At 37.4% G+C, this 72,089-nt stretch overlaps 2 protein-coding genes and 1 long non-coding RNA gene across 3 annotated transcripts; 1 reads left to right on the top strand and 2 right to left on the bottom strand.

The window, feature by feature from the left end:
* Positions 1–23,258: 23,258 nt before the first annotated feature.
* On the top strand, positions 23,259–26,728 carry LOC107789032 (uncharacterized). The gene is made up of 3 exons (XR_001648748.2): positions 23,259–23,502; positions 25,031–25,130; positions 26,321–26,728. It is a non-coding gene; the product is annotated as an uncharacterized LOC107789032 (long non-coding RNA).
* Positions 26,729–43,712: 16,984 nt separating this feature from the next.
* LOC142165445 (uncharacterized) lies at positions 43,713–44,372 on the bottom strand. The gene is made up of 2 exons (XM_075223999.1): positions 44,108–44,372; positions 43,713–43,966 (listed from the first exon to the last, which is right to left on the bottom strand). The coding sequence occupies exons 1-2, from the start codon at positions 44,370–44,372 to the stop codon at positions 43,713–43,715; spliced, it is 519 nt and encodes a 172-aa protein (XP_075080100.1).
* Positions 44,373–45,735: 1,363 nt separating this feature from the next.
* LOC142165444 (uncharacterized) lies at positions 45,736–47,231 on the bottom strand. Its single transcript, XM_075223998.1, has 2 exons — positions 46,480–47,231; positions 45,736–45,862 (listed from the first exon to the last, which is right to left on the bottom strand). Exons 1-2 carry the CDS (start codon positions 47,229–47,231, stop codon positions 45,736–45,738), a joined length of 879 nt encoding a protein of 292 aa, XP_075080099.1.
* Positions 47,232–72,089: the final 24,858 nt, after the last annotated feature.

The raw sequence follows: 72,089 nt of genomic DNA, 5'->3' as shown, positions 1-72,089 counted from the left end.
TATGTCCCTTGTCGGCATGTTGAGATTATTGATGTTTGTTCCCTTGCCGGGATATCTTTTACTATTTTGTTTATTCCCTTGCCCCTTTGCTTGTGATTGTTGTTTGGGTGAGGAAGAGTGTTAAAGCACGAAGGGTGATGCCGTGCATTGTTTGCTATTGTGAGGAAAGAGTGTAAAGCACAAAGGGTGATGTCGTGCCATACGATGTACCATTCCGTACCGATTTTCATTGATTATATGGTGAGGAAAGAGAGTAAAAGCACGAAGGGTGGTGCCGTGCACATCTTTATTATATGATTGATTTGGTGAGGGCGAAAGTAAAAGCACGAAGGGTGATGTCGTGCACACTTTTATTATAAAATTGCTTTGGAGAGGACGAGAGTAAAAACATGAAGGGTGATGCCGTGCAAATTGTTGATTTCTGATTCTTTATTGATATTCGAGTTATGTGGTTTCTTTCCTTACTTGATGTTTTCTATTCGGAACTGTTATCTCCCTCACAACATGTTTCCCCCTTCCACATTGACTGGTTATTTTCTGTATTTGTTTTCCGCTGTATATACATTTGAACTGCACAGGTTTATTTGGTAGTTTGGTCCTAGCCTCGTCACTACTTCGCCGAGGATAGGCTAGACACTTACCAGCACATGGGGTCGGTTGTGCTGATACTATACTCTGCACTGTGTACAGATCCAGGAGCAGCTTTTAGACAGTAGTTGGAGTGCTTCCTTCAGTCCACTCAGAGACCCAAGGTAGACCTTCAGGCGTCCGCAGGCCCTGGCGTCTCCCTCTATCTCTATTTCCTGTTTCATTTACTTTGTTCAAAAATAGTGTATTGTATTTCTTCAAACCTTGTATGTAGTAATTTTTAGACAGTCTGTGACACTGTGAAATCAGGTTTTGGGGTATTTGAAGTTTTAAAAGTTGTAATAGACGTAGCCTTAAGATATATAATTGTTGACTTTCGCTTAATTATTTAAAATTCTGCTTTTATCATATTATCGACTTGTGTTGGTTAAAAAGAAACAAAAAAAATGAAAGTGTAGCAAGTAGTCAAGGGTTGGCTTGCCTAGATCCCATTAGTAGGCGCCATCACGACTCCCGATGGTGGGAAATCCGGGTCGTGACAATTAAATGTACAAAGCAAGCCATTGTGAGTCTTATTTGACTCATTCCTCACATTCAACATATTCTACAAATTCACGCCTCTTTAAATACAATACAACCATACTTTCTTGAATTTAAAGTTATAGTAATATATATAACTTAAAAAACATCTTCTACTCTGCACAAGTTAGCTCCAAAACAGATGAAGTGGAATAACAAGCTCCCATCAAAACTTTTAACACAAAAATGCAAAAGCTCAAAAATAAATAAACAATTTTCTACAATTTATCTACAATTACTGCAATATAATGTATGCCATGTCGTCTTCTTCTTCTTCTTCTTCTTCTTCTTCTTCTTCTTCTTCTTCTTCTTCTTCTTCGAGTTTCAATCTGAAATTCAGCCAAAACCAAGTCTAATCTTCACCAAAACCCCTCAAAATTGAGATATAAACTCCAAACCATATTCCCAATTATTTACAACAACACCCTATCCAAAAAAATAATGATTTTTGAAAACCCAAATTTGAATTCAAAGCTTCAAAGCTTTTTAATGACTGTCAATGGTGGAATTGCTGCTCTCTTTTCCTTTCCTCTTATATTACTGAAGGAACCCGAAATCATAACCATCAAATCGACCAGACTTGTGCTCATCTTCCCCGGGCACAAAAACATTGGGACAAGATTGCAGAGGTGCCGACAGTGCCTTGGCTATGAAAGAAATAATGGGATTTTGATACAGAAATCATGGGTGTGGAAGGGAAACGTGGGTAAAGGTGTGGGAATTGGAGAGAGAAACGAGGGGGGAGTGGTATTAGAAGGAATATACGGTACCATTAAATTAGGAGTGTAATTAATACCCTTAAAAACCACTAATGGTATATAATTGATAATTAGGTATACTAAATGTAATTATATCAAACCTTAAACATTGAGGGTAATATAGTTTCATATATGACATAGGAATCTAAAAGTCTCTTTTAGATAATTTGTGTACCGAAATGAAACCTCCTTGTTAAGCTTAATTTCGTTTAATCTTTTCTTTTCTAAAATTTCGTTACATCAAATTTATTCGTTGTATAAAAGAAAATTTTCATCATTATTTAATTTATTTGTTGTATCAAAGAAATTCTCCATCTTCATTGATTCGAGTGACGATCGAGATCATGTAATTACTTACAAGTTGTACCAGATTCAAACTTTAGATACTATTTAATTATCTTGCCTCACCTCTTGGATAATTTGCATATTATAATAAAACTACTTAATTTATCCGCGTTTCGTGCGGTCATATTAAATCAATAAATAGCTAAGATATACCTATATTTAAATCTATATACACAAATATATACCTCCAATTAGATCCAAAACGCTCCATATTATTAATCCACATTTTTTAAAAAATAATTGTTGTTCTCTAGTAATTGATCATCCGCTTCACTAATTTCTATAACGAAAGTTCATGTAACCAAAAGAACATTAAATAATTGAGTAACTACTTCTTCGATCTTCTGTTACTCCTTTCTTAATTTTTGTGTACTTTAAAATGATCTTCTTTTCTTGTCAAAACTTTGACAAACTAAAAACTATAAAACCATTAAAAAGAAAGTTGATATTTTTAATTTATCTTATCAAAAGTGTATTTATGCTCAAATTGCTGCTATCCAAAAGTGACTTTCCATTCTTAATTTCTTTTATTATCTTTGTTAAAGCTCAAGGGCTTAAATCGTTTGATAGCATATTTATAAATATTATTTGTCATCTAGTTGGTTTTAGACAGATATTTTGAAAATTGAGATTCTAACTTAGAAAAAATTGGAATATTAATTTTTTTTCTTTATCTCCCTTTAATTGGGAGGGAAAATTTTGCTTAAATGATACAGACATTATCACGAATAACATATATATAATCAGTGAAATATTGTAGTTACTTTAGCATTCCAAATTAAATGCTAAGAACACTAACTTTTATTAAAAAATACATATGAAAAAATAAAATAGAAAAAAATCTTGTGAAAAAATAAAAGTAGAAACAGAAAAAAAAAGTCGGCTTCTTGTCGTCGGATTAATTTGCTATTCCCTTACCTTTCTTTTTCGCTTTTTCTTTTTCAATTCAACTCCTACCTCAATCCTTCTTCCCTCACCGGCTTCTCACCTTCTCCCCTTCAGTAACAGTGGAAAAACATCTCATCTTCAATACAAAAATATGATTCTTTCTCTATATAATTCTTACTGCTTTTGGACACTCTCCCATATGAGGAATTACAGCTTTCCGTAAAACCTTTTATTTTGTAGAGAAATATATGCCACTTGACCCTTCTCATTACAGACAACACCTTCAAAGTATCATGAGATAATCTTTGTTTGTTTATATTAAAAAAGAATTCATTTGAGAAGAAAAGTAGACAAAATTATGGAAATGACCCATTGTTATTGGTTACAAATACTAAAGGCCTTTTGTTATATATGCTAAAATAAACTGTTTTGAAAAATGAAAAGTCTCTCTTTTCATCTTTCCTTTACTTTAATGTGTCTTGTCCTTACTTTTTAACGGATGTAACCGAAGGGACATGTTTTTCTCATTAATTAGGTAGCATTTAGACACTTTTAGATTTTTGAAAATAAGATAAATTAGAAAAAGAAGAAGATAAAAAGCCCAAAAAAAGAGAAAAAAGATAAATGGTTATTCTAGCGTGTACGAGGTGCCGCATCACATTGTTAGTTTCCAACTTTATATATATATATATATAGATAAGCAAATAGACCAATTATACCTCGATAAAAGCGGGTTATTACTTAAACTATAAGATTATGATATGCTTGGTCAAAAACGAACAGAAGAGAAGTCAGGAATGTTAAAGTTGACTGTTGACTAAAATCTCGAGTTTGTCAAAGGCTTGAGACTCAGTATTTGGTTTGACTGATTGAAGTTTCGTTTGAAAACTGGGGAAGAGAACAAATTAATCTCATCAAGCTACCCACCCAAGAATAAAAAATAAAAAAGAATTGACGAGAGAGATCAATTCTCACAATCTTTTAGGAGTAGTTTGTAAGTATTGTGTTACTTTTGTCTCAAATTATCCATAGTGTTTCTTTTTTACATGCTCGCAAGAAATATTAATTAGGAAAATAATTAGACTATTTATTCTTATTTATGTCTTAAAATTATCTCTCTTTATTGAATATTTATTCTATTTATGTGTTATTTGCATCTTCAAGAACAATTATTACTAAGGGTAAAAAAGGAAAAAAATAATTCATTTTATCTTGAACTTCTAAAATAACAAATAATTGAAGACAATTATTTTTAGTAACCACAACTGATAATATGAGACGGGGGCAGTAAATATCAATCGCTTGTAAGCAAAAGGGAATATTTGATAAGTTATAGATGCACGAGATGCTATTAAATTAAGGACTATGAGGGTATTTGGCTAAGCTTATAAGCTGGTCAAACTAGCTTATAAACATTTTTCGGCTTATCTACGCATTTAGTAAAGTTAAAATTGCTTATAAGCCAAGAGCTTATAAGTAAAAAATAAGCCAAAAGCCATAAGCTGGTCACCCCTAGCTTATGAATTTTTAGCTTATAAGCACTTTAAGTTTGACCAAAATTGTTACTATTTTATCCTTATAATATTTTTTTTTGGGAACAAAACTCTTACATCAATACTAACTGCCTCAAGTATTGTTTCAACCTCCCCCCCCCCCCCTTCCGTCCCCCGCCTCTTCAAGTCTGCAATTCCCATTGACTATTTAAGATAAACAAATTCTCTATTTCTTTGAATATTTGTATCTATATGATTGTGTATTAATTTTTGAACTGTATGTAATAAATGATGACATATTAAATTTTTGGTGTATTGCTTTCTAAGTGTTGTGGTGATGAAGACAGTGTTTATTTCTCTTCAAATATATATATTTTGTCCTATTTAGGTTTATTTTTTCTGAAAAACTTTTGTCAATTTATTAATTATTATAACTTATGATTATATGCTTATCATAAAATAAATTATATTTATCATAAAAATTATCTTATCTAAGCATATGTATTTAAAATAAATTGACAAATAGAATATTTTGTATTTGAATCGATCTAGAATCTAAAATTTTGAAGAAATTATGCCTTTATAAGTATAAAATAGTTCTAAGGTTATTTAAGTTATTTTAACAGAAAAAGAGTTTATCAACACTTTTTAATCAAATACTGCAGCAGCATTTGTATCCAAATACATAACTGCTTATTTATTAAATCGGTTTCAGCACTTAAAAGCGCTTTTCAACACCTAATACTTATCAGCTAGTTCAAATCAGCTAATCCAAACGGGCTCTATATTTTCCACCAACTTTCACATAGTTCTTTAGTAATTCCTTAAATAATAAAGCGGACAAGATTATTAACCAGTTAGGGATGATTTGCTTTGCATAAGGTATTTTTATCTTTAAATAATTCAATACCTGAGTTACTATTAAAATATTTTTACTCTACATCTAAATCATATAAAATAATATATTGAATGTTGTATAACTGAATACAATATCGTTTAATACTGTTGTTGGCCCAAGTAAAGGTTAGTTTTCAAGACTGACAAAGGAACTCGGGCATGAACCAGGTCCATCCTTTGTGGCACAAAAACGGGCAGATTCAAGCATATGGGATGCACGTGAAGGAGATAAGCTTAACTTGGTGTATTTAATATCTTCTAATCGAAAATGTTGCATAATTAATATGAAGAAGGACTCTTTAATCAAAGAGAACACTATCCAAGATAGGGAAAAAGTTAAAAGTTGAAATCAACTAGAACTCTTCCACCAAGGAAGAAACATTAGAACTCTAGTTATTTCTTCATCTACTAACTCTATAAATTGCAGGATGTTCTCACACTACGGTGTTGCACAAAAACGCAGAAGTTAAACGTCAATTGAGAGTAAAATAGCAAGGCTTTTTGCAAGCATTTCGTGTGTGATTCAAGGGTGCAAACCTGAAGCTACGTGAACCAGATAGAAGAACCAGTTCCAAATGTCTGTCTTTTATTCTAGTTCAATTGTAGTAGGTGTTTTTATATTGTACCTTTTAGCTTTATCTAGAGGCAATTGTAATATGTAATCAGAGTATTTAAGTTAGAGTTAAGTTGAAGTTGTCGCAATAGTTAGAGGTTGTTTGCTACAATAGGATTAGAGTTAATCCTAGGTTTACAAAAGAGTTTTTGTACATGCAATTTTTGGCTCAGTGATTTAGTGGAGAGTTTGTGAAAATCCTACTGGAAAGTAGGTCGTGGTTTTTTCATCTTTTGAGCCAGGTATTTTTCACGTAAAAATACTTGTGTTCTTAATTTCTGTATTTATTATTTCGTAATAGTAGTATAAGGAACACATAGAAGAACCAGGTCCTTCCATAATCAGTTTAAGCGAAAAATTGGACACCACACAAATCACCCTCCTCTTGTATGGTATTGAAGTATAAAACATCAATTGGTATTAGAGCGGGTTATCCTTGAAGAGGCTAACACCTTAGGAACAGATCACTGATAGGCTTCCACTCTTTAATAGCCCGTACTACTCTTGATGGAAAAACAGGATGAAAGATCACATTATCGGAGAAGACTATGAGCTATGGGACATTGTCACTGATGGTCCCCTGGCTACCATGAAGAAGAATGTTGAAGGAGTAGATGTGCCAAAAACAAGAGTTGACTGCAATGTTGTGGACTTGAGGAAATGGGAAAAGAATGCTAAGGCCAAGAATTGGCTTGTGTGTGGACTTGGTCCATATGAGTATAGTAGAATTCAAAGTTGTATCACTGCTAAGGAAATCTTAGACACTTTGCAAGTGGCTCATGAAGGAATACCTCAAGTGAAGAGGTCTAGAGGAACACTGCTATATTCTCAATATGAGAATTTCACCATGAAGGAAGGAGAAACCATCCAGGAGATGTATACAAGGTTCGTCATACTGACAAACGAACTTAAGTCTCTTGGAAGGGTTATTCTTGAAGAAGACAAAGTTGAGAAGATTTTGACAAGGGTTCTACTAGTCTCTTGGGAAAGCAAAATCACTACTATTCAGGAATCAAAGAACATTTTCACTCTTAAGTTGGATGAGCTGATTGGAAATCTCACTGCCTATGAACTTAGAAGGCAAACCATGAAGATGGATGCACCCAAGAAGGAAAAGAGCCTGTCACTCAGAATTACTGAAGGTGCTGATCTAGAGGAGGATGATATGACCATGATCATAAAGGACTTCAAGAAGTACCTAATGAGAGGAAATAGTCCTTTAAGAAGTGGAAGATACAACAAACCATGGGTTCCTGAAAAACAAACCAATGAGGGGTGTTACAAGTGTGGGAAGACTGATCACCACATCAAAAACTGCCCTTAATGGGAAATTGAATGGAAGAAGGAAAGAGCTGAACGAAGGAACAAGAAGAAGGAACAGGTTCAACCCAAGAAGAACAAAGGATCACCAAAGGCTATGGTTGCTGCCTGGGGAGAAATCTCAGATGAGGACTCAGAGGATGAAGATGGAGATGAACAAGCACTTATGGCAATTGCAGAATCCGATGAGGAATCTGAGGTAAGTATAATTCATCTCAAAGGTAAGATTAAATTTTTGTCTAAAGAAAGCCTATCTGAGTTACTCCTGAATTTTATTGATGAATCTGAGGATCTAAACAATAAAAAGGGGCAGCTGTCTAAGGAGTGTGTAATTTTGAAAGCTAAGTGAAAAAATATGAAACTTAAGGCTAGTGAAAGTGATAGTAAAAATGCTGAGTTAAAAGAACCAGGTTCATGAACTTGACACCACTATCCTAGAGCTAAGATCTGAAAATCTAAAACTGAAATTAGGAACAGGTAAAAAGAAAGCTGATCACACACAACTCACATTAGAAGAAAACCTAAAAAAAATGAAAGACGAGTTGTACAAAAGAGATGAGTAGACAAAAGTCCTTAAGAAGGATCAAAGAAAGGTTAAGCACAAGCTAGACAGAACCTGTAAATGGAATAGGTCCTCCGATGCACTTTCATGGCTATACGAACACCATAGTAGCAACAAGAGAGAACTTGCCTACGGGACCTCTGCACCTAAGTGGGATCCCAAAAGCAAGTACCTCACACTTCCTGAGAACAAAATTTGCACACACTGTGGTAAAACTGGTCACTATAAAAGTGAATGTATTGCAAAAGAAAAGGCGAGTCAAAAGAATAAAGAATTTGTTCAAGGGAAAAATAGGCTGCCAGGTTGGGTTAAAAAGAATTTGATTCACCATTTTGCCTATAGAAAGGGACCCAAGCTAGTTTGTGTTCCTAAGACTAACCACTAATTTCCTTTTGCGAGGCCACGTGAAGGGGAGCAGCCAAATATGGTACATGGATAGTGGCTGCTCAAAGCATATGATAGGAAGCAAGAACTAGTTCCTTTTACTTGAGGACCTCAAAGGAGGTAATGTCTCCTTTGGAAATGGGAAGAAAAGTGATATCATTGGGGTTGGAAAGGTATGTAAGACTAGTTCTCACTCTATTGAGAATGTCTACTTGATAGATGGCCTAAAATACAGCCAAATCAGTGTATCACAATTGTGTGATAGAGGTAACTTTGTAGCATTTACCTCTATCAAATATTTTGTGATAAATCTTACCATTGACAAGATTGTTTTGCAGGGAAAAAGAGTATACATTATAGATCTGTCCACACTTTCAGAAAATGAACTCACTTGTTTAAGTGTGTTGGATAATGATCCCATTCTTTGGCACAAAAGACTTGGACATGCCAATCTAAGTCAATTCAACAAACTAGTCTCCAAGGACTTGGTGATAGGACTGTCTAACGTTAAGTTCAAGGAAGACAAAGTTTGTGAGGCTTGTGCAAGGGGTAAGCAAGTAAGATCCTCTTTCAAAAGCAAGAAAATGGTAAGTACCACCAGAACGATGGAACTGGTCCATATGGATCTTTGTGGACCAATGAGTACTCTAAGTAGAGGTGGTAAAAGATATGTTATGGTGCTTATTGATGATTACTCTAGGTTTACTTGAACATTATTTTTAACATCTAAAGATAAAACATTTAACATGTTTACTTATTTTGTTAGAAAAACTCAGAAGCAACAAGATAATCAACTTGCATCAATTAGGTCTGATCATGGATCTGAATTTAAAAATGTTAAGTTTGCTGAATTTTGTGATGAGCATGGCATATATCATAATTTTTCTGCTCCTAGGACTCCACAACAAAATAGAGTAGTTTAAAGAAAATATAGGACATTGGAGGAAATGGCTAGGACTATGATACTTGCTAGTAAATTGCCACATAACTTCTCGGCAGAAGTTGTGAACACTGCATGCTACATCATAAATAGTTGCATGACTAGACCTCTTATTAAGAAGATTACTTATGGGTCACTTAAAGGGAGAAAACTAAATATATCTCATCTTAGGACATTTAGATGCAAATGCTTTTTGCACAATAATGGCAAAGACTCCCTAGGTAAGTATGATCCCATGTCACGACCCTAAACCCGGATTTGGTCGTGATGGCGCCTCTCGTGAAGACAAGGCCAGCCAACACACACCCAATTCATTTTAAGCAATTAAAATAATACAGATTAAGTCTTTAACATAATAAAAATCCCAAAATAGAGGTGAATAATACAATTTGCAAAATAGATATAACCGACATCGGGGTGTCACCAGTTATGAGCATCTATCATAAAACTACAAGTCTAAAAGAGTCTACATAAACTATTACATAACTAGAACAAAGGAAAGAAATAATGATAAAAGGGAGAGACACTAGGCTGCGAACGCCGAACAACTACCTAGTGAACTCCGAAATCTGCTGGAAGCTCTTAGCCCTCGCAAGCAGGACCTAAAGCGCCTGAATCTGCACACAAGGTGAAGGGAGTAAAGTGAGTACTCCAACTCAGTGAGTAATAATAATAAATAAAGATTGAGCGATAAGAAAGCAAGTAAAAGCACATCAACATAATATAAAGAAGCAATATAAAACCAGTAAAAACAATAAAACAGTGAAAACATATAAAGACACCTTAGGTCAAAAGAAGCTTCTATAAAACACCTTTTTAATAGTTAAATAATTAAATGAAAAGCAGCTAAAATAGATAAACACATAAAGTCCGCCCCTCGGGCTCAATGTCAACAGAATCCGCCCCTCGGGCAATATTATGGGACAACACCAGCCCCCCGGGCTATATCTCATATCATAATAGGTACCCGCGCTCACTGGGGGTGTGTAGACTCCGGGAGGGCCCCCTTACGGCCCTAGCGCAATATCAAGCCATCTCGTGGCATGATCAATAGGCTATCGGCCTTATATCAACAAGTCACCTCATGGCGTACGATCTCAGGCCCTCGGCCTCATAATCATAAATCAGTGTATCCTCACAACACAGGCCCTCGGCCTTACTCAGTCAGAATCTCGTAAGCCACTCGGGCAATAGTAAAACATGATGCTCAACCCAAATTATCATTTAACGTGTTAAAATAGAATAAACATGACTGAGTTATGAAAACAGTAGAACATAGCATGACTGAGTACAACTATAAAGTCAAAACAATGAGGATATATCAGTAAAAATCCCCTAAGGGTCCAAATAGTTGGCACGAGGCCCAAATATGGTATTCAGCCCAAAATATGATGATAGCAAATAGTTTTCAATCGAATATGTGGTAAAACAATCATTCGGGATGGACTAAGTCACAATACCCAACAGTGCACGACCCCACGCTCGTCATCTAGCATGTGTGTCACGTCAATATAGTACAACGATGTGTAATCCAGGGTTTCATACCTTTAGGACAACATTTACAATCATTACTCACCTCAATCCGGTCCAAACTCTAGCCCGCGATGCCTTTGCCTCTCCAATCGGCCTCCGGATGCTCCAAATCTAACCAAAATCAGTGCAAAACCATCAAAATATGCTAAGGGATTAAAGCCCACTCAAAAGAAATCAAATTACAACACAAATCCCGAAATTGACCAAACCCGACCCCCGGGCCCACGTCTCGGATTTCGATAAAAATTACATCAATAGACTCCTTATCACTCCCCGAGTTCATTCATATCAAAATCACCAAAATCCAACCTCAAATGATCCCTCAAATCCCAAATTTTAGGTGTCCAATTACAAGCCCTAGTTCTTCAATATTAGGCTTAAATTCCATGATTAATTAGGTAGAATTCACATTAGAATCGAGTATTAAGTCCATAAATCTTACCTCCAAGTGTTCCCCCTTGAATCCTTCTTCAATCCTCTTCAAAAAGCTTCAAAGTTGCCTAAAAAAGGTGAAAGTTAGCCCCAAAATCGCGGACAATGGCTATTTAAATATTCTGCCCAGGCATTCAAAACCTTTTCCGCGAATGCGGTCAAAGCCTCGCGTTCGCGAAGCACAAACTTAACATGACCAATTTTCCTCCTTCGCGAACGCGTGTGATCTCTCGTGAACGTGGTTCTCCCTGACTCCAACCTTCGCGAACGCGGCTCCCCTTCTCGCGAACGCGAAGAATAAGCCAACCTGAACCCAGCTGCTAAACTTTCCTCTACGCGAACGCGGCATAACCTCGTGAACGCGATGACCTCGAGCCTCAACCCTTCGCGATCGTGAGACCTTCGCGAACGCAAAGGCCAACTTCACCGCCTCCTAGCCTAACCCTTCGCGAACGCGAGGGGCCCACTCGCGAACGCGAAGGCTAAATGTCTGCAACACACACACAACAATTTCTGCAACTTTCCAAAACATGAAATGGTCTGATTGACCACCCGAAACTCACCCGAGGCCCCCGGGGCCTCAACCAAACATGCCAACATATCCCATAACATCATTCAAACTTGTTCCAATCTTTGGAACGCTCAAAACAACATCAAAACACCAAATTCGCATCGGATTCAAGCCTAAGAATTCCAAAATCTTTTAAATTACGCTTTTGATCAAAAAGTCTACCAAACCACGTCCAAATGACCTGAAATTTTGTACACACATCCCAAATGACACAATGGAACTACTGCAACTCTTGGAATTCCATTCCGAACCCTATATCAAAATCTTACCTATCAACCGAAAAATGCCAAAATTCCAATTTTGCCAATTCAAGCCTCTACTCCGGACCTCCAAAACACATTCCGATCACGCTCCTAAGTCCCAAATCACCTCCCGAAGCTATCTAAACCATCAGAACTCACATCCGAGCCCTTTAACGCATAATTCAACATCCAGTTGACTTTTCTACTTATGCTTCCACAAAAGAGACTAAGTGTCTCAAACCTTACCAAAACCTTTCCGAACCGGAATCAACCAACCCGATCACACATTGAACCGACAAACAAAGTAATAACAAACAGAAATGGGGGAAACAGAGCGGTAACTAATGAGACGACTGGCCATGTCGTCACATCCTCCCCCTCTGAAACAAACGTTCGTCCTCGAAAGAGTCTAGAAACATACCTGAAGCCTCAAACATGTGAGGATATCTGCTCCGCATCTCCCACTTGGTCTCCCAAGTAGCCTCCTTCACGGGTTGACCTCTCCACTGCACTTTCATTGAAGCTATATCTTTTGATCTCAACTTTCGAATCTGACACTCCAAAATAGCTGCTGGCTCCAGATCATAAGTCAAATCACCATCTAACTGCACCGTGCTAAAATCCAGAACATGAGACGGATCCGCAATATACTTCTGGAGCATAGAAACATGAAATACCGGATGCACACTCGACAAGCTGGGTGGCAAAGCAAGCTCATAAGCCACCTCCCAAATCCTCCGAAACACTTCAAAAGGCCCAATTAACGGAGGACTCAATTTTCCCTTCTTCCCAAACTTCATAACACCCTTCATGGGTAAAACCTTCAACAGAACCTTCTCACCAACCATATAGGATACATCCCGAACCTTCCTGTCACCATAACTCTTTTGTCTCGACTGTGCTGTACGAAGCCTCTCCTGAATTAGCTTCACCTTTTCTAAAACATCCTGCACCAAGTCTGTCCCCAATAATCTGGCCTCACCCGGCTCAAACCAACCAATTGGAGATCTACACCGCCTCCCATACAAAGCCTCATATGGAGCCATCTGAATACTCGATTGGTAGCTATTGTTATAAGCAAACTCTGCAAGCGGTAGAAACTGATCACATGACAATCCGAAATCAATGACACAAGCATGCAACATGTCCTCAAATATCTGAATAGTGCGCTCGGACTGCCGTCCATCTGAGGGTGAAAAGCTGTGCTCAACTCAACCTGAGTACCCAACTCTCGCTACACAGACCTCCAAAACTGCGAAGTAAACTGAGTGCCCCTATCTGAAATGATGGAAACTAGGACACCATGCAAACGAACAATCTCCTGGATATAGATCTCTGCCAACCGCTCTGAAGAATAAGTAGTACACACAGGAATGAAGTGCACGGACTTGGTCAGCCGATCCACAAACACTCAAATAGCATAGAACTTCTTCAAAGTCCGTGGGAGAACAACTACAAAGTCTATAGTGATCCGCTCCCACTTCCACTCTGGAATATCCATCTGCTGAAACAAGCTACCCGATCTCTGATGCTCATATTTCACCTGCTGATAATTGAGACACCAAGCTACGAATCCCACAATGTCTTTCTTCATTCTCCTCCACCAATAATGCTATCTCAGATCCTGATATATCTTCGCGACACCCCGATGAATAGAATACCGCGAGCTATAGGCCTCCTCCAAAATCAACTCCCGAAACCCATCCATATTGGGCACACAAATCCGGCCCTGCATCCTCAACACCCCATCATCACCAATAGTCACATCTCTGACATCATCGTGCTGAACTCTGTCCTTAAGGACAAGCAAATGGGGATCATCATACTGGCGCTCTCTAATACGATCATATAAGGAAGACCTAGAAACCACACAAGCCAATACCCGGCTGGGTTCCGAAATATCCAACCTCACGAACCGATTGGCCAAGGCCTGAACATAAACTACAAGAGGTCTCTCTCCAACAAGAATATATGCCAAACTCCCCATACTCACCGCCTTTCAGCTCAAAGCATCGGCCACCATATTGGCCTTCCCCAGATGGCATAATATAGTGATATCATAGTCCTTTAGCAACTCCAACCATCTCTGCTGCCTCAAATTGAGATCCTTCTACTTGAATAAGTGCTAGAGGCTACGATGATCAATAAACACCTCGCAAGACACACCATATAAGTAATGCCTCCAAATCTTCAATGCGTGAACTATGTCAGCCAACTCCAAATCATGAACGGGGTAGTTATTCTCATGGGGCTTCAACTGACGAGAAGCATAAGCAATAACTCTACCCTCCTTCATCAATACACACCCAATACCAACTCTTGAAGCATCACAATACACAATATATGAACCTGAAGCTGATGGCAAAACTAACACTTGAGCTGTGGTCAAGGCTATCTTGAGCTTCTGAAAGCTCTCCTCACACTCATCTGACCATACAAATAAAGCACCCTTCTGAGTCAACTTGTTCAAGGGTGATGCGATAGATGAGAATCCCTGAACAAACCAGCGGTAATAACTTGCCAAACCAAGAAAGCTGCAAATCTCTGCTGCTGAGGGCAGTCTGGGCCAACTCTGAACTGCCTCTATCTTCTTTGGATCAAACTGAATATCCTCACTGTACATCATGTGCCCCAAGAAAGCCGCTAAATTGAGCCAAAACTCACACTTGGAGAACTTTGTATAAAGCTTCTCCTCCCTCAATTTCTGCAACATAACTCTCAAACGCTCCGTGTTCTCTTCCTGACTACGCGAATACACCAGAATATCATCAATGAAGACTATGACAAACGAGTCGAGATAAGGCCAGAACACGCTGTTCATCAAATGCATGAACACTGCTGGGGTATTGGTCAGCCCAAAAGACATCACCAAGAACTCATAATGATCATATCGGGTCCTGAAAGCCGTCTTAAGAATATCCGAGTCCCTGATATTCTACTAGTGATAACCTGAATGGAGATCAATCTTGAAGAACACTCTCGCTCCCTGAAGCTGGTCAAATAAATCATCATTGCGAGGCAAAGGATACTTGTTCTTAACTGTTATTTTGTTCAATTGCCTATAATCAATGCACATCCTCATAGTGTCATCCTTCTTTTTAACAAACAGAACCAGCACCCCAATGTGACACACTAGGCCAAATTAACCCCTTATCAAGGAGTTCTTGAAGCTGCTCCTTTAACTCCTTAAACTCCGCTGGTGCCATACGATATGGTGGAATAGAAATAGGCTGAGTGCCCAACACTAGGTCAATACCAAAATTAATATCCCTGTTTGGTGGCATACCCGACAGGTCTGCAGGAAACACATCGGGAAAATCCCTCACAACTGGAACAGAATCAATACTGGGAATCTCTGCACTGACATCCCTCACAAAGGCTAGATACGAAAGACAACCTTTCCCAACTATACGCTGGGCCTTCAAGAATGAGACTACCCTACGGAGAATATAATCAATCAAACCTCGCCACTCAATTCGTGGCACACCTGGTATAGCCAATGTCGCTGTCTTAGCATGACAGTCCAGAATAGCACGACACGGAGATAGCCAATCCATGCCCAAAATAACATCGAAGTCTACCATACACAATAACAACAGATCCACTCGGGTTTCCAGACCCCCAATAGTCACCACACATGACCGGTACACTCAGTCTACAACAACAGTATCACCCACCAGAGTAGATACATGAACAAGTGAAACAAGAGACTCACAGGGCGTATCTAAATAATGAGCAAAGTATGATGACACATAAGAAAAGGTGGAACCGGGATCAAATAATACAGAAGCATCTCTGTGGCAAATTGAGACAATACCTGTAATAACAACATCGGAAGCAATAACATCAGGTCTAGCTGGAAGTACATAGAAACGGGCCTGACCGCCACCTAATTGACTTCCCCCTCTAGAGCGACCCCTAGCTGACTAACCTCCACCAGAAGTGATGATGGAGTATTCTTGGGATATTCTTCACATAGTAAAGCTTATAAGATATATAGTAAAAGAACTATGTGTGCAAAAAAATGTATATGTTATTTTTTAAAACTAACATTCTTTCTGAGAGGCAGGAACAAGATAATGAAGAGATTGGGCTAATAAAAAATTCAAATGGTGAAACCAAAGTCCAACCTAAAGATGCATCACAGGAAGGAACATGTGATGGAACTGGTCCTTCCACCCAGGGCAACATAACAAGGGGAACTGACTAGAGAGGAACTGATCCTCAAACCTCAAGGGAACCTGTCCATGAACATATTCCTCAGTAACAAAACCAGGAAGGAACATCCAAAAAAATTGACACTCCTATTGCAACATCTACGAAATTGGATATAGATGAACCTGGTTTATCTGTTGATCAGAATTTGTATAGGGGAATGATTGGTTCTCTTTTGTATCTTACTGCTAGCATACCATACATTGTTTTCAGTATAGGTCTTTGTGCTCGATTTCAGGAAAATCCAAAAATGTCCCACTTGACTGTTGTCAAGAGAATATTGAGATACTTGAAAGGCACAACTGACATTTGCCTTTGGTATCCAAAAGGTAGTAATTTTAACCTAGTGGGATATGTTGACGCTGATTATGCAAGTTTCTTTGTGGATAGGAAGAGCACCTTAGGCATGGCACACTTCCTTGGTTCATGCTTTGTGTCATGGGCTACCAAAAAGTAAAATTCAGTGGTCTTATCTACTGCTGAAGCAGAGTATGTTGCTGCTGCTTCATGTTGTGCTCAATTACTGTGAATCAAACAACAATTATTGGACTTTGGAATTGATACTGGTTGCATCCCTATTTTTTATGATAATACTAGTGCTATTAGTATGACAAAGAACCCGGTTCATCATAAGAGAACTAAGCACATAGATGTTAGACACCATTTTTTGAGGGACAACTATGAGAAAGGCTTGATCATTGTGGAGTTTTGTGCTTCTGACAAGCAAATTGCTGACATCTTCACAAAAGTCTTAAGTAAAGATCACTTTAAGAGGAACATGTTGGAATTAGGGATGATTAAGATCACCTAAAAGGACCAGTTCAAGTTTAAACGAAAAAAAATGAAAAAATTGAAATAAAAATTTGGTTAGAAAGTCTGTAAATTGTGTATAATTAGATTAAATCTTGCTCAGTCTCATACTTTCCATAGTAAACTCTTGTGCCATGTATTAAAATGACTCATTAATCTCTAATGATATTTTCTATTTTGGCAAATTTAGACTTACACAAGAGAATTATTAGTGAAGAACCTAGTTCATCAAGATAACACGGTATGTTTTCTATACTATGCATAATTTGAAATAACTATATTTCGATCATGAGCAGAGTTCTACCAAATACCAAAGTTCTTTTTAACTTATCCGTTACAAGTGAACAGTTCCGTTCAAGACTTCTAACCATATTAAACTACCTAGATTCTTTTAAGTCTGCTACTGAGGGGGAAGAAAGTGGTTCTTCCGAAACTGAACAGGTATCTTCTGATTCTAAAGTTTCTCCTGAAATAATTTCTAATTGCTGCAAATTTGGAGAATAAATTTATAGGATCTATAGCAGGTATTAAGACTACATAGTCTGGAGAAGTTGGTGGTAAAAATAAAAAAGGAAAAAAGGAGAGCAAGGGCACTATGAGTACTGTGAAGGGAAAGGGGACAAGACTTGTTGATTCTTCACCCACTCCTGTGAGTTCAACCAAAGTCGCAGGTGCAATGATTGTTTGGGGAGATGAACCTGGTTCATCTGTAGAGGAAACCCTCGCAGGCCAACTGAAGAAAATGACTGAAAGCTATAATCCAGCTTCTTGATCGAGTTATCAATGGCACCAAAACTCATACCATTCCCTATGGCTTTATTCTCACAACTGTACTTGCACATTTCAAGGTACCTATAAAGAAGTGGGAGGTTAATACAAGCAAGGATCATTTTGGGGTTAATACTCTGCTTTCTTGCGATTATGAAGTCAATTCCACTCCTAAAGAACCTGGTTCATCCAAGAAGGTACCAGTGAAAAGCAAGGTCAGAGCCTTGATGCAAGAAAGTAAGGCCAAGGATTTTGAGTTTGAGAGGCTGAAGAAAAGGTTGACTGGGGTAGAGACTTAGAGAGATGCTCTCAAAACTGAGCTGGCAAGAGAAAAGGAGAATAATGATGATATTCTTCAGGATATGCTGAAACTCCTCTAAGCCAAAAACCAAGCACCTAGTTCTTCCCAGCCTTAAGCCTCCTAGTCTAGTATAGATCAACCAGTGACCCAGTTGGGGACCTTTTGTTTCTTTTGCTCATGTTTTTAGAATTTTTATTTCTTCTTATGTTTTGTGGTAGAATTTTATCAATCATCAATAAAATTCATTATCTTTTGCTCTAACTGTTTGTTTATATTTCTTTGATGGTTAAAATTCTTAGCTTGATTTATGATGATTAATCCATGATTGCATTTGAAGTAGCCCTAGTGGCCATGAGTAAGCTTTTAAATCTGGTTATCTCACATTTTTTTATGCAACTTTTCGATGATGCCAAAAGGGGGAAAAAGGTTGTGCTTTAAACAAGTGATGTTTACATTTTGAACAGTGATGTTTATAACCTAATGTACCTGGTCCTTGATGATAAGTGATAAAAAAAAATGTTTCTAACATTGTGTTGATGTTAAGCTATGTTGAAACAGGGCCTAAGCATATGAAAAGCACAGAGTTTATCATCATCAAAAAGGGGAAATTTGTTGGCCTAAGTAAAAATTAGTTTTGAAGACTGACAAAGGAACTCAAGCATGAACTAGGTCCATCCCTCTAAGTCTATCCTTTGTGTGCACAAAAACGGGCAGATTCGAGCATATGGAATGCACGTGAAGGAGATAAGCTTAACTTGGTGTATTTAATGTCTTCTGATCGAAAATGTTGCATAATTGATATGAAAAAGGACTCCTTAATCAAAGAGAACACTATCCAAGATAGGGAAAGAGTTAGAAGTTGAAATCAACTAGAACGCTTCCACCAAGAAAGAGTAGCATTAGAACTCTAGTTATTTCTTCATCTACTAACTCTACAAATTGCAGGATATTCTCACATTACGGTGTTGCACAAAAACGTAGAAGTTAAACGTGAATTTAGAGCAAAATAGCAAGGCTTTTTGCAAGCAGTTCGTGTGTGATTCAAGTGTGCAAACCTGAAGCTACGTGAACCAGATAGAAGAATCAGTTCCAAGTGTTTGTCTTTTATTCTAGTTCAATTATAGTATGTGTTTTCATATTGTACCTTTCAACTTTATCTAAAGGCTATTGTAATAGGTAATCAGAGTATTCAAGTTAGAGCTAACTTGAAATTATCGCAACAGTTAGAGGCCGTTTACTACAACGGGATTAGAGTTAATCCTAGGTTTAAAAAAGAGTTTTTGTAAATGCAATTTCTGGCTCAGTGATTTAGTGGAGAGTTTGGAAAAATCCTACTGGGAAGTAGGTCGTGGTTTTTTCACCTTTTGAGCTAGGTGTTTTGCACGTAAAAATACTTGTGTTCTTTAATTTCTGTATTTATTATTCCGCAACACTAGTATAAGGAATACATAGAAGAACCAAGACCTTCCATAATCAGTTTAAGCAAAAAATTGGACACCACACAAATCACCCCCTGTGTGGTATTGAAGTATAAAACATCAACTGCCAACAAAATACTACATTAGTTAAACGACAATTATTATTTCTTATTTAACCAACCAAATACCTTATTATCTTATATTGAATTTTATGATGGGATTAATTGTTTCAATACAATCAACAAATGACCCCTTAATATAACACATAATGAGTTCGGAGTGAGCAATTTAAGTTGCAACACGTATGTTAAAGCAAAAAATAACTCAATCAAAATAAGATGATAAAATACACTGTTTCCAGATTACTTGAAAATCACCTACATATATTGCTTATAAAATGAATAGAATATGGATCTTTGAGAATAGTAACTAATATAGCAATAATTAAAGCTAGAGAAGTATTTTAGCCATAATTAACAAGTCCAAGAGCACCAGCAAAAGAGAGTGGGCACAGCAGGGGAATCCATGCAACTGGCAGTGGCACTTAAACCGTGTCTGTTAAAACATTCATTCCAGCATAGAATCCCCGGCTGCGACCGATGGTTTCCTTCGCACGTCGTTTCCACCCATGGCAGTCCTTCGTTACATGTTTTTGCCTCAACCCCTATCTCATGAACTGCTCGCATCAACAAATTTGCGAATGTTAAATCATTGTTATACACAGGGCTATTCAAACCGAACTGGAAAACCGCACCAAACCAAAAACCAAACCAAACCGATTAAAAAATCCGACTAAATTTGGTTTTATTTGGTTTGGTATTGAGTAAAAAAAACTCGAACCAAACCGTCATATAAATATATACATTTTATTTATATTTTTAAGACTTTATAGTGAATTCTCTTTAGAAAATGTAGGGATATTTGAGATCCTCTCATGTATTAACCTTGAAAGCATAAATTAACGAAAAATTATTGTTAGACGACTAAGAAAATAACTATCATGTGTTACTAAAAAAATTCTCCCATTAGAATATATTAATAGATCATATGTTTGTCACTTTTTTCCATATTTACTAAACATATAATCACTTATCAAAGCCTTATCTATAATTTTAACAAAATAAAATTGAAATAATATTCATGTAACAAAAAAACCCGACAAAACCACACCAATCCAAATCGATATAGTTGGTTTGGTTCGATTTTAATAAAACCGAACCAACCCGGTCCATGTACACCCCTACTTATACATATACAATTTCTAACAATAAAACAAAATTGGTGCAAAAAGAATGTCGCTTTATATCCAATGTTGATCAAATTAAGGGTAGAATATTGGAAAAAATGTCTTGTACGAGTAGTAAGAACGGAACTGGAAAAAGAAAGTTAATACCTTCTTGATTTAAAAATAACAAAAAATTATTTCGATCTTTTTTTTAAATCTAAAACAGACAATGGCATATCTACGTTATTATGGGTGCTTAAGTAACCATTACTTTTGGAGACTAACACTATTACTCATATTTAAAAAAAAAAAACGGGTATTTTATTTAGATATATGTAATGAGCACCCAGTTTAAATAGCAATTTTCAAATTAAAAATAGTTGAGCGCCCATGCTTTAAAAATTCTGGATCCGCGATCGCCAAAACATCATAATTGTAACTTGTAAGGCCTCTTTTTATTAAAATAAAGAAAGCCGAAACCAGCAATAATTATAAAAAAAATTGCAAAAGCTATATCTCTATTTTTTGGGTGTAGTACCATTCTTGATATTATTCTCTAGACACAAATTATAAATCCATGGCATGGAAAGCGAAAAAAGGAGCAAATTAATTAAAGGAAAAGAACATCAAGTTTGGCCATAACTTAATCTATTACTGGTTAATTGGAGTTTAAGTGATTGAAAGTAAATACCTGAGAGAAGGAACACGATGAATAAGACGACATGAAGGGGTTTTGAGATGCTAGGTTTGGCCATTGTCTAATGTGTTGAGGTTATGAAAGGGTGTTTAACAACAGTTCTTCCTCTTAATTTATGGTGGAGGGTTCAGAACATTTATGGAAATTAATATAAGCTCTATACTTATTGTGTCTCTGAGGACTGAGATAGTGAATCTTATTTGCAGATCTTCAGCTTAATTTTTCTCCTTTTTTTTTTTATGGTATATCATTTACTTTTTTTGACGATTTCACTATTTTCCTTACACGCCTCCTATAATTTGTTAGCATAATAGCACTTCTGTTGCATTAGTTTTTGATAAAATTTACTTTGGCCCTTTCGATGTCGTTAAAATATGGTAACCTGTACCAAGAGATATATTGATTAATTGTAATATTGCGTATACGTAAGATACGAACATATATTTAGACATATTCTGCATTAATTGCAAAAATTACGTATCAATAATTTAGGATCTATATTAATGGTAGGATACTACAAAAAGGGGCAAGGGCGAACCCAATAGCTTTTTCTTAAACTATGTATTTGTATTAGATAATTTATTAAATATGTAAAGATATTTAATTACGAATCCAATAACTAAAACGAGTTAGGATTAGTGATAAGATCATAACTCATAACCTTCAAATTCTGGCTCCGCCTATGCAAAAGGTGTCACGACCCGATTTAGGATTGTGAGCGGCGCTTAGGAGCAAGTGGTCTCAAGTAAGCCTCATCGGTAATTTTACAGAAAATCGGACAGAGTTTCCCCTGTTTTTGGACCATCCCAAAAATTTTCCTGTCTCAAATCAACAACCAAACATCTTAATATCATACCAAACTATCGACAACTTGTCAATTAACCAATACAAGTCTCCACCATAACTAAACCACCAACTAACCACTATAAATACTAATTTATCTCAAACTTTGATAAATGAGAACGATACTCAACATAAGACTATAATAACAAAAGAATACTGATGACACTAAAATACTAACTATGGAGCGACTCTAAGAGTCCAATGAAAAGACCATAACAATAAATAAAATCTCTGCCCACGCGAACAAGTGCGAGGCTCACCGAGAATATCAACTTGTGCGATCTAATTAACGAAATCCTCGCCTGCGTCAACTGTTGTCTTTGTCAAAAAAATTAACGGGGAATGAGTCGCTAGCTCAGTGAGTAATAACACTTAACCACAACCATTTTTATTGGGGTCAAGTCAGAAAACATGCTAGTATCTCAAACAGATAACATCAAAATGCCCTTTCAGAAACAATAAATAATTTTCAGTCTCGTTATGCTTTTCTTGTAATATAATAAAATTAACAGTTCAGTAATAAGTTCGGTAACCACTGTATAATATCAATATTCACATTTGGGAGGTTTCAATGAACGAATCATGTAATCGGTATAACTGTGGACTTCTTCGCAAGAAGTCAAATATAATGGTAGTCCCTACTCGAGGGAAGTCGGTAACGGTATGCTAGTTCTACCTTCCCATTAGCGAGGGCTATAACGGTAATCTGTAATTACAAGGTGCACCACACTACAATAAAAAGATACTTTTGGCGGCAATTATTTAGCGACAATAAGCTATTTGCCGCTAATTTATTCTATAAACACAATATTTGCGGTAATTTAACTTTCACTAGGAAAGAGTGCTTCTTTACTGGCAATTCAAAGTAATGGCCAGAAAAAGTTAGTCCTGACAATTAAACGCCAATTTTCATCTTCCCTCTAATTTTTTTCATGTGAAATATTCCCGCCTGGATACATTCACCCCTAAATTGCAAAACAATCATCTCTAAAATTGAGTAGACCTCTCTCTATCTCTCTCTCCCTCACACGAATGTCGGCAGCTAACTCATCTCGCACCATCGCCGGCCACCACCACCAGGTAATGTCTCTCCACTATTTCTCTATGTCTATCTTTTTTTCATTGTGGATGGCTCTCTCTTTCTAAAGCACAGAAATTGAAGCTTGTAAATAAGATTCTTGACTTTCTCCTATTATGATTTTGTATTTGTATTTAGTGTAGAAGAGTCTCCAATTCCCCAGGCTTTATTTAGGTCTATATATCGATTAGATAAATGAGTTCTAAATATAGATTCAATCGGTCATTAAGCACTAGAGTTTCATAAATAGTCAAAATTAACTGCTCTTTTGTTCTCTGTGCACTTTCTATCTTGTCTGCTTCTTCTTCATACTTTGGTAAAGCTTATTAATTTTATTTTTTCCTTTTGTCCGGCATCCTCTACTATAAGGATGTATATTGACTTTTTAAACTTGAACTTTATCCATAATTTTGATGCAACAACTAAAAAAAGTGAAATACAACGTGTAATTCGGTTGATTTAGTCTTGTGAAAAATGAAGATTTCATTTGATAATTGGATTTGCAACATGGTGATATCACTGAAAATATAAAAACAGGCCCTCTAGACACAAATTCAAGCGTACTTTTTAATTTCTTGGTGTGAGTATAGCTTAATTACCAATAATTTTCTTAATAATGGTGGGTAGAATCTTGTTGTCTTAGTCTTGTGGATCTTATCCACAATTTTTGAAGGTAAAAATCGAAAATATTTTTTCTAAATGCTTAAAAAAGAGAGTATTACCCGTACTTTTGCGATGTTCTGTCTTCCATTATCCATATTATTAGTATTTGGTGTGGATATTGTTATAGTGTATTGTGATAGTTTAGTATCCATATAATTCATATTTGCAGTACTTTGTATAGTAGAAGCTCGCAGAGCATCACCATCTTGAACAACTACATCAGTTTCTAGTAGTTCTGCTAGTGTAAAAAGAATGGGTCGATACACTAGTATAGAAGTCGATTAACATTATCCGTATAAAGATTCAACTGGTCTATTTATGCAGAGAAAATTACTGCTCCCAAGCTATTTTATATGAATATTCAATTTGATGAATTTGAACGAGGCTTCTTCATTTGTAACTATCTAAGAGTTGTCCGTTCACTTTATTCAAAAATGGATTAATAACGTGGTCTAGATGTTGCTCTAAATCCCTGTTAATTTTCTTTTACAACGAATTGGTAAATAGGTTTTGTTGTAAGATGAACTCCCATTTCTTTTTTACCTTTTAACTGATGCTTTTCATATATCCATAATTTCATTATTTCATGAAGGCACCACTTTATTGAGATCTGCATGTGCCAAAAGGATTGGACTCAGCCAGGATTTATTTTACATGAAATAATATTGAGTATCAAGGGACTGCATTAGCATCAGAATAACATCTTGCAATTTTGTTGCTTATCACTTGAATAGACCTGATAGGATGCATGACAATTCAGCAAATGATAGAACAAATCCTGTGAAGGTAGCAAGATTTCTGATTATAAGTTGTTGTAACTGATCCTATTGGCTCCTTTCCTTCCATGTCAACTTTTTTGATATGCAGTGGATGTGGTTCATATTTCTTGTTGCAGTGTGCAATGTGTTTTCTCACATTGTTATCACAGTTTCATCAACTTATGCTCAAGAGGGTCCGGACTGCTCAGGTATGAATTTCATTTCCCTAGGCACCTTATCTCGCCTTATGTTCTCATACATCATGCATTCATTCCTTTTTGTCTAATATTTGAGTAATAGGTCTCTCTAGTGAGACACGACAGGTTTTGTTTAAACTTACAATTAAAATAGGATTTTTGAATAATATTTTGCGGGGCCTCATCTAACCTGTTGTTGTCGATCTTCATAAAAAGAAAGATATGTTTCCAAAGAATTGAGAAATATATTTTTTTCTTTTCCTTTTTTACTATTCTTTTCTTGTCTTTGGTCTTAAAAAGGCTAAATATTCCCCTGTTGACCTCAAGGATTGATATAAAATCTAATGAATTATATAAACAAGTGATTGAAGATATCCTAATATTATAGAAGGTCCATTGATCATGTTTTTCGGTCTTCATCTGTGATTTAAGTTTCCCTTATATTTTCAAGATGGCAAAATTTTTCATTTTAAAAAAAAATAAAATCAGAAGATCTTGAAACTTATTCGTGGTACACTTGATATTTGACTCGATCAAAAAGCTTATTCGGGATTTGAAAAAGTCCAAAGATGGTTTGATAGAGTATCAAGTTCTCTTCAACATTGAGTGCATATGCATCTGAGTTCTAAGCTTCACTTCCATATTGATACATGGTGAACTAAATGGTTAGTAAATATGTTTAATTGTATCATGTAAATTGGTCACAGTTACTGGAGATGATAAATGAGAGTGGAAATATATGCTCGATAGTGGTTGAGCAATGCATAAGTGGCAGGAGGTAAAGTCATTAATGGAGAGTTTTTGTTATCTCTGTCTTTTTGTGATAAGCTAAGAAAGGATTCGATGCAGCAATTTTTTATATTGGCTTACTTCTATCTTGGTACTATGTTATTATTAATAAATTAGCTTTACTTATCAATTGTCTTTTTTTGGTAATTATGATCATCCTCCATGTGTGATGAGATTCAATCTCGTTTTGGTCTTCCATTAGAAACTTTTTCTGCTAACATCAGTAAATATGTGGTAGCTACATCTGCTACTAGACTGCAATTAATATTTAAGAATGCAAGCTGAGATTGATGTATTTGATTAGTAGTGCTGCAGTGTATTAGATAATATTCATGTTGAAGGTTTTGAGGAAGCTTTCTTCTGATTAACATCCCTTTAATTGTTAAGGTCATGATAATAGACTTTGTCTGCAGATCATAGCATGCACAATACATTTATTATGCTGGTGTAATTTGACGGGCTTATCTGGTGCAGTATGGCTCCTTTTCCTTGTGCGTAAGAGTTATTGATCTGGAGAAATTTAGCCTATCATTTTGGTACACAAACAGATCTTCAAGCTGATGTATATTGTGAAATTTGTGTGCTGCACTTTAAGTTGTGTAGCTGGTGCAAGAATAAGTCTTCAACTGGTGTATTTAGGCTAATGTACTGGTAGATTTTAGAGTTCAGGCTAGTATAAGAATGCTTCATTTTGTAACAGATCGGGGTAGATTGAAGTCTTTGGGAAGTTTGTTGGATGAAGACTTTCATTATGAGCAAGGAATGAAGAGATACTTGTTAAATATAAAATGATATTGAATTCAAATGGTTTTTTCGTCTTCTGTTGCACTTTAAAACTATGAAATAGAAATTGTATTTGTTGTGAATTTTATGAAGTACATTATTCTTTCTAAAATGGATATGGTATTTGTATATTCTATTACAAACTTTTGTTTAAAATGAAAATTTTCCAACTACAATAAAAATCATTACGGACATAATAACTGCCAATATAACAGTAGTTTTAGTTGCCATTACATTTGCCGCTAATAGAGTTACTCTTTACTAGTAGTTAATGGTCTTTAGCAACAATAACAAAAATGTTGTTGAATGTATGAGCCACCACATTGTCTATGTAACTTTAGTTGCTATTGTAATTGCCGATAAACAATTGCTACTAAAAGCAATGGCTTTTAGCGGGATCCTTCAATGTCTGCTCCTATTTATACTTGTCTCTGTAATCCGTATATACTATTGATACCCAATTTTTTCCTGTGTATTTCTATACAAAATACTTTCAAAATAGCATGTACATGCATATATAAGCATGCCTCAAGAGTTTTGGTATTTTTCCTAATTCTTAAAGATTTTTTAAAATCAATTTATTGTCTATTTTAGCAGTACAAAATCCATAATTATTCCCAAAATCATCAATTTTGGTGAATAATTTATTTTATTCCCATCTTTATACCAAAATATAATTAAGGTGATTTTTGCATATTTTTACAAATTTATTTGGTACTTTTTATCTGCTGGCGATTCGTTAGGCTTTTACCACTGCATGCTGCTTGTGACTCTATTATCTCATTAATTGCTTTTTTTACTGTCTTTTATTCTTTCACTACGAAACTGACTTGGCTCTTCATGTCTTTTCTTTCTTTTACTGCTTTATTTCAATACTGTTGTAATTACTGCAATTATTGTAATCATTTATCTTATGAACGTGGAAATACATGTCAATTTGTTTCATTCTTGTAAACTGCATCTTCAACATCATATTCCACTCGTGCCAAACAAATACCATAGCAACGCTTATAATGAGTGGTTGCGCTCTTCCAATATTATCACCCTTTAAATTCGGCAAAGGCGTATTTGCGGTAAAACCAGTCGATCAGCGGTGCAGTCGACGGTTCCGTGCCTTTCCCTCTTGAGTTGTCCGCTCAAGGGTACCTGTCTAATACCCCGATAGAAAGCTTACTCTGTTTAACCGTGCATGCATCATGGTCAAACCTAGCCGAGTCAGTTATGTTGTCCACATAATGACTCATTAAGATAGCCTTGTCCGAAGTCCACTGGGTTTCCTTGAAACCCAAACGGACACCACCATATTCTGTACATTTATTTGGAGAACTAAATGCTTTTTATGCTGATTATTGGTATTAAATAGTCGAGTCCGGTGGGGGTGAGGTCTTAACCCTTTTGTTTTGCATAAAATGAATGACAAAGTTCCTGACTTCGGTATGGTAAACATACCTTCACTCTTGCAGAATGGAAAGAGAGAGTCACCAAGGCTAGTGAGAAGCTAGAATACCTAGAGTACAGCTTGCTGGAACTGGAAGGGAAAGTGAGGAAAAGAGTCATCGACTGTCAAAATGCTGAGGAAGGCAAAGGAGAACGTTTGGCGATAGCATTTTTACTGGAAAATCTGCGCGGGCTAGAGGACTTGATCAATGAGAACATTCAACCTGAAGAAGGCCCTTCTGGGACCAAGTAGTTAGGAGTCTTTCTTTTCGCTTTTAATATAATAAGGCCAATGGCCATTAGTGACATTTTTACTTTCCGCTATTTTAGTGTCGTTTTGGGATTCGTCTTATTTTTGTCAATAAAATGAGGCATTTAGCGTTATAAGTTCTCCAAATTAACTTGTCGCTAGGCCTACCTCGGGAACAACGAGGCACCCAAATTAGGACACGATTTATATTCTTGCATAATATGTTTAAATATTGCAACATTTTTCCTCATAATCCGCACTAACTTGTTACCTTTTTTGTTTTTCTTTTCTTTTATTATTCCCCTCCCCAAAGGTTAGTTCGTGCATTCTGGCACCATCATCATACAGTACAAGATTCAAGGGCCCTCCACCTCCTCCTTCTCCGAGTCCTATCCGGAACAAGAAGAAAGATAGAATGGGAGATTCAAGCGCCAGAAAGGAAATTGAAAGAATTGAGATTCCTCAGGGTATCCCGATTTCTAAGGAAACTGCTGCCCAACTTGAGCAGAAATTATTGAAGTTTCGAGAAGAACTGGACCAAGTTCGGAACTTGGCAAATTTATCATTCTCTCTCACCGCTCCTGATATCAACTTTCCAAATGCTCAAAATCCCGCACCTCTACAGAACACCCCACAACCACAGATGCAACCCACTCATGCTCAACACTGCAACACATGCCATACTCCAAACAACACTCCACTACTCATTCCTGAACCACTGAACACCACAAACGACCACCTCCACAACACTCCCATCTACGTAGATACTGTACCCCACTACACTCAACCAATCTCAAGTGCACCTGAGTCTCATGACAAGGACTCTCTTATTAGAAACTTGGCAGTAGAACTCAAGAAGTTGACCAGCCGAGTTCAGGGCATGGAAGGAAACAAAGGTATAAAGGGGTTGAATTATGAGGACCTCTACATTCAGCCAGATGTTGAACTTCCGGAGGGGTACAAACCTCCCAAGTTCGAAATGTTCGATGACACAGGAGATCCCAGAGTCCATTAGAGGACATATTGTGATAAGCTGGTCGGAGTCAGAAGGAATGAGAAAATCCGTATGAAACTCTTCATGAGAAGTCTGAAAGGGGATGCTTTATCCTGGTACATCAGTCAGGACCCCAAGTAATGGACAAGTTGGGTAGGTATGGCATCGGATTTCATGGATAGGTTCCGGTTCAATACAGAGAATGCACCGGATGTATTCTACATCCAGAATTTGAAGAAGAAGCCTACCGAGACATTCCGCGAGTATGCTACTCGTTGGAGATCAGAGGCTGCTAAGGTCAGACCGACCTTAGAAGAGGAACAAATGAACAGATTCTTCGTCCGGGCTCAGGATCCACAATATTATGAGAAGTTGATGCTGATCGAGGGCCAAAAATTCTCCGATATCATCAAGCTGGGAGAAAGAATAGAGGAAGGCATTAAGAATGGTATGATTACTAATCTTGAAGCATTGCAGGCCACCAACAAGGCTTTACAGTCTGGTGGCACGTCCAAGAAGAAGGATGTGAGTACTGTGATGGTCACACAGGGAGCCAAATCACCACTAAAATACCACACTTACCCGTCACCTCCACTTACATATCAGCCCATCCCAAATTACCAAGCACCCGCACCCTCTTACCAAAATCCACCAGCCATTTACCAATCATCTCCACTTCCCGCATATCAACCCACTTCACCCAGATACTCTCAACCTGCACCTGTTTACCAAGATTATAATGCCCAACCCTCTCACTACCAATCACCTCCCACTCGCCAAAATTTCCCTAGACCCAGACCAAATTTTGACCGCAGACCTCCGAGACAATATACAGCCATTACTGAGCCAATTGTCCAGCTGTATGAGAACTTAAAGCTGTTGGTTACGTTTCCCCTATCCCTACCATAACTTTAGAAAATCCTTCCCAGTGGGTCAACCCTAATAAGACCTGTGCGTACCACTCCGGCATGAAGGGATATACCATTGACGAGTACCGCTCGTTGAAGGACAAGATTCAAACTCTGATCGACAATAAGGTTATCGTAGCAAAGGAGCCTGCTCCTAATGTCCGCAACAACCCTCTGCCTGACCATAACGGTGGAGACATTCACATGATCGAGATCGAAGATGACTGGGACCCTAAGGGGTCGATAGGATTGATTGCCGAGGATGATGAGCTAAAGAAACCGGCAATCACACTTAACTTGATTGTTGTGCAGAATCAGCCCTCCAGGGGTGATGAAGTAAACATGTCTATACCTCTCAAATTTGAAGCACCTTCTTCTGCGAAGGTGGCTGGGCCAATGGAGGTTGAGTTTGGGGCTCCAAAAGCACCTATACCCTTTGAAGTTGCTGTGTTACCACCGAGGGTACCCATTCCTGTAGCAATGTTAGACATAACACCGTTCCACTCAAATGCCATACCATGGGATTACACAGCTTAAGCTAGGAGGAAAGGGAAGACCAAGACGGGAGAAGCAATTGCTGCATAGGGTATGACCAGAACAGGCAGGGTTTACACTCCAGAGCACCTAGCCGAGTCCAGTAAGCAAGCCTCTGGATGGACTATTGAAACTGGGCCCGATGATCTTTGGAGGAAAATACAAGCTAAGGAGTATTCGATCGTTGAGCAGTTGAACAAAACACCAGCGCATATCTCCCACAAAATCACCTTCCACGAAGATGAGCTACCGCCGGAAGGACTGAGTCACAACATGGCCCTGCACATCACCGTGCAATGCAAGGATTACTTCATCACTAGAGTCTTGATCGATGGAGGCTCTAGCCTCAACATCTGTCCGTTGATAACTCTCAGAACATTAGGAAAGAGCCTGCACGAGATCAAAGATGGGGCCATCAATGTCAAAGCCTTCGATGGGTCCCAAAGGTCCACTATCGGAGAGATCAGCCTATGCTTGCAAATGGGGCCAACCTAGTTCGATGTTGACTTTCAAGTGATAGATGTCCCAGCATTCTACAATTTGCTATTGGGACGACCATGGATCCATGCCGCTAGAGCTGTAGCATCGACCCTGCATCAGGTAGTGAAGTTCGAATGGAATCACCAAGAGGTAATTATTCATGGCGATGGTAGCAACCCCATATATAGTCGCCAGACCATCCCGATGATTGGAGGCAGAAGGAGAATAGGCGAAGAAACATACCACCACATTGAAAGAGTCAACGCTGTAGACAAAGATAAATGGTGGGATAACAAAATTGAAAGTATCCTGAATTGGTGTGGATACGAACCTGGAAAGGGACTCGGCAAAAACCTCCAGGGAATCGCCAAACCCATCAAGCTGAAGAAACATGGTACTACATTTGGTTTGGGGTATGAGTGCACTTGGGAGGAGTTCAATCACTGGTCGCCACCATGGCGCGGTCCCTACTACCCACTAGAGCATCCAATACCTCACCTGGAGCAGACTTTCCAGCCGACAGATACTATATATGGGTCGGAGGAAGATGAAGCATTGGAAGCCGTGAAGAATCTGTTCCTGGAGGATGATGATATGGACTGTTATGTTATTTTTAAGGAGGAAGGGGAGGAAGGCCCTTCTATACAAGTTGTGAATCGAGGAAAATGCCTCAGTAATTGGTCAATCAGAACCACCAGGGCCCGGAAAGCTTCGGGCATTACTATTACTTGCCTTGATGATGAACCAATGATTGTGACTTGCAACGAGACAACGCAACAAACGGATATGGATTCAGAAGAGGATGATATACCAGAAGAGGTCGTCAGAGAGGTTGAGAATTTTGAGAATAGGCCTAAGTCTAACTTGGACGAAACTGAGGTCGTTAATCTGGGAGATACAAAGAATGTCAAAGAAACGCGCATCAGTGTTCACCGGTCACCATCAAAAAAGAAAGAGTACACGGAATTCCTAAAGGAATATGAAGACATATTTGCCTGGTCGTATGATGATATGACTGGTCTCGGTACATCCATTGTAGCTCACAAACTGCCAACAGATCCAACATGTCCTCTGGTAAAGCAGAAGCTCAGGAAATTCAAACCCGACATGAGTTTGAAAATCAAAGAAGAGGTTACCAAGCAAGTCAAAGCCAAGGTTCTCAGGGTAGTAGAGTATCCGACATGGTTAGCCTACATCGTGCCAGTGCCAAAAAAGGATAGGAAAGTTAGAGTTTGTGTTGACTACCGGGATCTTAATCGGGCCAGTCCCAAAGATGACTTCCCCTTGCCTAACATACACATTCTTATCGACAACTGCGCCAAGCATGATTTGCAGTCTTTTGTTGATTGTTTCGCTGGGTATCATCAGATATGGATGGATGAGGAAGATGCAGAGAAAACGGCTTTCATCACGCCATGGGGAATGTACTGTTACAAAATGATGCCATTCGGTTTGAAGAATGCTAGTGCCACCTACATGAGAGCCATGACTACCATCTTTCATGACATGATACACAAGGAGATCGAGGTATATGTGGATGACGTCATCATCAAATCCAAGAAAGCCAGGGATCACATGGAAGACCTAAGAAAGTTCTTCAACAAACTAAGGAGGTACAATCTGAAACTGAATCCCACCAAGTGTGCATTCGGGGTTCCTACTGGTAAATTATTGGGTTTCATCGTGAGTTGTTGAGGAATAGAATTGGATCCGTCAAAGGTCAAAGCTATTAAAGAATTACCACCACCAAAGAACAAAAAGGACGTGATGAGTTTCCTAGGGAGACTCAACTATATTAGCCGGTTCATAGCTTAGTCCACTATCATTTGTGAACCTATATTCAAAATGTTGAAAAAGGATGCTGCTACCAAGTGGACTGATGATTGTCAGAAAGCCTTCGACAGAATCAAGGAATACTTGTCAACGCTACCAGTCTTGGTTTCGCCTGAGCCAGGAAGACCCCTATTGCTTTACCTTGCGGTATTGGATGGAGCATTCGGTTGTGTTCTGGGACAACATGATGAAACAGGGAGAAAGGAGCAGGTCATCTACTATCTCAGTAAGAAGATCACACTGTACAAGGCCCGATATTCTACTTTAGAACGCACTTGTTGTGCTCTGACTTGGGTCGCACAGAAGTTGAGGCATTACTTCTGTGCTTACACTACTTATCTCATATCCATAATGGACCCTCTGAAGTATATCTTCCAGAAACCCATGCCCACTGGCAAGCTCGCCAAGTGGCAAATCTTGCTAAGTGAATTCGACATTGTTTACATGACCCAGAAAGCAATCAAAGGGCAAGCCTTGGCGGATCATCTCGCCGAGAATCCCGTGGAAAGAGAATACGAGCCCCTAAAAACGTATTTTCCCGATGAAGAGGTATCTTTCATAGGAGAAGATATTGCAGAATCCTATGATGGTTGGAGGTTGTTTTTCGACGGAGCTGCGAATTTCAAAGGAGTTGGCATAGGAGCAGTCCTAGTATCAGAAACCGGCCAACACTACCCGGTATCTGCCAAGCTCAGGTTCCCTTGCACCAATAATATGGCCGAATATGAAGCCTGCATCTTGGGGCTCAAAATGTCCATTGACATGAACGTTCAGGAGTTGCTAGTGATCGGGGACTCAGACTTGCTCATACATCAGGTTCGAGAAGAGTGGGCAACCAAGAACTCTAAGATACTTCCCTACTTGCATCACATACAGGAGTTGAGGAAAAGGTTCACAAAGACAGAATTTCAGCACGTCCCTAGAGTCCAGAACGAGTTTGCTGATGCATTAGCTACTTTATCATCCATGATCCAGCATCCAGATACAAATTTCATTAATCCCATCCCAGTAAAGATTCATGATCAGCCAGCTTATTGCGCCCACATTGAGGAAGAAGCAGATGGAAAGCCATGGTTCCATGACATCAAGGAGTACTTGACAACAGGGGAATATCCAGAACTTGCCAACGCTACTCAGAAGCGCACACTTCGTAGGTTATCCAGCAACTTCTTTCATAGTGGAGGAATCCTGTACAGGAGGACTCCCGATTTGGGTTTACTAAGGTGTGTCGAAGCAAAAGAAGCATCTAGGCTATTGGACGAAGTGCATGCCGCACATAAATGGTTTGTCTTAGCAAAGAAGATACTCCAAGCAGGGTAATTTTGGATGACTATGGAAACAGACTGTATCCGGAATGTTCGCAAATGCCATCATTGTCAGATACATGCAGATATGATAAAGGTGCCTCCAAACAAGCTTACTGCAACAAGCTCACCATGGCCATTCGCCGCTTGGGGAATGGATGTTATCGGACCTATCGAGCCTGCCGCATCAAATAGGCACATGTTCATCTTAGTGACAATCGATTATTTTACCAAATAGGTCGAAGCAGCATCATACAAGGCGGTCACTAAGAAGGTTGTGGCGGATTTTGTCCGCGTCTGCATTGTTTGTAGGTTCGGAATTCTGGAATCAATCATCACTGATAATGGTTCCAATCTCAACAGCGACTTGATGAAAGCAATGTGTGAAACATTCAAGATCAAACACAAGAACTCTGTAGCCTACAGGCCTCAGATGAATGGAGCTGTGGAGGCAGCCAACAAGAATATCAAGAAGATACTAAGGAAGATGGTCGAAAGGCACAAACAATGGCATGAAAAATTATCATTCGCCTTATTGGGATACCGCACCACAGTCCGCACATCGACCGGAGCAACTCCCTACATGCTGGTTTATGGTACAGAGGTGGTCATCCCCACTGAGGTAAAAATTCCCTCCTTAATGATCATACAAGAAGTAGAGTTGGATGATGCAGAATGGGTAAAAGGTCGCTACGAGCAGTTAGCCCTTATAGATGGAAAAAGGATGAATGCAGTTTGCCACGGTCAGTTGTATCATAACAGAATATCCAGAGCCTTCAAAAGAGTTAAGCCAAGGAAGTTTACACCGGGGCAGCTGGTGTTGAAGAAAATATTCCCACATCAAGATGAAGCCAAGGGAAGTTCTCTCCCAATTAGCAGGGTCCGTACATGGTTCACCGGGTTCTAACTGGAGGAGCCCTTATTCTTGCAGAAATGAATGGAGAAGTCTGGCCGAAGCCAATCAATTCAGATGCAGTGAAATGATACTATGTGTAACCACTTATGATTCCCTTTAATGTAATTTGAACTACGCCTAGCCTGATTCCCGCTTAAGAGGGGATACGCAGGCAGCCCTATGAGTTCGGTCACAATTTAATAAAAATTCCATTTTTCCCCACTATTGGAACTGGGGCAGAATTTTGAAGAGGACCCTCAAAATTCCGAAGTTGATTTTAGTCCACGCATCGCCAGAAGCGCCAGCCCAGTAAACTGGGGCAGAATTTTGAGGAGGACCCTCAAAATTCCGAAGATGATTTTTTTTAGTCATTCAGCGCAGCCATCAGAAATGTCCGCTCAGCAAACTAGGGCAGAATTTTGAGAAGTACCCTCAAAATTCCGGAGCGAAAGAGGTTGCAATGTCTGGAACCACGTCGCAGTCATTGGTTCATCTAAAGAAAACTATTTTCGATTATATACTTACGTTATATTTACTAAATCATGCATAACTATTATCCGGATTGCTGTTGTTTAGCGACGCTACCCCAATGACACACAACGTCAAGAGCCCGGGGAAGACGAACTAAGCTTTTCCCCTTACAGAACTCACAATTTTTCTTTGGATGCAGGCACTCAATTCGCAATATCATTAGACATATTTATGCACTCACACTTTCCCAAGAATGCAACTTCTCAGAACCATCACGTGCCCGCAATTGCTATCCATACACAATCTCCCCAGCAGTCATATTGTCATAATCGGCTATCAGCTAAGAGATCTTACTACTAATCATCCTTTTACATTCTTGCACTAAATAAGGCTACTTTTCTGCCTTCCGAGGTTAAGCTCTACCTCCATCTGCATATCTTTGCATTGCATAAGGCTACTTTTCTACCTTCCGAGGTTAAGCTCTACCTCCATCATCATTTGCATAAGGCTACCTTTCTGCCTTCCGAGACTAAGCATTGTCTCCATCCTACATTTCTCATCATTTTCATAAGGCTACCTTTCTGCCTTCCGAGACTAAGCATTGTCTCCATCCTGCATTTCTCTGCATTGCATAAGGCTACCTTTCTGCCTTCCAAGACTAAGCATTGTCTCCATCCTGCATTTCTCTGCATTGCATAAGGCTACCTTTCTGCCTTCCGAGACTAAGCATTGTCTCCATCTTGCATTTCCTTGCATTGCATAAGGCTACCTTATCTGCCTTTCGAGACTAAGCTCTGTCTCCATCTGCATTTTGCATAAGGCTACTTTTCTGCCTTCCGAAATTAAGCTCTACCTTCCTCATCATCTGCATAAGGCTACTTATCTGCCTTTTGAGACTAACCCTGTCTCCATTTGCATTTTGCATAAGGCTACTTTTCTGCCTTCCGAGGTTAAGCTCTACCTCCATCATCATCTGCATAAGGCTACTTTTTTGCGTTTCGAGACTAAGCTCTGTCTCCATTTGCATTTTGCATAAGGCTACCTTTCTGCCTTCCGAGGTTAAGCTCTACCTCCATCTGCATTTCCTGTATTGCATAAGGCTACCTTTCTGCCTTCTGAGGCTAAGCTTTGTCTCCATCCTGCATGGCTGAAATATCGCCACTTTATTTTCTTGCATCGGCTGAAAGATCGCCACCTTATCTCTCTCACATGGCTGAAATATCATCACCTTTTATTTACGTCTTGCATCGGCTGAAATATCGCCAAATCCTACATTTCATGAGCTGAAAGATCGCCACCTTCTGCATTTTATGGGCTGAAAGATCGCCAAATTGTCCAAAGGCGTCATTGTTCGGAGGCACCATTTGCATAGCCCGAGAACGCCATGCCATGGCCTGAGGACCCCATTTTATCTTTTGCATATCATTATTCAAAGGCATCATAGTTCGGAAGCATCATCTACATGGCCCAAGAACATCATTTCATGGCCTGCGAATTTTTATTTACGCTCTTCATAGCCCGGGACGTCATGGTCCATGGACGTCATCCTAACCGTCCAAAGACAGCATTCATGGTCCAATAGGAATTTGCATCACGTTTACATTTATGCATAATATATGTTCATATTGCACATTTGCAGGTAAACCGCTAGCAACGACCGTCTCATCAGGAGCGATCTCGCTCCGATTCCCGCAGCCTATCGATTTTCAGAAACCTCTCTCAATCTAAACATCGCGTTCGTCCGTTTCAAATCTCCATCGGCATATTCCGTCAATGGTTCCTGAACTACATATGACCTGATTCCTGTAAGACTAGGGATATGTAGGCGGCTCAGAGACCAGAGCTCGGTCAAAACTCCTTTCAAATCGCCACTTCCGGTCAAAATTGGCCATCATATCTTTACCCGACAACTCTTTCATCCTCCTCGGGTAAAGAGGGGCAGCTATTGATACCCAATTTTTCCCTATGTATTTCTATACAAAATACTTTTAAAATAGCATGTACATGCATATATAAGCATGCCCCAAGAGTTTTGGTATTTTTCCTAATTCTTAAAGATTTTTTAAAATCAATTTATTATCTATTTTAGCAGTACAAAATCCATAATTATTTCCAAAATCATCAATTTTGGTGAATAATTTATTTTATTCCCATATTTATACCAAAACATAATTAAGGTGATTTTTGCATATTCTTACAAATTTATTTGGTACTTTTTAAGTTAAATTGCATATAATTGCAATTTTAGCCTACTTTAAGATTTAATAGCATTTTATAATTGTAAAATTGGTTCCAATATTTTAAATTAATATTTATATATTATTAATTGGGTCAGTACTTTTAATTTGCTTTTAAAATCATTTTTATTATTTTTATAAAATAAAAAGGAAAAACTGGCTATTTAACATTTAGCCTCATTTCATTTCAATTACAGCCTATTTACATTTCAATTTTAGCCCTCAAATTAACCCAATCTTAACACCCAATTGGACCGGCCCAATTTCATTTTAACCCGACCCCCTTAACCCATTCACTAACCCGCCCGGCCTTTCTTTTAATCCAGGCCGTTGATTGTTTTGATCAACGGCCATGATCCTCCCTTACCATTTTAATTCACCTAACCCTACCCTAATCCCCCCATTTTATTTTGATAGCCGCCTTTGAATACTCTCATCTCTCAAACTCTCTCGAACATTCCCCTAACCCTAGCAGCCTCCCATCATCCTCATCTCAAAACCCATCGGAATCCATGGCTTCTCAGGCCATGGAAACCTTATACTCACCTCCCTTTGCTCTTACACGCCTGATACCCGAGGAATCGAGGCCAGACTTCGAAGGTTTTCACCCAGATCTCTGCCGATTCAAGGTTCCAGAGTCATCGCCGGCCTTGCTCCGGCATATCATGGTGTTTTGAGCCTGTTTCTGACCTCTACGACTCAGATCGGTGACCTTTTCAAAGCTTTTCTAGGGTTCTTCTGAAACCTTAACCCTCCGAGGTTTTCTCCGATTTTCTTTTAGATATGTTGTGTATCTATGCTCTACTTGAGTGTTCAAACGATTTCCCCATCTTTTCTTTCAAAAATTACTTTCAAAATCACTTCTTTTCGATTTAGGGTTTTCTGAAAATGCTTAAAATGTTTCTCTGACTTTTCTTTTCCTTTTCTTTGTGTGTAGTTGTCTCTACTATGTTCTTAGGTTTTCTTTTTACCACGCATGTTCTTTTACCGTGTTCTTATGTTTCCCTTTTATCGCGCATGTTTCCCTATTGTGTTCTTATGTTTCCGTCCTTTCTTCTACTGTGTTTTCTATACTATGGTCTCACATGCTTTTTCAATATGTTATGCTATATTCTGATATGCTTTGCCTGTTGTACCCTTCTACCATGTTCTTAAGTGCTTACTGTTTTCTCTTCTACTTTACCTTGTTTTAAGTTTCTTCTAAAAAGACCTGCTTAAGCATGTTTTCCTCTACTGTTTCTTCTACTCTCATTATACTTCGAATTAGTTTCTTCACTCTATTTGCTTTGAACTTTCTACTATTTTTGCTTGTTTTCTCATGAATTTCTGAAAGAAATCTCTGAGCCTGCTTCGACTACTTACCTCCTCATCTATGTATTTGACTCGAGGTGGAAACCCTAGAATTTGGGGGTTCTGCCGAGGTTTGACCGTGCGATTGAACTAGGGTTCTATTTGAGAACTTTTGACTCTTTTAGACTAATTTTTGAGTCTTTGAACTGAGTTAGGACCCCTTTTGTTTTCATACAATTCTGGACTTTTAAATTCTCATACACTTGATTTTTTCTACTGATTTCACAAGAGCATGACAATCTTTCTTTCCCGTGTCTGTATGCTTTTATATGTGACGAATCTTTCTTCAAAAGGGTTTTCAAGCTAGTGATTGATTCAGAATTCCTGTTAAAAAGGTTTAATTGATTGTTTGCTAATTTTTCTTAAGTTGAAATCTTTCCCCTCTTTCTGACATGGTTCATTCATACAAAATCTTCGACTTCTGATTTCTTGGATGTTAATTGATTTTCTTCCTTAAATGTTACAACCATGTACTGTCAAGACCCTGTCCTTAAATAGACTTTATGTATTTACCCCTTTTGTGCTACTTTGAAAAGTTTTTAACCAAAATTCTTTCCTTAATTACCTTCTACTCGTTTGAAATCAAATCCCTTAACTGAAGGGAAATTCTATGTGATTGATTGCAAGTTATTTTCTTACCTTTCTTACTTATTTCTCTGCACTATAAAAAGGACTACCCTTCCGCATTTTTAAGACACTGACAATTCAATACTTTTTCAACACTTCAAATTGCATACTCTTACACACACTACTACTCTCAAAACCTGCATTCCCTCTTGCTCTTTTCTCTACTGCTGTTCTCTGCTCCAGCTTATTATTAGCCCGCTGAAAGTCAAGACTAATATACTGCTACTACTTTGTCTTTGCTCTGCTCTTGCTTTTTTACTGGTGTGTCTTGATTCAGCTCCTAGAAATCATCCTAATGTGTTTACTTAGAACCTTTACATCTATGCCTATTACCTGCAAAGTTTGACATGTTCATATGCTGCTGTTTGCATTACTTTCTTGCGAATGCTTGATCCCTATACCTTTACCCTCTATGTGTTTGTAAATGGGGATTCAGGGCATGGCAACATGAGTTGTTGTCCATGAACTGAATTTTAACCCCAAGTAAAGGGTGTCAGTATGTTTTATTGCTGATCATGTCCTTTGCCCACTTTTCCTTTGTCTACTGTTTCTGTTATGAATCCCCTACCCTTACTCCCTATGTATGTTGAGCCTGGCTTTCAATAAGCCCTAACTCCTCAACTTGAAATGACAAGTTGGTCAGCTCCTCAACTTGAAATGACAAGTTGGTCAGGGGTGTGACTTACTTTTTTTTCTCTGTGCTTACATGAACTCCCCCTCCCCCTGCACTTTCACCTACTCTTAGATTTTAAGTTCTGCCCCTCTCTTTTGAGCCTTGCTTTGGGACCTTGAGTTCCCTCTAAACTTGGACATCTGAGAGCTGGCATTTCCACACTGCACTATAATCTAACCGCAATATATTTGGGGTGTAAGCACTGCCCTGAGTCCCTTTGAGGCTCTTGGGAACTTTGACACATCCCAAATCAGAGAAAGGCTTTGGAATTTGATCTTTGGAGTCGGTTTACTTCATGCTTCAGACAGAAGTCTGAATCAGGCTCTCCTTGGTTGGGATTTTTAGCTTTCAGATGTAACTTTATTTTACTTTTCTTTATTCATTTTGGGCTGTAATAATTTGTAATAACTTATGGGGTTTTAGTGAAAAAGGGGAGGGTCACTCATGTATGCATAAGGGTAGATGTCATGCTCATTAGGTCTTTATTTCTGCAAATCATGGCAAGTTCTACATATCGGAAATCCTGTTTTAGGTTCTGCACTTCTACATTTTCATGTAGAAATCCTATAAACTTCTGCACTTTGCATTCTAGAAATCCTGTCTAGGGGTCTCTGCATTTCATACATAGATATCATGTCTATATCTTCTGCATCTCATATAGAGACCATGCTTATACGTTTTCTACATTTCTGCCTATCATATAGAGGACATATCTATAGAGCTTCCTGAATTCTGCATATGCATCTATCACTAGGCAAACGTGCATATAGGTTTAAATAACAATCAGTATTTTAGATACCATGTCTATAGGACTTCTGCACTTCTATAAACGTTTAAAATCAATAACGCCTAGAAAGCATGCCTATAGGAGCTATCAACTAAATCAGAATCGTTCAACTCGCTTATAAGTCTAAAATCGGTAAATAGCAATGCTTGAACATCTGCAGAACTCATGTTCCTGCAATTAATAAGTCTCCCTCTGTAAAGTTAGTATATTTCTCTCCTGCATTGTTAGATATCATGCCTATAGGTTTCACCTAGGCAAGCTTTAGGGTAAAACCATAATTGCATCAGTCTTTGATAACCAACTAGCAGGCAGGTCTGATTCGGATTTCTTATCTGAAATATGTAATAAATTAGTCTACCTCATGCATTTTTTTCTAAGTTTAATTCAGACCTAATCAGTACATGCAAGACATGCTAAACAATCTGTCTTTAAGTGAGGAGGTTTGTTTGAGCCTTTAACTGCTATTTGTTTTCCCCTAACTGCTTATGTGTTTTTTTGTTTGTCGCCTTAGACTTTTACCCTTTTTAACTCTGAAAAGCCCCAACTCCCTCCCCTTTAGGATTAGTAGTCTCAATGCCCCCGAGACTAATAGGATTGGGGCGGGTAATAGCATGCAATAAGTAACGATACCATTCCGTGCTTTAATACCTTAACGGGGTGGGATGGGTAGAATATGGATATGATGACCGGTGCGCCAATATCACGTGCGACCCCTCTTCTGAGGAGTGATTGCTGGATATTGCATTGATGTGATCCATATTATTTGTAAACCTAGGACCCCCTTCCCTTTATTTGCTTTCATCTCTTCTTGTAAAACTATTCAAATCCTTTTTCATAAATTTCTGCCCTCTCTACTTGCCTTCAAAAGTTTTCAACCTAATTGCAATGTTATATGCGAATCCTTATTTGAGCCTTGATTGTTTACTTGTAAAGTCACAATTGTAGCATAGCCGGGAACCACACTAGTGGATCTTGAGGGGTGCCTAATACCTTCCCCTCGAGATAAATTTTAGCCCTTACCCAAACTCTGGTTCTTCATCTCAATTCTTTTCTTAAAAGTGTCGCAATGCACTATAATCATTAGGTGGCGACTCTTCAACTTCTAAGACGCAATTCTCGAAAGGGAATAGAGTTGTCCTTCCAATGTCGTATACCCGATTTCGACCCACGTATAGAAAAATGGGGTGTCGACATATACTCGTAGAAAATATTTTAAAACAATATAGGGCATTTCGGTTCTTATCAAATAATATAATTTTTCTCGATAACAGTAAATTCAAGTAACGGTAAAACAAATCTAGTGACAACGAAAATATTTTAAAAAAACCAAAGTATTCATCTCAAATAACTATTTCGGTATCATATCAAGTAAAAGACTTGTCCCACATGTAACTCAAAATAATCGGTAACATATCCATATTAAAAATCATGTGTAAATCATGAACGTTATGAAAACACAAATTGCGGTAAGTTTACTACTCACTGTACTCGTGCCGAAATACCAAATGCTTCACCTCGAGCAGTTCGTACAAATTCCTCCAATCAATTTATAATTACATAATATCGAGCTCATGTTAATTGCCTCATTTAGGCTAAATCCATCACTAATTTAGAATACCCAATCATCGGGGTTCATGTTTGAGTATTAGTTTGTGAATTTATATTTAATCATAGAACTAGTTCATAATTCTATCAATTTCAAACTATTTAGTATAATTTATTCCTCTAAAACTAGACCTATCAGTGCTTAAATCAAACCTTTATAGCCTTATTATCTCCATAGTAGTTGTATATATAAGAGAAAAGTGATATTGAATTCTTTTGTACTATATGAAATTGCATAGATTCAATGAAATAATTCAACAGATGAGAAGAAGAAGGTTAACCTCTTGAGTCGAAGGACAACTTTAATACTTTCAATTTCAACTCCCAATTCTTCTTAAGCCTTTGCCCAAAGCTTTCTTCTTCTTCTCTTTTCTTTTTCTTCTTCTTTGGTTTCGTTTTGTTTTCCATTTTCCTACAGAAACCTTGGCTTCTTTTGTTTGCTAACCCTTGCTAACCTTGGCAGGTTATTTTTCTAATGGGCTTCGGCCCCTTTTGTTCTTCTTTCTTTTCCTTTTTTTTTTTTTCTTGTTTCATTTTGTTTCATTGTTTTTTTGAAGTTACTTTCTTATAGTTATTATTATTATTATTATTATTATTATTATGACCAATACACCCTTATTTACAAAAATATAGGGTATTACATTCTCCTCACCTTATGAAATTCGGTCCCCGAGTAGACTGAAACAAATGGGGGTACTTGACTTGCATAGTATCTTCTATTTCCCAAAATAGCTTTTTCAACTGTATGATTTCTCCATAAGACTTTCACGAACACGATTTCTTTTGACTGTAGTTTTCTTATTTGTCTATCAACAATAGCCATTGGATCCTCCTCATAAGGCAACCTCTCATCGAGTGGTGTAGTCAGTGCTTCAATCACCTGAGATGAGTCTGATATTCATTTTCTTAGCATTGAGACGTGAAACACTGGATGACTAAAGGACAACTCAGGAGGAAGTGTCAAACGATAAGCCACGACTCCCACTTGGTCTAGTATCTCATACGATCCTATAAACCTGGGGCTCAACTTGCCTCTTTTCCCAAACCGCATCACACTTTTCATAGGGGAGACTTGTAGGAACACTTTGTCCCCAATTGTGAACACTAAATCTTTTCTTCTCTTACCAACATAAGACTTTTGTCTACTTTGAGCTGTAAGCAATCTCTGTCTGATCAACTGGACCTTGTCCATAGCTTCTTGTACTAGGTCAGGTCCCAATAAATTAGTCTCACCAGCTTCAAACCATTCGATAGGAGAACGACATCTTCTACCATACAATGCTTCATACGGTGCCATTTAAATACTGGACTGGAAGCTATTGTTGTAAGCAAACTCAGGTAAAGGTAGATAAGCATACCAACTACCTCTAAACTCAAGAATGCAAGCTCTCAACATATCTTCCAAGATTTGTATAGTACATTCAGACTGCCCGTCTGTCTGTGGATGAAATGCAGTACTAAGATCTACTCGTGTACCCAATGCTTCTTGAAAAGATTTCCAAATGCGTGAGGTAAATTGTGATCCTCTATTAGAGATGATGGATATTGGAACTCCGTGAAGTCGGACATTTCGTTCATAAATATCTGTGCATACCTGACTCCACCATATGTAGTCTTCACCTGCAAAAAGTGTGCTGATTTTGTCGGTCGATCTACAATCACCCATACCGAGTCATAACCTCTAGGGGTTCGTGGTATCCCGGTGACAAAATCCATAGTAATTCTTTTCCATTTCTACTCTGGAATCTCAATTTGTTGTAGTAGTCCTGCGGGTCGCCGATGCTCAGCCTTGACCTGCTGACAAGTCAAACAACTAGAAATAAAGTTAGCAACATCTTTCTTCATACCTTCCCACCAATAAAATTGCTTTTGGCATGGTACATCTTTGTGGATCCAGGATGTATAGTGTATTTAGAGTTGTGGGCTTCTTCAAGAATAGCATGTCTCAACCCGTCTACGTCTGCTACACATAGCCTGTCACCCATTCGAAGAAAACCATCACTTTCAACAATCATATCCTTGCTTTTACCAGTTAAGACCCCATCTCTGTATTTACATAATCGTTCATCCTCATATTGGGTGGCCTTAATGCGCTCAACTAATGAAGACTTAGCCTGAGCACAAGCCAACAATGCCTCTGAATTTCCGACACTAAATCTGATACATGTATCTTCTAGTCTCTGAATATCTTTGGCCAAAAGTCTCTTTGTAGGGGCTATATGTGCCAAACTCCCCATAGATTTTCTACTCAATGCATCAGCCACCACATTGGCTTTTCCAGGATGATACAAAATAGAACAATCATAGTCTTTGGTAGTTCCATCCAATGACGTTGTCGAAGATTTAGATCTCTCTGCTGAAAGATATAATTCAGACTTTTATGGTCAGTATAAATCTCACAAGTTTCGCCATATAAATAATGTCTCCAAATTTTTAGAGCGAATACTACTGTAGCCATCTCCAAATCATATGTAGGATAGTTTTGCTTGTGCTTTTTCAATTGTCTCGAAGCATAAGCTATAACGCGACCATTTTGCATGAGAACACATCCTAATCCCACCCTCGAGGCGTCACAGAATACTGTAAATCCTCCAGAACCTAATGGTAAGGCTAATATTGTTGCAGTTGTCAAACATGTTTTGAGTTTTTGAAAGCTCTGCTCACATTCCTCCATCCACTGAAACTTTGCATTTTTCTGTGTTAGCTTGGTCAGCGGTGCTGCTATTCTGGAGAAATCCTGCACAAAATGCCTGTAATAGCCTGCTAAGCCTATAAAGCTGTGAATTTCTGTAGGAGAAGTAGGTCTGGGTCATTTATGCACAGCTTCAGTCTTCTTAGGATCTACCATAATTCCATCTTTGGATACAATATGCCCCAAAAATGCTATCGAGTCTAACCAAAATTCACACTTCGAGAACTTATCATAAAGCCGATGTTCTCACAAAGTCTGCAATACAGTCCTGAGATGATCCTCGTATTCTCCTTGGCTACGAGAATATATCAGGATATCATCAATAAATACTATTGCACATCTATCAAGAAATGACTTGAACACCCTATTCATTAAATCTATGAATGCCGCTAGAGCAGTAGTCAGTCCGAAAGGCATCACGAGAAACTCATAGTGCCCGTATCGAGTTCTGAAAGCAGTCTTAGAAATATCTTCATCTTTGATTCTAAGTTGATGATAACCAGAACAGAGGTCAATATTTGAAAAGTGGGCAGCTCCTTGTAACTGATCAAACATGTCATCTATACGAGGCAAAGGATATTTATTGCGTATTGTTATCTTGTTCAACTGCCTGTAGTTAATGCACATTCTCAGGGATCTATCTTTCTTCCTTACAAACAGTACTGGTGCACCCAATGGTGATACACTAGGTCTAATAAAATCCTTATCTAACAAATCCTGTAACTTTTGCTTTAGCTCCCTCAACTCTGCTGGTGCCATTCGATATGGAGGTATCGATATGGGTTGTGTGTCAGGTAGCAAATCAATACTAAAGTCTATTTTTCGTACTGGAGGCAATCCTAGTAAATCCTCAGGAAATACATCAGAAAATTCTCTCACTACTGGTACAGTTTCTATACTAATTGTTTCCTTTCTTGTGTCACTTACAATAGCTAAGAGACCCAAGCAACCTTTCTTCAGAAGTCGTTGATCTTTCATAAAAGATACAATTTTGCAAGTCTCTGGAACCTGACTCCCTCTTAGAATAAAACTGGGTTCATTTGGTATCTCAAACCTTACTATCTTTGCATGACAATCGACTATAGCATAGCAAGAAGATGACCAATACATTCCCATCAGCATGTCAAAGTCAATCATATCAAGTACAATAAGGTCAACTAGAGTATCTCTACCCTCAACCCGAATCTGACAAGAACGATACACGTATTCAGCTAATAGAGACTCTCCAACATGAGTAGCAACTAGAAAAGGATCATTTAATAACTCGGGCTGTCTACTAAATCTTAAAGTAAAGTATGAGGACACATAGGAGTGAGTAGATACCGGATCAATCAACGCAAGTGCATCAAATGAATAGACAGAAAGAATACCTGTAACCACTGCATTCGAGGCCTGAGCATCCTGTCTAGTAAATGCAAAAACTCTCGCATGACCTCTACCAGCATTTCCTTGTCCTTGATTCATAGTAGCATGGTCTCCAACACCTTGACCTCTATTTCATGTACCTATAGCACCTGAAATATTACGAGTAGTCTGAGTCGGTGCAGCCGACTGAATAGAAGCTTGGTTGAAATTTCTCGGAGGCTGAGGGCAATCCCTCAAGTGATGCCCCAACCGGCCACACCGAAAGCACTCTCCAATTAGAACACGACATTGGCCCAAATGTGATCTACCACAAGTCTGGCAGGCTGGAGTAGTGGCATACATCTATCCAGAATTATGATGTCAAGAAGATGATGGTCCCCTATTACCTTGTCTGTAATGTGGTCTTTATATGGACTGTGAAGACACGTGTGTCCCTGTTTGAGAACCCTGTTGTTGTTGTCTCTGATTTCCTGCTTTTCTATTTTCACTAAAACCACCACTGAAAGCCCCTCATGTCTTGGCCTTCTTACGTAAATCACTAGCTGCACGCTCCTCACATCCTTGTTTTCAATCTTTCTAGCAAGGTCGACTACATCAGAGTAGGATAAAGTCTTCATCTGTAGGGATAATGCAGTGTATAAATGACCAACCAATCCATCAACAAACCTCTGAATTCGAGCTTCTTCGATAGGCACTAAGTGAGGAACATATATAGCCAGCTTACAGAACTTAGTGTTATATGTTGACACATCCATATCTGGAGTCTGAACCAATCTCTCAAAGTCTCTAGCATATTGTTGCATCAGACTGTCTGGAAGAAAATGATTCTTGAACAACTTAGTGAACTCGTCCCATGTCAGTGGTGGTGCTCCTGCAGGCCTTCCTAGTAATACCGTTTCATACCATGTATTGGCCATATCCTCTAGTTTGTATGCTGCGAGCTCCACGACTCTCTCACTAGAACATCCAAGAGCATGTACTGCCTTAAGTGTCCCATCCAAGAAACTTTGAGGATCTGCTGAATTATCCGAACTTGTGCATTTTAGTGATTTCAATTTCAGGAACTCGTGTAAGGATACTTCCTTATTCCCGAAAGGCTGAGTCTATGTAGGTGCTTGTGTCTGTAAAGTAGCCTGAGGAGCTGAACTTCTGCCCTGAGTAGGCACCAATGCCTCTAACACATTCAATAATCTTGCCACTGCATCTGCAGGTAAGGAAACAGTAGGTACAACAGTTGGCACTAGTGGTAGAGCGTTCTCAACTCCCTGCTCTTGCACTTGATTTGGCATAACAGCTTGGGTTTGACCCATGTTCCCAACTTGAGGTTGAGGAGCAGTCTGTCTTCTAGTTTGATGAACCCTAACTTGACTGCCACCTTGGTAGCACCACGCCCAGCACCACGTCCAGCAGATGAGGGTGTGCATGTCCTATCCATCTGCAAAAGAAATATTCCAAAGTCAATCTCAAGTTATCTCAACGCACGATCAAAGAATAAAAGAAGAGAAAACATTCCTAGATGCTCAGTAGCCTCAAGATCATAAGTTTGGGCGCCTATATACCCATGAACAAGACTCTACTAAACATTGCTCCATGCCTCGGGACTTAAAGACTAAGCTCTGATACCAACTTTGTCATGACCCAATTTAGGATTGTGACCCGCACTTAGGAGAAAGTGCTCCCAAGTAAGCCTTATCAGTAATTTTACAGAAAATCGGACAGAGTTTCCCCTATTTTTGGACCATCCCAAAAATTTTCCTGTTTCAAATCAACAACCAAACATCCTAATATCATACCAAACTATCCACAACTTGTCAATTAACCAATATAAGTCTCCACCATAACTAAACCACCAACTAACCACTAGAAATACTAATTTATCTCCAACTTTGATAAATGAGAACGATACTCAACATAAGGCTATAATAACAAAAGAATACTAATGACACTAAAATACTGACTATGGAGCGACTCTAAGATTTCAATGAAAAGACCATAACAATAAATAAAATCTATGCCCACGCGAACAAGTGTGAGGCTCACCGAGAAATATCAACCTGTGCGCTCTAATTAACGAAATCCTCGCCTGCGTCAACTGCAGTCTCTGTACAAAAATTAGTGGGGAATGAGTCTCTAGCTCAGTGAGTAATAACACTTAACCACAACCGTTTTTATTGGGGACAAGTCAAAAAACATGCTAGTATCTTAAACAGATAACATCAAAATGCCCTTTCAAAAACAATAAATAATTTTCAATCTCATCATGCTTTTCTTGTAGTATAATACAATTAACAGTTCAGTAATAAGTTCGGTAACCACTGTATAATATCAATATTCACATTTGGGAGGTTTCAATGAACGGATCATGTAATCGGTATAACTGTGGACTTCTTCGCAAGAAGTCAAATATAACGGTAGTCTCTACTCGAGGGAAGTCGGTAACGGTATGCTAGTTCTACCTTCCCACTAGCGAGGGCTACAACGGTAATTTGTAATTACAAGGTGCACCAGGTTTAACGAACCCACCGTTAGCTACGGGATCCTTCAATGTCTACTCCCATTTATACTTATCTCTGTAATCTCTATATACTCGTAGAAAATATTTTAAAACAATATAGGGCATTCGGTTCTTATCAAATCATATAATTTTTTTTCGATAACAGTAAATTCAAGTAACGATAAAACAGATCTAGTGACAATGAAAATATTTTAAAAAAACCACGGTATTCATCTCAAATAACTATTTCGGTATCATATCAAGTAAAAGACTTGTCCCACATCCAACTCAAAATAATCGGTAACATATTCATATTAAAAATCATGTGTAAATCATGCAAGTTATGAAAACACAAATTGCGGTAAGATTACTACTCACAGTACTCGTGCCGAAATACCAAATGCTTCACCTCGAGCAGTTCGTACAAATTCCTCCAATCAATCTATAATTACATAATATCGATCTCATGTTAATTGCCTCATTTAGGCTAAATCCATCACTAATTTATACCCAATCATCGGGGGTTCACGTTTGAGTATTAGTTTGTGAATTTATATTTAATCATAGAACTAGTCCATAATTCTATCAATTTCAAACTATTTAGTATAATTTATTCCTCTAAAACTAGACCTATCAGTGCTTAAATCAAATTTTTATAGCCTTATTATCTCCATAGTAGTTGTATATATAAGAGAAAAGTGATATTGAATTCTTTTGTACTACATGAAATTGCATAGATTCAGTGAAATAATTCAACAGATGAGAAGAAGAAGGTTAACCTCTTGAGTCGAAGGACAACTTTAATACTTTCAATTTCAACTCCCAATTCTTCTTAAGCCTTTGCCCAAAGCTTTCTTCTTCTTCTCTTTTCTTTTTCTTTTTCTCTGGTTTCGTTTTGTTTTCCGTTTTCCTACATAAGCCTTGGCTTCTTTTGTTTGCTAGCCCTTGCCAACCTTGGCAGGTTATTTTTCTAATGGGCTTCGGCCCCTTTCTTTTTTCTTTCTTTTCCCTTTTTTTTTTGTTTTGTTTCATTGTGTTTTTTTTAAGTTAGTTTCTTATTATTATTATTATTATTATTATTATTATTATTATTATTATTATTATTATTATTATTATTATTATTATTATTATTATTATTATTATGGGCAATACACCCTTATTTACAAAAATATAGGGTATTGCAAAAGGGTACGACGCATTGGCACCCCTGGTTACAGGGGCGAAGGTACATAACTTTAAGGGTGGTCAACTGACCACCGTTCGTCGAAAAATTACACTGTATATATAGGTAAAATATTAGATTTTAATGGTATATAACATATATTGAACACCCGTTATCGAGAATTATTTTTACTTATTTCAAGTTTGAACACCCAAAATAAAATTTCTGGCTTCGCTACTGCTTGATTGTATCTGCAAAATAGCTGGCCATGTCCTCGTTATGCCGTGGATGTGGAAACTCGAAACTCCATTTAGGACTTTGAAGATGTCTATGTTATTGTGTGGTTTTCTTTTTCATATTGTCTTGTATCAATTATCTTACATCGTAGTAATAGTTTTGTGGTGTTAGTTACTTTGTCATAAAGTTGTATAGTTTGGTGTAGTTACAGCTCGAATGAATTTGGTATATGACGAGTTATTGTGAGTGTATATGGTGTACTGTCAAGTGCTATATTGTTGCGAGTATTATTATTTCTCTAAAAAGTTTCTGTTATTTACTGTTTAACCAAAAAATAGAATTTTAGTCAAAGCTAAAATTTAGAAGAACGCGGTTTACTGATAATCAAAAGAATATGTAGAAGAAAGTAATTTGGGGTAACCAGAGTGTAATCAGGAGAAAAACAAGTGAATCAAAGTATATTCCAATCGTATCTTCCGTTTACAAGTGACCAGATACCTCCATTTTATAGGTATCTTGAAGATATGTATTTTCCTCAAATCATAATGAAGCTATTATGAATAATTAAAGACATTGAATGCTACGTTACACAATCATTGTATTCAATACAAATTCTCTAACGTATAAAGTATTTAATGCCTGTCGAATTTCGTATCTGCGCTCTTTATTATGGTCAGATCCATTCCTTTTGATAAATGACTTAAATAGGTACGGACGCTGAATCCTTCGAATGTCCTCCCGTGCCTCTTACTTTGCCTTTGCTCATTTCTATTGCTGCCCGTGCTTCTTGACTAATTATATTTCTTTGACTATTTGACCAGTCCACGTGTCTCAATATGTCACTTACATATATAAATGCAATTTTTGCCTATACATTTACAACAGAGAAAAGTTTTCACTATAAATAAAAAAGAAAAAGAAAAAAGGAAATATTACATTACAAAAGATTCCCAGTTACAATCGTACAATGTTAATGGGCCTCCATTGCAAGATTCAGATACAAATCGCACGACATGCTATGATCGTGCGATCATAGCACGCAACCCTCAGATTCACATGAATGTGTTCAGCCGCTCAGATTGTGAACTGTCAGATTCCCATTTTTTCTCCAATTTTGGGTCACACCACGAGCTTTTCGGGTTTAGGTGGCAACACAGATCCATCAAACATGAAGAATTAACACAAAAAGCAGCCAACCTAAGCGGCAGACGGGGAGTCTTGTGTGACAAGAAATTACCACCGTTACTAAAAGGTAAGTTTTATAGAGCAGTGGTTAGGCCTGCCATGTTATATGGAATTGAATGTTGGCCGGTAAAGAACTCACACATCCAAAAGATGAAAGTAGCAGAGATGAGGATGTTGAGGTGGATGTGCGGGCATACAAGGATGGATAATATTAGGAATGAAGATATTCGAGAGAAGGTGGGCGTGGCCCCCATGGAGGACAAGATGCGGGAAGTAAGACTCAGATAGTTCGGGCACATTCAGAGAGGAGGAGCACTGATGCACCGGTGAGGAGGTGTGAACGACTGGCTGTAGTGGGCACGCGAAGAGGTAGAGGGCGACCTAAGAAGTATTGGGGAGAGGTGATCAGACAGGACATGACGCGACTTAGGATTACTGAGGACATGGCCCTTGACAGGGAATTATGGAGGTCGAGCATTAAGGTTGTAGGTTAGGGAAACTTGTGAATATTTCTAAAGCACAATAGAGTGAGACTAGCCAGTTAGGAGTTAGACTAAGAATGTCATTGGTCGTCTATTTATGCAGGGCTTTACCTGCTAGTTTTACTATACCAGCCATCTATTTCGTATTTCGTATTCTGTATTTCATATCTCTTATATTGCTGTTATTTTATTATGCATTTTTATGGTACTAATATATCGGCTCCTGTTGCTTTTTTTGAGCCGAGGGTCTCCTGGAAACAGCCTCTCTACCCTTCGGGGTAGGGGTAAGGTCTGCGTACATATTACCCTCCCCAGACCCCACTTATGGGATTATACTGGGTCGTTGTTGTTGTTGTTGTTGTATAATCTATATATACTGGCTAGAAAAAATAAATATTGAATTTCGGCTGTTTGAATGGAAATTTCATAATTTATAAGAAAAGAAGGGTACTTTCTGCATAAAAAAAGGGTCCAAGGCCTCGAAAAGATTACAGAGACTTAAATCGGTTTAATACTTTTAAATATCAGTCTTTTCTTCTTTTATACGCGTGCGAAAGGGCCAAACGCCTATGTGATATTTGCAAGTTATGTCATAAAATGCACGGAAAATTTAAGTTAATAAGATCACAGCATTTGATATACATCGCAAATGTAAGAGACTAGCTAGTTAATTACTCTCCTATAAATATTGAAATTATATTGAGAGCTCGTAGAAAAAGTTGCGCTGACTAAACTTAACTTTGTATATAGGATAATTATAACATTCTTAAGTTAAACTTTTCTCGCAGCATAATTATTACTAGAATTTTAGAGAAAGATATTGCAGCTTTTTAACTTAATTATAAGTTGTTGGTATTTTAAGGTGACAGTGTTAGAAGAAAAGGTTTCAAATTCAGATGCATTTTTGAGTATATGATACTCATTGACTAGCCGGTATGTTAATTTAATTCTACTAGATTTGCGATTAAAACATCAATATATTCTAACAACTTTAGTAGTTAGTATTGTAATTAACTATCATTCACTTGAAAGCAAAAGGGAACATTTAGTTGCATTATAGATGCACGAGAAGCTCTTAAATTAAGAAAAATATTTTCTACCAACTTTCACATAGTCCTGCAGTCATTCTTTAGCACTAAAGCAGACCAAAATATAAACCACTTAATATAACACGTTAAAGAGTTTGGAGTTTGACATTTAGCAATAAAAGTTGCTCCTTGTAAGTTAAGAAAAATGAAATAAATTAAAATAAAATGATAAAAACAATGTCTTCCAGATTACTCGAAAAACCCTAGTATATATTGCTTAAATAGCATTAAGGTAGAGTATATTAGGCATTAACAAGGCCAACTGCACCAACAATAGAGTAGTTTGGGTAAATTAGGGTCGAATCCTCTGCAGCTGGCTTTGACATCAAAACCGTGTCGTTTTTGACATTCTACCCAGCAGTTCCCCGCCGGCACGCTTCCTCTGCACTCCGTTTCCACCCACGGCAGCCCTTCGCTACATTCTTTTGCCTCAACCCTTATCTCATGAACTGCATCCATCAACAAATTTGTGACCCTCAAATCATTGTTCTACCAATAAACTTTTAAAATTTCTTGTAATCAAACAACGTGGTGCAAAAGAAGGTATCTTATTAACTATCAAAACTTATAGTGTAGCCGTACGGTCATGGGCGAAGCTACATGTCGAAAAATTACACTGTGTATATTGTTAAAATATTAGATTTAGAGATATATAAAATATACTGAACACAAGTATTTTTTTTTTTTTACTTATATCAAATTTAAACACCCTTAAATAAATTTCTAACTTTGCCACTAGCTGTACCGATGATTAAATGATTGAAGTCCATATGCAAGACACATGTTATATATCTATTGGTTTGGTGTAAACACACCCGGTGCTAATAAGTTTTTACCTTGATAGACATACCCATTCAGGAAACCACTTTGATGTCATTTATTATAAAAGGAATTTGATTAAGTTATCGAGTCAATTACTCAAATGGTCATTCAATTATCCCAAATTATCTTCTAAAGTCACTTTTCTTTCGTGTAACAATAAAGTAATTGAACTATGCCTATTGCACTTAGAAGGTCACTCAACTAGATTTTCAAATTTTAGATTGCCCAATACCTATTTTACCTTGTAAATTATAAGTATTTATCTTCTTTTTATTTTTTAAAACTGTTTAGTATTAACAACAAAAATTCAAAATTTTATTTATGCAATTCAGAATGAAAGAAAATAAAGGTTGTAACATATATATTCCATGTACGTAATATAAAAATAATTATTTAAATAAAAGTATTTTTATAATATACATTATATCTTCTTGAAAATTATGCTCAATTATATTATTATGTTTCTACCAACTTTCCGACGATACAAAGTTATATCACCAGAAAGCAGGGGGACTATCTGTACAGGGTAAAATATGATACGTTAAGTCGTGCATGGAATATATATAATATAATTGAGCATAATTTTCAAGAATATATAATGTATATTATAAAAATACATTTATTTAAGTAATTATTTTTATATTATGTGCATAAAATATATATTTTACAACCTTTATTTTTTTTCATTCTGAATTGTGTAAATAAATTTTGAATTTTTATTGTTAATACTAAAATAATTATTACTAACAAATTATTCTAATTACTATACTCATTATTTTGTTATTCCAGCATTATATATGCTTAAATATTTTTTATTTTTTTAATTTAAAAATAATATTTATTTATTCTATAGGTAAGTCCATAATGTGAATTAAAAAGGGAAAAATTATAATATTAAAAAGTTTAAAAAAATAAAAAGAAGATAAATGTTTATAATTTAGAGGGTAAAAAAGGTATTTGACAATTCAAAATTTGGAAAATCTAGTTGAGTGACCTTCTGAGTGCAATAAGCATAGTTTAGTGCCTTTGTTGTTACAAACGAAAGAAAAGTGACTTTAGGAGATAATTTGGGATAGTAAAGTGACCATTTGAGTAATAGACTCCTAAATTATCATTATCTCTTTCTTTACATGAGCAATTAATGATTATATGGTTTGTTGGATTAGTAAGGGAGGAATAGAAAAAAAAAATATATCTTCGTGATTTTCTAGAGTAGCAAATATTTGAATAAGGTTCTTTAGGCTAAAGCACACCAGGAAGTATTAGAATTTGAAAAAATACAATACCAAAATAACGTGATTGTAAGGCCTTTTTTTGAATTGAAAAACTAAGAAAAAGAAAGCAGAAACCAGCCAGAATTATAAATCCATGGCAAAGACAGGGAAAAAGGGAACAAATTAATAAACGAAAAAAATATCAAGTTTGGCCATATAGCCCATAACTTCAGCTATTACTGGTTAATTGTAGTTTAAAGGAGTGAAAGTAAATACCAGAGAGAAGGAATAGAATGAGAAGGACGCCATAAAAGTATTCTGAGATGCTGGGTTTGGCCATTGTCAAAATTTTAGAGGTTATGAAAGGGTTGTCTCCTCAAACGTACTTCTTTCTCTTAATTTATAGTACGTGGAGGATTAGTTTATGGAAAATTAATGTTTTGTGCTATATTTATTGTGTGACTGTGATTATAATGAACCAAAACAGACTTCGTGGATGGTTCAAAGAATTATAAAGGTGAAGATTTATATAGGCAGACATGGCTACAAGAAGTGACTTAATGAGCATACAAAAAATCTCTATAAAGAAATAAGAGGGTAATTAAATGATTTTAACAGAAATGGAAAACATCTCCATTTATTCTTTAAATGTGAAGTGTTTGCTCATATATGGAATAGAAAAGGCTCACCAAATGCATATCTAAAGTTTTTGATAATTGCCTTTGAAAATCTACTAAATTTAGTTAAAGCCAATGGATGCTTAAGCACCCCTAATAACTATGTGGATTTGGCACTACTGCAGAAATTTATAGGATAGCTTTGGCAACATGTGTCTACTATATATATTTGGCATGAGAGAAATCACAGAGCTAGAAACGCATATTGCAATCTGGGGCTGTGTAGGTTAAGAGGATACTGTAAGTTGGGGCTGTCCTACTGCAGTTTTACTGTACCGAATGGTAATAAAGTCTTTTATTTTTTTATAAGAAGAAGATAGTGAACCTTATTTGCAAATATCTTAAGCTTGATTTTTCTCTTTTTATCATACATCATTTACTTTTACGGATCATTTCTCAATTTTTCCTTACATGCCTCCTATAACAGTACATTTTAGCACTTCGGTGCATTAGCTTTGATAAAATTTTGATGTGGCCGTCTTTACGTTGTCAAGATATGGTAACATGTAGTTAGAGGTATGCCCAAGCGTTTTCAGGCCTTTAGAAATGGGGAATTTTCATTAATTACTATAATTTAGAGCCTAATAACTATAATTTGCCAAATTATCCTTAGCAACTACTATTCAATTGTTACTAACTTGTATTACTTGTATTCAAACGCGCAACGAATACAATATACAACACAATAGGACTCGGATTTAGGTCGCGCAACCACACTCGGATCACGCCAAGTGCACAAATAGCCATTTTCAGGGATGCTATTTAGAGTTTAACCAGTATATATTTTGTATTGAAATTTTTGACTAAAAATGTCCTGAGAATTGAATTGAAATTGAAATTCAGGATACACTTGCTAATTCCTAAATAACAACCCTTTAAAGTGGCTATCTAGTGTCATTTCTACACTCTTAGGAGTTTATAGAATAGGGATAGCAAATGGAGCGGTGCGGGTTTAAAGCTATGCGGGGCGGGGGCGGGTGAGGGGCGGGTTGAAATAATTTTTTAAAAGACTAATGCAGTGCGGGGTGGTTGCGGGCCTACGCGGGTTTTCGCGGGTTTGCACAAGTTTACTGGATTTAGCTTATTGTATTATCCAGTAAAACTTGACTTCTGCGACAAACCTTAAATAGTAGAATATCTATTAAAATGTTTGATATTTCATAAAAACAAAGTAAATCATTTGTAACTTTTTTTTTTCAAGTACACCTTTTAATTAGAATGTTAATTAAGTTAGAAATTTTGAATAAAAGAAACAAGTTATACATTTAAGGGAATGTAAAATGTAGTTTAGACAAAAAAAATTATGATTAAATTATTAACATTTATCACTTAATCATCTAATGAAGATTCGTTAATTGTTTTCAAATTCCAATACCATCAGCAGCATAGCGTTCATGTTTTTGTCAATTTTCAGCATTAATTTCATACTGAATGAGGGAATTCTCAAATCCAATTGAACAATTCAGTACATGAGCATAAGTTTTTCATTTTTTGGATGATGAAATCTAAAATCCAGCAACAAAATTAATTAAAACAAACTAGCAAAAAAAAAAATATGCGGTGCGGGGCGGGGCGGGGCGGGTGGACGCTGGTGTGGGTGTGGGTGTGGGGAGGTGGACACGGGTGGAAATGCTATGCGGGACGGGGCATGTTGAAGTCTTCGCGGGTTTATACTGGTTTTCCCCACAACCGCACCGCACCGCACTGTTTGCCATTCCATTATAGATATGTTTTCCAATCAATTACCCAAAAACGACAGCGAAAACAGGAGGTACTATCACGAACCAAATTCCACTAAAGATTGTGATGGCGCCGGACACCGCTGTCAGGCAAGCCAACCAAAATACTTAATTAAGTTTTCGTTTTAATAATTTTGAAAACTATGATTTTCCTTCAATTTCACTAGTAAAAGATAATCATTTCAAATCAAATATGAATGTTAAGAAGTTAATACAAGATACCCCATAATCATCTCAGAACCCGGTGTCACAAGTGCATGAGCATTTACTAGGGAATGAAATAAAATACAGTAACTGTCAGGAATACAAGGTGGACAAAAATGAAAAAAAATACCGTAAAATACTCTGAAGGGGACTCTGCTGGCTGCGGGTCGTCTCGATAAGTGCAGCTCACCTAAGTCTCCGTATCAACTATGCCGCTAAGCCACTAGCCACATTGAACATGTGCAACAAAAATGCACAACAAGTGTAGTATGAGTACGAAAACAACGTGTACCCAATGAGTATCCCGTCTAATCTCGAAGAAGTAGAGACGAGAGGTCGACTTTGACACTTACTAGTGGTCCAATGACAATATAGTAAAAGTGTGAGGAATTCATGGATTTCATAAAGCAAAATTAAACTCAGAAAATCGGAAAGCACGTAAACAACTTCTCAAATAATAAATGATTTCCAAAGATTTACTTTTCATTATCTTTATCAATTTATCTCTGGCCAGGAAAAGCAATTATCAACATTTAAGATTCTTAGGCAAGCAATACAAGCATGCACATATTATGCCGAGGTCGTACGATACAATCCAACATAAATGTAAAATGTGCACTGCCGAGGGTCGAACGACGCGAACCATAGATGCATCTATTACCCCGCTCGCGAATCATACATGCGACGCACATACACATAGAAATACATACTCGAACAGCCAATTAAGAATTTATCGAGGAACGTTTATCCAAATAAAAGCCAATTCTCTTTTAGCGATTTAAGAAAATGAAGTTTAATCCTTTTAGAAATTCATTTACCAATTCGATAGGATTTAAGCAATTCAACTGCCAACAAGATTACAAATATTCCAAGTATAGCATACTTTTGGGTCCTAGACTATCCGGACTTACACATAATAGTAGCTACACACGGACTCTCGTCAGTAGCCCTTACAAATAGGGGCATATAACCAATTATTTCACCTATGGGGACAATTCCCTCTTACAAGGTTAGAAAGGAGACTCACCTCGCTCCGAAGCCTATCCGATTCAAGAACGCGTTCAAACCTCCAATTCGGAGCCGAACGATCCAAAACTATTCAAATAGGATAAGAACTAGTTATACATGCTCAAAAGTTCATATTCTAATTATTAGACCAATTTTTCAACCCTAGATACAAGGTTCCTAAAATTCATCCCCGTGCCCGGACTCCAAAAAGTTTTGAAGAAAGTTGTTACCCATAACCTAAGGATCAAGAATATATGATTTTTACTTCATTCCCTAACAAACTTTGTGGTTAAAACTTGTTTTTATCAAATTCTAGGTCTTTCATCTACAACCCTTGATTTTTCCTAATTTTCATATGTTAATCTACCCATAATCTATGTATTTAACTCATGTTGTGTAGAAATTACTTACCTCAAAATGCTAGGTGAAAACCCTCTTCCAAAAGCTCCAAAAATCGCCTAAAAAGATGAAGGAAATGAGTTAAATGACCTAAGTCTTGAAATTAATAGCTGGACACAGCCCTCTGATATCGCATTTGCGACAAGGAGACCGCAAATGCGAAGATTTCATCGCAAATGCGCCCCCCGACTGAACTGGCCTACTTCACAAATGCGATAAGGGTTTCGCAAATGTGAACCCTTCAGGCCTCGCAAAAACGACCCAATTGTCGCAAATGCGAACGATCCCCCCAGCCGCCTAGGTTCGCAAATGCGAACAGAACCTCGAATACATCGCAATTTGCGACCAATACATCGCAATTGCGATCATACCAGTAACAACAATCCTATTTCTTAGCAAATCACTCCGAAGCTATCCTGAATCACACCCGAGCCCCCAGGGCTCCAAACCAAATACCCGCACAAATCTAAAAACATAATATGGATTTGCTCGAAGCCTCAAATCACATCAAACAACGCTAAAACCATGAATCGCACTCTAATTCAAGCTTAATGAACTCTAAAATTTCAAACTTCTACTTTCGGTGTTTAAACCTATCAAATTACGTCCGATTGACCTAAAATTTTGCACACAAGTCATATTCCCCATTACGGACCTACTCCAACTTCCGGAATCGGAATCCGACCCTGATATCAAAAAGTCAACTCTTGGTCAAACTTCCCAAAAACCTTCAAATTTCTATCTTTAGCCAAATGACTCCAAAATGACCCACGGACCTCCGAATTCACTTCTGATCGCGCTCCCAATACCAGAATCACCATACGGAGCTATTCCCAGACTCGGAATCCCAAACGGACATTGATAATCCAAAAATGCACTTCAACCCAAACTTATGAGATTCTTCCAAAATGCTAACTTCCACAATAGGCGCCGAAACGTTCCCGGGTCATTCAATACCCGATCCGAACATATGCTCAAGTCCGAAATCATTATACGAACCTGTTGGAACCTTCAAATCCCGATTCGTAGGCCGTTTACTCAAAAATTCGATCTTAGTCAATTCTTTCAACTTAAAGCTTCCGAAATGAGAATTCTCTTTCCAAATCAACTCCGAACTTCCCAGAATTCAGTTCCGACCATGCGTACAAGTCATAATACCTAAAGTGAAGGCGTTCATGGTCTCAAATTGCTGAACGACGCGCTAAACCTCAAAACGACCGATCGGGTCGTAACAGAATCACTTTATGGGGTTCCAATGCGTCCTATACATAGTTTAAGTTGTAAGCCTGTAACAGTGAATAGAAGATTTATTAAAGACTAGCAGCTTGTTTTTTTTTAGTTTTTCTTTTCTTTTCATTTCTTTATTTTTATGACCATTTAATCTATGATACAGTTATATAAGTACAACATTTTAACTTTTTTAGGAAACGAAATCAAATTTGTATACACTGATATCAAAGTTTAGTATTACCCTATGTTTTAGAGGCAAATTTGAGGATAATGGAACTTGAAAAGCTTTTTTTCTGCACCAATTAAAAGGACTGTTCATCGAGCACTTTGACACTATAAAATTATACAAAGGAATTTTTACATTCCTATGTCATATAGTAAACTATATTATCCCTCCATGCTTAACTTTTAACATAATTATCTTTTATATACCTAATTATCATTTATGTATATTTTAGAGGTTTTAATGGTATTAATTAGTCTCCTAATTTAACTCTACCGTATATTCCCACTCCTTCCAAGTTTCTCTCTCCAAATCCCACCCCCTCACCCACGTATCAAACCACACCCCACGATTTCCTCTTCAATCACCCACTATCTCCTCTTCTAAAATCAGCAAAAATATGTAACCCCTTCACCATTGACAACCATTAAAAAGCTTTGAAACTTTGAATTCGAATTTGGGTTTTCAAAAGACATTGTTTGTTTGGATTGGATGTTGTTGCAAAGAATTGAGAATTCTCTCTACGTCTCTCTCTATCCCTCAATCCCAAATTTTAGTAATATAAAGCAAAGGAAAAGAGAGTAGCAATTCCACCATTAACAACCATTAAAAAGCTTTGAAACTTTGAATTCGAATTTGGGTTTTCAAAAATCATTATTTGTTAGGATTGGGTGTTGTTGCAAATAATTGGAAATATAGTTTGGAGTTTATATCTCAATTTTGAGGGATTTTGATGAAGATTAGACTTGCTTTTGGCTGAATTTAAGATTGAAACTCGAAGAAGAAGAAGAAGAAGAAGAAGAAGACATGACATACATTATATTGCAGAAATTATAGAAAGAAAAATTATAGAAAAATTGTATTCTATTGTTTATTTATTTTTCTTTTATTCATTTAACTATTGTATGAAAGTTGAGGAACATTGTATAAAAATTATATTTAAGTGGTATTATATTGTAGTTGTATATAACTGAGTAGAAATAATGTATAAAACTTGTAGATAAGTTGTAAATAAGATAAGTTATATAATATATAATTAGTTATATAAAATTTGTTTTTACTAAATACTAGTATCTATGAACATGCGTTGCACGTTAATAATGACACGTGATGGTTTAAACATTTAATTATATGAAAGAATAATAAAATTTAATTAATGAGAGAAATTTTATATATAACAATATAATAGTCATCTAAATAACTAAAAATATTATTACATTAGCTAATAGATGAATTTAAAATAAAAAGGCATCATCACACAAATGATCAATTTTGTCATGTTAGTTAGATAATAATGTATTAGTACTTCCTCTGGTCCACTTTAAGTGATTTTTGGTTGCTTTCACACATATTAAGGAATTCACCTTTTATCATTAATTAATAATATAATTGACCATATTAACCTTAAAGTGGATCGGAAGAAGTATAATTTAAAAGTATTTAATATGATGGTATCTTACCGAACACTTCTTAGGATGTTTGTCCTTGTGATTTATTTATTATATTTGAAAAACATAAACATACTAAAAATTATTTTGGCACAAATTTAAAAGAATATTCCTTAATTTTGGAAGACCAAAGTTGAATTCAGGGATAAGAATATAATTAGAAGCACATTGACCAGTATCATAATTTTGCATGTATGACATTACTGTCACAATTTCTATATACCATCTGTGTGCTATTACATAAGCTATTCGGCGTATCTATGTTTTTCAGTAGCATGTCGAGCATATTTTTTTCAAAAACAACTTATATACAATGGAAGATCAATTTTAACTTAGTCTATTATATATACGGTGACACTAACATATGTAAGAAATAATAAACTTGACAGCAAATGTGTAAGGTAGAAGGCCATTTGATATTAAAGTATTTAAGTATTCTTCTGGGGAGTAATTATTGGTATCATTCTCTGCTGAGTCAAAAACTGAAAAATATTTTATTTTTACTATAAAATTTTGCAATCAAACTTTTATTTAGTTGCTCAACATATTCATTTCTGCTAGCTAAGATAGCTTTTTAATTCTATCATGCGATTTGCAAATTACGTTTTAATCTAATTAATGATAGAAATATTTCTCTTATTAAATGCACTACTATTAGCATTGGGATTGATAACCAAGTATTCGAGAAAAACTAAATCATCTTTTATTGGATGCTCTTCTTCGTTTCCGACACGAAGCAAGAAGACACTAAGTACCGGATCCGTTCTTTCATTATATTTCTTGTCAGTTGAATCTTTTTTATTTGAGGCTAGAAGTATAACTTTGGCGAGCTAGCTTTTACAGTCTCTGCTTTTGTCGATTTTGGAACTACTAGTAGTACTTGACAGAAATCACCTCCCAAACCATTAATTTTTCACCAAACGGTTCATTAACGTCCACTATATCTCTAAAACTCCAGGCAATTGTTTCGATCGTTTGACACTTAGTTATAAGTGCTTCATCCCATATTATCAATTTTGCTTTCCTTATAAATTTAGCATCATTGCTCTGCTTTGATATATTTTTGTGATGGTTATTCGAGTAGGAAAACAGTTCAAATATAATTTAAAAATATATTATCGTGGGGATATTATTTTCATCAATTTCAACTCTTTATGCAACTCAATTAATATAACTTTTATTTTTTCTTGGTATTGGACATTATAGAGTAGTAATGTATTGCCAATATGGAGAATTATTATAAAAATTGATTTTATTAAACGTTCCTATATATTTTTAATATTATAAGGTTATTTTTGTAAATCGATATTGTATACATGCTTTTATAATAATATAGATACAGATATATATATAAATATAGATATAGATAGATAGATTAATCAATGATATATGCATGTGCATATTTTTGGAGGTGGCGAATGTAAGATATTTACACAAAATGTGGATATTTCATATATGTATAGCACAAATTTCTAAAATAAACATGTGAGTAGTGATTATATGCCAAGCAACGATATGTGAGTAGTGATTATATGCCAAGCAACGAAAAAGTCCTTCTGCTTTTCATCATCTCTTTTGAAGTTTAAATTGTAGAATGCTTATGAACTTTTAACGGTAAGTATTACTTTTTTTTGTTTTTTTAGGATTCATAATGTGTAGTATTATGTCCTAAAACTAATAGGATTATAAGGTTAATATCTAGAATTTCGGTTATGTCCTTTTATTATAAGTTATTATACTTAATATTATAAGGTTATTTTTGTAAACTGACATTGTATTCATGCTTTTATAATAATATAGATATAGATAGATAAATCAGATACAAAATATACAAAAGACATATTGTATAAATTTTATATTTAAGTTGTATGTTACTGTAGTTGTATTTAACTGGGTAGAAATAATGTGTGAAAGTTGTAGATAAATTGTATAATATATAATTAGTTGTATGAAATTTGTTTTTACTATGTATAAATTAGATACAAAATATACAAAAGACATATTGAACAACATTGTATAAAAATTATATTTAAGTTGTATGATATTGTAGTTGTATATAACTGAGTAGAAATAATGTATGAAAATTGTAGATAAGTTGTATAATATATAATTAGTTGTATGAAATTTGTTTTTACTATGTATAAATCAGATACAAAATATACAAAAGACATATTATATAAATTTTATATAAAATTTGTATACAAGAAGCCACAAACATCAGGTCAGAGGTCCAGGATGTGGAACCAGGAAGACCAGATTTCGCGTCGAATTGAAACACAGCCGTCATATGTCTCCGCCTTTGGCATATCAAGCAGTGGGATTCACAGTGAGAAGCGGCACAAAGCAATGGAAGATTTGTCATTGCGGGGAATTCCTTCTGCAACCTAAAGCAGCTGCTTATAGCATGTGCCAGAGCTCTTGCCGAGAACAAATTAGATGATTTTGGATCACTGATTGCACCGGCAGTCTAAAATTTATTTTTACTATGAAATTTCTTTCATTCAATTTGGGACTGACAACAATTTACGTGTACAAGTTCACAAAGGTAGATTTGCTTTTGATTCATTAACAATAAAATTATCCGCATTAAATTCTGGCTGATATTTTTTCATGTTTAGAGATAAAAACAAGAAAAATGGCAAGCAAAAATCTTCCAGATTGTTCTCGTTCCAGATTCCTCGTTTCTTATGTCTTTTTGCCCATGAAGTATGAGTTTGAATTCGCGTGATTTTTGTTAATACTTGTGGCAATGGCTATAACGATTTTTTTACGTTTTCTCCACCAGAAAAGCCCTATTTCCCTTAACATCAGAAAATTAGAGAAGGAAAGATCCACCGAATTGTAACATATGAGTGGAAACATAAGGAAAGAGAGGAGGAGGGAAAAAAAAGAAAAGGGTGTAACTAAATCCCTTAATTGAAGGCACTAATAATGGATTGAGAGCCTTTTAAGATGGAATGTATATATTTTGTAAACAAAACTTGTGTAGGTAGGGTAATTTACTAAACATGAACATTTAGGGTAATATAGTTTACTATATGACATAGGAATGTAAAAATCTCCTATACAAAACCTTAGGCAATTCATTATTTATTTAGATTTGCTTGCCGTTTTTATTTTTTTTCTACATTTATTTTTTACTTAGACATGTGATTTGTAATTTCTGTTTGTATTATTTATGTTTGGGATTGAGGCATAATTATTATATGATTTACGTTAAATTTATTTGTTTTTATTTTAGTATTATAAGTTTGTTTATAACTAAATTCATAGAAAGAATTGTTTCACCGTGCAAAGCGCGATTTATTTACTAGTAGTTTATAATTTATAAGGAAAGAAAGGGTACTTCTTCAAAAACGAAAAAGGAGAAAAAAGGTTCGAAGCCTTAAACTTGAATTTTCTCCTTTCTATGGTATATCATTTACTTTTGCTTTTGTTTTGACGAAACTTATGGCCTTTTGATATTGTACGGGCCAAAATCTGACCATGGGATGGTTATCCTTAAGAGAAACGATAAGGGGTCGACTAAGTCATAATCATACACACGGGGCGAGATAGTAAAGAGAACCTTGGCCATCACCGGGGTCAAACTGTCGGAAAGCTTATATCGCAGAACAAACGTAATGTTCGGGCAAACAATGAAGGGTACAGTCGTGAGAAAGTACGCCTGTCAAAGACCATTGGATAAAAGGAAAAATTGTTAATATATATAGAGGGAGCTGAACCCAGAAAAAGGAAGGGGGGGGGGGGGATTCTTGATAGCTACTCCTATAGAGTCAACAAAGGGGAATCTCTTCATCGTCAACAGTTCCCTCTCTTCCCCTTCCTTGCTTCCATGATTATGGTGCAAATCTGTCTTAGATATAAGCCTATCATTCATATCCAATATATGATTATTATATTAAGAAATATTACACATTCTTGTTCTTCTTCGATTTTGGTATTCTGTATATTTAGATCTAGGGTCAATTATGTTTGGCTCTGATAATTAGTTCGACAAAAGGGTTTCATACTTTTTGGTCAAACAATTTCGTGCCGTCTGTGGGGATTTCTTAGCCAAATTTCTTAGTTTCCTCTAGATCTAGAACCGGCGTAGTATTACTACCCACTCGAAAGAGCAGTAAGTAAGCCTTCGAGACAACCATACCGATCTAGGTCAGGTTGCTACATAAAGTAGAAGTTATAACCAATGTCCATGCAAAATCCACGTCTCGCCTGTGACGATAGGTTTTGTACGACGAATGCACGTTCAAAATAGAATCACGATCACTGGCACGACCACAACCCCTTTTGACGTATTTACCTTATATGTTGACCCACATTCCCACCCCTTGGGAGGGGACGGCAGCTCGCTGCGCGGTCTTCTGAAACAACGGGCACATCCTGCCCTATTTTCATATTTCCCCCCATATTGGATGATCTATGAGCGAAGTATGACATGCTTCCCTTGTAGTTGGTACAAATCGAACGAAATCGGACCGGAACTCGATCCCAACACTTTAGCGAGGGAGATGGACACAGCCCATGTGAAGTCCAGACGCTGTTAACAATGGAGCCGACCACAGCCGCCAAATCTAAAATCACCATTCGAACATCGGGAAAAGCGAGTAACACTACAACGTCACTCCTGCTTTCACTAACTCGTTGGGTCGAGGTAATGGAAAATTTCATTTTGGTTTATCTTCACTCTTGTGTTGGTTCAAACAGGAATGCGAGCACTCGCATGGGTAATCAAGCAAATGAGCATTCCAACTAGAAACAATGGAAGGAAAGTTACTGCAAAACAATTGGAATGTCGTCCACCTCAAATACTTCAACTTCATAAAAAGGACACCCCTCAAGTCGACCCCTTTTTCTTCACCCAGGTTTTGTCCTAATTGGGTCTTCTCGGGGAGACTTTTGGCGAGGTGACGAGAGGGACGTCTTGAAGTTGAAGTTTAAGTATGATTCATTGCCCTTCCTGTCGACTGCTTCTACAGGCCGAACGATGAAGGGACTAGATACATGGAAACTTCTCCAATATACGTATGAAACGGACATGTATAGCAGTCTCCAGCGAATGAAATAAAGAAGCATTCTGTACTCTCCACCAAGGTATTCCCCAATTCAAGCGAAGAAAACAAATTGGGACTCACCCAGGAAGCGCACAAAAGCAAACTGGGACTCACCCAGGAAACGCATAGTATTCTCCCATGCAAGCGAAGTTAAGCAGACTGGGACTCACCTAGAAAATGCAAAATCTAGGCAAAACGGGGACTCACCCAGGGAACACCTAATATTCTCCAGTAAAAACAAAACCGAGATGACGGGTTAATATTTCGACCTTAGTGCGAAATAACACCCCTACCGCCAATGGCCATCACCAAAAGAAGAATTCGAACTCACGGGTTAACATTTTGACATTAGTACGAGATAACACCTTTACGGCCACTGGCCATTGTCAAAACAAGTAGGTCACAGTCCGATCTCGTTCAGAACAACACCTTTTACGACCGCTGACCACAATCAAATAAGAGGAAAAGGTCAAAATCGTTCAAGTATAAGTTAGAAATTGACTTTGCCCAAAACGGCGACTCCAAATTCGAACTCATTCAAATAAATTCAAAAATGGGCCTCACTCCAGAAGGCAATTCCAAACTCGACCCTGCTAGAGTACGCGACCCTGCTAGAGTACGCATGAAAAAATTGATTCTGCCTAAGTCAGCAAGTCTGAACCTAATCCCGCTCGAATGATCAAGTCCAAAATGACTTTGACTGAAAGGACGAATCCGAATTCAACCTCGTTTTGAATCAAGGATGACACCGCCTAAAGCGACAAATCAGAAATCAATCCCGCCCGAATGTGCGAGTCCGAAGCATTTGCATTTGGACTCATGCAACAAGACCCTACTTGACCCGGTCAAGGCCGGATTCCCAAATTAAAAAATTAGGGGCTCGCCACACAAAAAGCCGAAGGTCTAAGCTAAAACAAAAAGATGTGACAAGCAAGGGGAAGGGAAAGAAAATCAAAGGATATGCAAAGGCGAAACCACTTTTGTTATTTATATATACGTGCAAAACAACTGCATTACAAAAGGCCAAAACGGGCCCAACAAAAAAGACAAAAATGAACGAAAAAAATATATTAAAGCAGTAGCAACTTTTCACTCGACGTCATCACCGTCGTTCTCACCATCATTGTCCTCAAGAAACTCCTCCTCAACGTCAGTGCCCTGGCCGGCCTCCGGTGTCGCAGGATCATAACCGCAATTGACACGAGCTTCTCGTGCCTTTGCCCGGGCCTCTTCATAAGCAACCTTATAAACATTTCCCGCCTCCCACAAACCCTTGTATATTTCTCGTTGGAGCTCGACATGGACCCAAAGCTCATGCAAGTGACGAGGGACGATGATAGAGGCAGATTCAACTTGAGCCAACAACTGTGCCCTCTCAGCCTTAAGCACCACGACCCGTTCCCGTAGGCTCGAAGCCTCCCCATCAATCTTGCCGATGCGCTCTTCGAGCCTCGCCGCCCTTAGTGTGGTCGTTGCCCTCTCAAATTCCTACTCGGATTGAAGGACACGGATAGTGTCTTCCAACACCGCTGTTCTTGCTAAAGTTAACACCTGAGTGTTCTCGACATTCTCTAATTCGGCCACTTTTCTCTCCAGCTCGGATAACTTCCCCATCCATTCTGCACTCAAAGCTTCATCTCTGGCGGTATTCTGATCGAGCTCGGATTGAAACGACAGCACCTTCGCCCGAAGATGCTCTCACTCTGCAGTGACCCCCTTTCCCAACTCAAGTTCTTCATCCTTGGAACGGAGCAGCTCTTCGAGCTCACTACACCTGCGAATAGACTACATCAGCTCTTGATCCCTTTTCTCCAACTCCTCCCTAAGGGATTGATTGCTAGTGTTCGTTCTGAGCCGCTCATGCATCTCACGACATTACTTTTCGAGCATCATCAGAAAAATCTTGGCCCGAGTCTCGACCTTGTGAGCACTCTCGATCTCTAGCATGTCAGACTAAAAACAAAGAAGAAAGTCGGTGAAGGCTGAGGCCGCAAAAGAAAAAAGGAAAAAAATAAAGAGAAGAAACTTACCCTCAGGCCCATCGCGACCACTTCATGCGACAATTCGACGTCACTAACGTCCTGAAGAGCTCCTCTATCTGAAGTAGAGCATAGAAGTTCGAACTGCGGCAGTAAATCTACCATGTCTTGCAGAAGATTGAGGTCTGATGGAATCTCGAGTATTCGGGAATGACCTCCTGCTCTTACCACAGATCAGGTAAGTCCCTCCTCGAACAGCCTAACGTCATCAGGATTGAGGTTAGAATCAGACTTATAATCATCAACCATGACACCCTTTCCCCTCTTTGCGGCTGAAGTAGAGGCGCGATTCGACTTGGATGACGAAAGGCCGTTGTTGCGCCCCCTTTTTTCCCTCCTTTTTACGGGGAAGAAAAGGTCCGGGTTTTGACATTTATGGGGGTAATAAGTCATTTCCTTTTTGGGAATTGGGTATTTTGAAGAGTCGCCACCTAATAGATTATGGTGCGTTAGGGCACCTAGAGCGATTAACTCTTGGATTGGTTTGCATTACCAGAGATTTAGGGTAAGGGCTCGAAATAACCTTGAGGAGAAGGTGTTAGACACCCCTCTCGGTCCACAACTTTGGGTCCCGACTGAACTTATACTTATGAATTAGTCTTTTAACGAATAAGTAATATAAACATATAATTGCAAATAAAGCATGTTGGACATTGTATGACTCAGATAATAAGACAAGGGATTTGAACAAGTTGTATACATAAACAGAAAGTTTTAAGAAAAAGGAGTTTTGGAAAGGAGGGGTCCTAGGTTGGTTAGCCTACAGGATCACCCCACACAATGTCCAGTAAACACTCCTCAATGAGGGGCTACACGTGACATTAACGCGTAGTCATCATATCTATATCTACCTATTCCCCACCCCTTAGTGGTTATTAAAGCGAGTGTTGTTTAACAATCCCTATGCATGCTGTTACATGTCCCTTCTTAATGGTCCTGGAGGAAATTAGGACCTCTACCTATAGGCAGTTCTAGATAGACACCTAAGATTTAAAGGAGAAAATACTAAGGCGACAAGCAAGAACACATAAGACTCTTAGCAAATAAAAGCAGGAAGGAGCAACTAAGAGGCTCAGTTTTACCTCCACAGATAAGGCATGTAAACAGCACGACTCAAACACAAATTAGGGCAATATTGTTAAACAGTATCCTAAGACATGATATCTAGGTGAGTATCAGAACACAAGAGACATGCAGATTTATTTTATAACTCAAAAGCAGGGGCCCTAATCAGTTTGCCTACTGATTTCAAGCCTGTTAATCATTAAGCAGTACACACTAAGAGGTAGTTTCCAGCTTCATTAAGAAATTTGATTGCCTAAGGCTTGCCTAGGCATAGGATAATGCACAATAGTTATTGAATCATTAGCAGCTCAGAAGTCATTTTTGCCTAAGAGCATGATGTTCTAGATGTTACAAAAATATAGGGATTATTACCAGTTTATTTAAAACAGGATAATCAAATGTGAAGTTGTTTTTACATCTTTCATAATCAGTATTTTACACTAGGTGTGACTGAGCAAGTGCGAATGAGATCCTAAAGCATGATATCTAATATGCACGTATAAATGCAGAATGATTACATGATACGCAAAATTCTTAAAGCATGATTTCTAATATGCACGACATGAATGCATAGTTTCCTAAAGCAGGATTTCTAAATGCATAAAAAGGTTATAGCATTGTAGAGAATGTTGTCAAATATGCAGGAGTAGCAGTTTTGTTTTAATACCTAGAAACAGGATTTCTAAGTGATAGCAAGAATGCCAACATAAGATGTTGAAATAACATACATAATAAAAAACCTAGGGAGCATGGTCTATGATATGCTTTGAACATGTTGGTCCTAATATGGATTCTATTGCGCATATAGGAAACGTAAACCTAAAGCATGGTTTCTACCCCTTTTATAACATGCATAACTAGCCTCCCATTTTCACTATCCATCCCCAGCATCTGTTTACAACAAATTATTACAGACCAATATCGAATGAATTACATAAGTAGATAATAAAAATAAGAAGTTATACTATAGGGAGCCTGAGAGTAGGACCAGATTTCTAGAATTTTCAATGCCAGATTGCCTCACAGCCTTTCACATAATCCGGGTGTGTTAGAGTTCCCTAAGGACCTCAAGGGATCCTGGGCAGTGCTTACACACAAATTTCATAGTCATAGTTGAGTAAGTGCAGTGTGGAAGGGCCAACTCTAATGTATCAGAGTTCATAGGGATCTCATAGGGATCCCTAAGC

This window comes from Nicotiana tabacum, chromosome 10, assembly GCF_000715075.1.
Source record: "Nicotiana tabacum cultivar K326 chromosome 10, ASM71507v2, whole genome shotgun sequence".
Lineage (NCBI taxonomy): Eukaryota > Viridiplantae > Streptophyta > Magnoliopsida > Solanales > Solanaceae > Nicotiana > Nicotiana tabacum.
Note: the sequence above shows the minus strand (reverse complement) of the source record. Positions and strands in the feature narration are given on the sequence as shown.

Coding starts and splice junctions, on each gene's coding strand:
- LOC142165445 (XM_075223999.1), bottom strand. CDS start 44,372: ATGGCACCGTATGAAGCATTGTATGGTAGAAGATGTCGTTCTCCTATC. Junction 43,967..44,107: donor GATGCGGTTTGGGAAAAGAG/GCAAGTTGAGCC, acceptor AATGAATATCAG/ACTCATCTCAGGTGATTGAA.
- LOC142165444 (XM_075223998.1), bottom strand. CDS start 47,231: ATGAATCAAGGACAAGGAAATGCTGGTAGAGGTCATGCGAGAGTTTTT. Junction 45,863..46,479: donor AAGCAAAAGTTACAGGATTT/GTTAGATAAGGA, acceptor CTTCTCCTACAG/AAATTCACAGCTTTATAGGC.